General features: G+C 42.9%; 1 protein-coding gene across 8 annotated transcripts; it reads left to right on the forward strand.

The window, feature by feature from the left end:
- The first annotated feature begins 11,388 nt into the window (after nucleotides 1–11,388).
- LOC121573965 (HMG box transcription factor BBX) lies at nucleotides 11,389–52,240 on the forward strand. Of its 8 annotated transcripts, none has more exons than XM_041886390.2 (17): nucleotides 11,435–11,521; nucleotides 13,541–13,622; nucleotides 30,489–30,660; nucleotides 37,705–37,953; nucleotides 38,412–38,613; nucleotides 38,748–38,815; nucleotides 43,059–43,139; nucleotides 43,531–43,611; nucleotides 44,020–44,100; nucleotides 44,218–44,298; nucleotides 44,460–45,291; nucleotides 45,437–45,569; nucleotides 46,408–46,562; nucleotides 46,748–46,837; nucleotides 47,245–47,451; nucleotides 47,684–47,876; nucleotides 48,311–52,240. In XM_041886390.2, exons 3-17 carry the CDS (start codon nucleotides 30,502–30,504, stop codon nucleotides 48,384–48,386), a joined length of 2,688 nt encoding a protein of 895 aa, XP_041742324.1. In that variant the 5' UTR covers nucleotides 11,435–11,521; nucleotides 13,541–13,622; nucleotides 30,489–30,501; the 3' UTR covers nucleotides 48,387–52,240. The 8 variants fall into 8 exon arrangements, with proteins under 8 accessions (XP_041742321.1, XP_041742322.1, XP_041742323.1 ...); XM_041886392.2 differs by having other exon boundaries at nucleotides 11,457–11,521; nucleotides 13,595–13,622; XM_041886391.2 differs by lacking the exon at nucleotides 11,435–11,521 and adding an exon at nucleotides 11,798–12,142.
- The last annotated feature ends 19,849 nt before the right edge of the window (nucleotides 52,241–72,089 follow it).

The raw sequence follows: 72,089 nt of genomic DNA on the forward strand, positions 1-72,089 counted from the left end.
CTAAATCAGTGTTTCCCCATCTCCGGTCCTCGAGTTCCCCCAACAGTACACATTTTTATTGTAGCCCTGGACATGCACACCTGATTCAACTTGTCAACTGATCATCAAGCCCTCGATGAGTTGAATCAGGTATTTTTGTCCGAGGCTACAACAAAAATGTGTACTGTTGGGGGTACTCGAGGACCAGAGTTGGGAAACACTGCTCTAAATGACTCAATTGGGTAGTAATTGTCTGTAAAGAAATGGGCAGACTCTAGGTTGACACTGCTGCTACGATTGGATAGAGCGCCGCTGTCTCTTCATTCACCCACTCCTTATTGCATGACAATTTCTCCGGTCAGTTCTCCTCACATGTTTTGCTCCAATCATTTAGGATTGTCGTTGTCAGCTGGTTATGATAAATCAGTTGTAGAGGACAATGTATAATAACTAACAGGTGGAACAAAAGTAAGAAAAAAAGATGGAACGCAGATACGCGTTCTGACTGAGTGACAGCAAACTCACATGCCTGCTTCAAGTTTTGAGAACACCCACACCTCGGCTGCTTCTGATCTGCAGCTTTCATGGTCTATAAATAGGCAAAGCATTTTAGGCATTTTAAAACACTTCTGTGTTTTTCCGATTACGAGTGTCATCCAATCCATCAACTGTCAATTAACAAATATGAGTATGGCCAGATCAAATACTGTGATGATGTTTCCCTTGAAACAAAGTGCCTGATTGCAGGCTACTTGAAGACGTAGCATGTTGGCTGGGGTAGCCGCGAGGTTGGTCAGGTTGGTCAGGGTAGCCGCTGGATTGACTGGGTTTGTATGGGTAACTGCTAGTTTGGCCAGGGTAGCCACTTGGAAGGTCACTTAGTAGGCCACTTGGTAGGCCGGTGTGGCCACTTGGTAGGCCGTTTTGGCGACTTGGTTTGCCATAGGAAAGCCAGTTGGCCGAAGTTCCCCTCCCCCACCATTGCATTACCTTCCCAGGTTTCGGCACCATGAAAATAGCTCTAAACTGGGTGTAGGATTGGTGGGAGGTCACGCAATAGGTGTATCTGTAAGAATACAATGAGAGAGGAGGGTGTCCTTTGACCATTTAATAATTAAGGTTAGCTCTTTGGTCTTCCAGCCTTCAGTGATGGTTTTCAGGTGAAGATGGTTTTACGGAAGAAAAATAGAAACAATGTTAATAACAAGTATTTGGCACACGGGCAATAAACTAAATATACTTGAACATCAAACAAAGGTTCTACATGCTACACAATTTGCAATCCACACTATACATATGGGGCGTTCACGTGCTGTCAGAGTAATCGGATGTTCGGAGTTCCTACTGGGAAGTTTCACTTGAACGATTCTCCAAGTCGTATTTACAAGTGGGAAACTTGGAGAAAATGTTGTTACCAGAGTTGCGACGTCTCACCACTGACCTTTCACATTTTCATCCAAATAATGACAACAAATCCGTTTTTGACAATTGTAAACTTATCAATGTGAATAATCTAGCTAGTTTGACCATATTATCAATGTTAAGCAAGCTAGCTAACTTTTATTAGCAACGTTAGCGAGTTTATCTTGGTTGAATAATTGTTCAGACTTCAAAGCAATTGAACACATACATGTAGGACTTACAACTTCCATATTGGGAAGTTTCCCACTACCGACGAGCACGTGAATAACACTGAGGTAGTAGCAGTATCAGCATACATTTCAAGCTGGTCCATGCTGGTCTGATGGTAGTTAAGCTGGTCTAGCTGGTTATGCTGGTTGACCAGCATGGTCTAGCTGGTCTGACCAGCATGGTCTTGTTAACCTGTATGGTCTAGCTGGTTTTGCTGGTGACCAGCCTTCGCTGTGTTTTGGACACTGGTGACCAGCCTTCGCTGTGTTTTGACCACATACCAATTTATGCTAGTATGCTGGTGACCAAGCTGGTTCCTGCTGTTCCAGCATGGCCTAGCTGGTCTGACCAGCATGGTCAAGCTGTTTTTTCCAGCATTCTCTGTTGTAGTTGATTTTTATAATTGTTTGTTCAATATATTTTTTGTTTGTTGTGTTTCTGATTGATTCATTAATCTTATGCTACACAAAGATAAATAACATAAACCTGTTAGTTGGACTTATTGCACCCATTACTGAAATTGTTGTTCCCGTTTAGATAGTCTAATTTATTCATCTTTCTAACCCTGGCAGACAAATTGTTGCATATCCCCACTCTGTCTGGATTCCAATTGGAATTAAACATCGCTTTGCAAGCCAGCATGATGTGACTTGATGCTGATTTTGCTGGTGACCAGTTTATGCTGGTCACCAGTGTCCAAAACACAGCGAATGCTGGTCAACAGCAAAAACACAGCGAAGGCTGGTCACCAGGGTCCAAAACACAGCGAAGGCTGGTCACCAGCAAAAACACAGCGAATGCACGAGCAAAAACACAGCGAAGGCACCATGAAAACACAACGAAGGCACCAGCAAAAACACAGCGAAGGCTGGTCACCACGCAAACACAGCGAAGGCACCATAAAAACAAAGAGAAGGCACCAGCAAAAACACAGCGAAGGCTGGTCACCGGCAAAACCAGTACCTATGCAGGATACACACAGGAAAAGGTTGAAAGGTTATCCATTATCCAATTCTATTAAACACTCTTAGATACAGTACATACAAACTATATATCTACAGTGGCTTGCGAAAGTATTCACCCCCATTGGCATTTTTCCTATTTTGTTGCCTTACAACCTGGTTTTGGGGGTTTGTATCATTTGATTTACACAACATGCCTACCACTTTGAAGATGCAAAATATTTTTCATTGTGAAACAAACAAGAAATAAGACAAAAAAACTGAAAACTTAAGCGTGCATAACTATTCACCTCCCCAAAGTCAATACTTTGCAGAGCCACCTTTTGCAGCAATTACAGCTGCAAGTCTCTTGGGGTATGTCTCTATAAGCTTGGCACATCTAGCCACTGGGATTTCTGCCCATTCTTCAAGGCAAAACTGCTCCAGCTCCTTCAAGTTGGATGGGTTCCGCTGGTGTACAGCAATCTTTAAGTCATACAACAGATTCTCAATTGGATTGAGGTCTGGGCTTTGACTAGGCCATTCCAAGACATTGAAATGTTTCCCCTTAAACCACTCAAGTGTTGCTTTAGCAGTATGCTTAGGGTCATTGTCCTGCTGGAAGGTGAACCTTCGTCCCAGTCTCAAATCTCTGGAAGACTGAAACAGGTTTCCCTCAAGAATTTCCCTGTATTTAGCACCATCCATCATTCCTTCCATTCTGACCAGTTTCCAGTCCCTGTCGATGAAAAACATCCCCACAGCATGATGCTGCCACCACCATGCTTCACTCAAAATAAAAATCCATTTAAATTACAGGTTGTAATGCAACAAAATAGGAAACACGCCAAGGGGGATGAATACTTTTGCAAGGCACTGTATATACAATTACCACACAACAGGAATATACACTGAGTGTACAAAACATTGAGTTGCACCAACTTTTTACCCTAAGAACAGCCTCAATTCATCAGGGCATGGACCCTACAAGGTGTCGAAAATGTTTCACAGGGATGCTGGCCCATGTTGACTCCAATGCTTCCCACAGTTGAGTCAAGTTGGCTGGATGTCCTTTGGGTGATGGACCATTCTTGATACACACGGGAAACTGCGAGTGAAAAACCCAGCAGTGTTGCAGTTCTTGACACACACAAACCGGTGCGACTGGCACCTACTACCATACCCTGTACAAAGGCACTTAAATATTTTGTCTTACCCATTCACCCTCTGAATGGCATACATACACAATCCCTGTCTCAACTGTCTCGAGGCTTAAAAATCCTTCTTTAACCTGTCTCCTCCCCTTCATCTACACTGATTGAAGTGGATTTAACAAGTGACATCAATAAGGGATCATAGCTTTCACCTGGATTCACCTGGTCAGTCCATGTCATGGAAAGAGCAGGCGTTCCTAATGTTTTATACACTCACTGTAATTTGGCCGCCACACACCACATTCTTTCAATACTCACAGTCAATAAACACATCTGTTGGATTATGTTTCTGATTTGGGTTGGTGAGAAGAGAGCTAATGGGTGCAGGTGGGGGCATTTAACGGGAATAGACCCTTTTTTCAGTTGGTTGTGATTTAGTTGATTGAGTTAACTGAGGTGTGTGGCAACCAATGAGTGGCAGGCTGGTCCATGGTGGGGAGGAAGTGTGGATCTTCAACAGGCTGTTATAATTTTACAATCATTCAACTTGGCCGGCCTAGCTAGATTGCTAGCAGTAGCATAGCAGAGCAGTCCTAGTGGGAAAATAAAGATCACAGTGTGCATGAGAAATTGTTAGCTACAAAGTTATTTATAATAAACACAAAAAAATATGCCTATTTTAATGGCTGTCATATCCTCATTCCTGAGTGTGAAGGTCCTTTGCACAGGCTTACAGTATACAGGTATGGCAGACTGACACAATGAACAGACTTAAATGTCCTATTTCTCAAATCCGTTTTACCACCAGAGAACCAATGGCCCCACGGACACAGACCCACCTTAATGTAAGAAAACATTTAGATCTAGACCAGGTACCAGACTGATGTTTTTGGCAATGAGAAAGAGCTCATCTGCTGTCTGTGAGTGTAGACTCATCTTGATTGTTCAGACAAGTCTCTTTCTCTCATTGTTGGACAACATGCTTCAGACGCTTCAGACACTTCAGATGCTTTTGGTTCGTAGTGCTGCACCTCTTTCAGCCAGGGTCCCTTTCAAACTGGTCACCTGTCGCTGCTTAGTCATTCACTCTCGCTCTGGTCATGCGTAACGCTGTCCCCTGGTTCATTGATTTTTGGATTAGCGATCATTCATCAAGGGCCCCGTGTAGCTCAGCTGGTAGAGCACGGCGCTTGTAATGCCAAGGTAGTGGGTTCGATCCCCGGGACCACCCATACGCAAAAATGTATGCACGCATGACTGTAAGTCGCTTTGGATAAAAGCGTCTGCTAAATGGCATATTATTATTATTATTGTGGGTTCGATTCCCACGGGGGGCCAGTATGAATAAATAAATAAATACATGTATGCACTAACTGTAAGTCGCTCTAGATAAGAGCGTCTGCTAAATGACTAAAATGTAAATTGCGCCAATCCCGGGCGAGCCCCCCAAAATCTGTTACAGGTCCCAGGCGTGGGACTCTGTAGACAGATAATAATTGTACCTGAAAACAGGATAAATGAAGACAATTTTGAATTAGCTGCTTTTAAACGGAAGAGGTCATGACCCTGTGGTAGTAACACTCCAATTGTCTTCTGCTTACACAAACCCTTCAGGATTTTGTGGCATGTTTTTCTGATAGTTGCGGGCCAAAATGCTTGATTTTACTGCAGCAATTCTGACATTTTGCATGGCAATTTGCGATTATTTTGTCCAATTTGTCACACAAAAATACGCTGAAGGGGGAAAAAGTTTGTTGACTTGTTGCTTGATTGAACCATTTTATGCAGTTAAGGTGCAGTGATTGGTTACAATTGCAAAAGCCCTCTTTTCATAGTGCGGTGATCGGACAGTTATTTGCAGTAATATTGCAATGATTTGACTGTTTTATGCGATTATAGTGCAGTGATTGGTCAAATTTGCATGACCATCAATATCATTTTAACTAAACAAATAGTTTTTCTAAATATTAGCTAGCTAACATTGATGAGGCCATGCAAACACTTTCCTCACGCTAGGACGTATGTCTTCAAACTTATGGAAAGGTGCCTCTCGCTCCCAAAACACAGGTTTTCTGGACACTTGTAGGCGGAATGGTGATGAGGTCACCCACTGTATATGCTTTCAATAGTAGCCACAAAATAGGCTATGTCATTTAAAAGCCAACTCTGTGCTCAGATGACTCAGCTCGTGTAACTGTCAAGTGTAGACAGGGTCTATGAATCTCAGTGGCAGTGTGGTTCAGTGGAGGCTGGTGGGAGGAGCAATAGGAGTACAGGCTCATTGTAGAGGCTAGAATGGAATCAATGGAACAGAGTCAAAAGTGGTTTTCATATGTTTGATCTGTTCGACACTGTTCCAATCATTCCTTTCCAGCCATTACAATGAGCATGTCCTCCTATTTCTCAACCTACCAGCCTCCACTGGTGTGGTTAGTGTCTGCCCTGAGATTAGAAGGTTGGGGGTTCAATCCCCGGTTGTGGATACCAAAGACTCTAAAAATGGGACCCAATGCCTCTCTGTTTGGCACTCAGCATTATATACTGAACAAATATATAAATGTAAAGTGTTGGTCCCATGTTTCATGAGCTGAAATAAAAGATCCCCAAAATTTTACATATGCACAAAAAGCGTATTTATCTCAAATGTTTTGCACAAATTTGTTTACATCTCTGTTAGTGAGCATGTCTCCTTTGCCAAGATAATCCATCCACCTGACAGGTGTGGCATACCAAGAAGTTGATTAAATAGCATGATTATTACACAGGTGCACCTTGTGCTGGGGACAATAAAAACCCACTATAAAATGTGCAGTTTTGTCACACAACACAATGCCACAGATGTCTCAAGTTTAGAGGGAGCGTGCAATTGGCATGCTGACTGCAGGAATGTCCACCAGAGCTGTTGCCAGAGATTTGAATGTCAATTTATTTACCATAAGCCGCCTCCAACATTGTTTTAGAGAATGTGGCAGTACGTCCAACCAGCCTCACAACCACAGACCACGTGTAACCACTCCAGCCCAGGACCTCCACATCCGGCTTCTTCACCTACGGGATCATCTGAGACCAGCCACCCGGACAGCTGACGAAATTGTGGGTTTGCACAACCGAAGAAACCGTGTCAGGGATGCTCATCTGCATGCTTGTCGTCCTCACCAGGGTCTTGACCTGACTGCAGTTCGGCATCGTAACCGACTTCAGTGGGCAAATTGCTCACCTTCGTTGGCCACTGGCACGCTGGAAAAGTGTACTTTTCACGGATTAATCCCGGTTTCAACTGTACTGGGCAGATGGCAGACAGTGTGTATGGCATCGTGTGGGCGAGCGGTTTGCTGACGACCACATTGTGAACTGAGTGCCCCATGGTGGGGTTATGGTATGGGCAGGCATAAGCTACGGACAACGAACACAATTGCATTTTATCGATGGCAATTTTTATGCACAGAGATACCATGACAAGATCCTGAGGCCCATTGTCGTGCCATCCATCTGCCGCCATCACCTCATGTTTCAGGATGATAATGCAAGGCCCCATGTTGCAAAGATCTGTACACAATTCCAGGAAGCTGAAAATGTCCCAGTTCTTCCATGGCCTGCATACTCACCAGACATGTCACCCATTGATCATGTTTGGGATGCTCTGGATCAACATGTACGACAGCATGTTCCAGTTCCCGCCAATATCCAGCAACTTTGCACAGCCATTGAAGAGGAGTGTTACAACATTCCACAGGCCACAATCAAAATCCTGATCAACTCTATGCGAAGGAGATGTCGCACTGCATGAGGCAAATCATGGTCACACCAGATACTGACTGGTTTTCTGATCCATACCCCTACCTTTTTTTAAAGGTATGTGTGACCAACAGATGCGTATCTGTATTCCCAGTCATGTGAAATCCATAGATTAGAGCCTAATTTATTTATTTCAATTGATTGATTTCCTTATATGAACTGTAACTCAGTAAAATCTTTGAAATTGTTGCACGTTGCGTTTATATTTTTGTCCAGTGTAGATTGGGAGTAAGGCTATGGCCAAACAGAGATTTTGTGTCCGAAAATTATGGATTGAGCCAATGGGTTTTCAATTTGAGTAATCCGTTAACAGATTATGGAGAACGGAGATGATTGTCCATCAAAAAATGCACAATATGTTGGCCTACGTGTGTATGCAATGTTTAACGTTTAACAGACAATGCTGAATGCGTATCCGTTTTCATGCATCTCTGTGCGATGAACTAGCGTCCTGTCCAGGGGGTATACTTGTACATAAAGCTGCCTCATACTCAGTGGCGATTTTAGCATGTAAATCTTGGTGGGGCAAACTCCCCCCAAAATTGTTTTTATGCATGCCAGCAAAGCCACTACACAACACAACACTAAACAATTGCACTATAACGGTGACAAACTGTGCCCACAAACTGTTAGGGCCTACATAAAGCTGTCCCAACAGCAGAGTCCCAACAGCAGTCCCAACATCTTACCACTGCTACAGCTGGCTATCAGCGGAGCCTTGTCTGGCAGCGAAACAGTTTATTCAGCCTCATTTACTGCCTTTTAAGAAAACAAAACTGATATGGCTGACTTGCTTAAACAAATGTGGTTTCTACTGACAATTGAGATGTACAAACTATGGCATAAGGGAACATCGAGCGGGTAAGAGGCACTCCATAATTTGGATTAAGACATTAATGAGCGAGCTAGGACGGGAGAAGTCAATATAACTATTTGTTCAGCACTTTTGAAATGTACAGCGACAGAATTCAGAACATGGGCCGTTCTTACAGTATTCTCCCTGTACACCAAGTCAGAACCATAGGATAAATAAAGGGGGCATATGAGCAGACAATAAAAGCTCTTACGATATTTGATGATTATATTTCTCTAAAACAGGCTATAGGCTACATGTGCACCACCAAGTCAGAACAGTAGGCTAACTTATGAGGGGAAAAGGGACCAAATTATTAGGGTGAGGCACATGGGCTACTAACAGCTTACTACACAACATACACTTAGTATTACTTTCTTAGCTACTGTGTACATATCTCCCTGGCATATTACATAAATTATGCAGCAGCATACAATACATTTTTGGACTCTGTGCTGTGTGCTGTGCTCACTTGAACAGGAAGGTGGCACAGCGGTCCTTCGTGGGCAAATTTTGTCATCAAACTTTGTCATCAAAGTCTGGCATTCTCTGGATTTATGGTGCTTTCAAGACAACTGGGAACTCTGAAAAAAATAAGGTAGAATCATGATGACGTCAGTGATCTTCAGGTCGGAGCTCTAGAAATAGGCCCGAGTTCCCGACTTGCAATTCCGAGTTGGATGACCTTTCAAAACATATTTTCCCAGTCGGAGCTCATTTTTTCAGAGTTCCCAGTTTTCTTGAACTCACTGAAGTCTGAGATTTCCCTGTTCCGAGTTTCCAGTTGTTTTGAGCGCAGCAGAAGTCATGCTGGATTGACAGCATGGCCAATGTTAGATGTTTATCCTTTTAAACTTGGAAAAGAGACCCTTAAGCCCAGACTTGGACCACACACCCACTCCAGTGAATAGCAGGCTAGTGATTGCTTTGCAATGCTTGCAGTTAGCCACTGATTCCTTCCAAACCACTCATTGTTGAATTTGCGATTTTGAACTTCTTGTGTAATGTTTATGTCCAATGGCTGATGAGCACTGATACGTTGTATCTATAATTTCTCTTCATTATTTATCTTCATATGACAAGGATTGAAAAGGATTTGCCAATAGATTGTCGACGTGATTCATGATGATGACTGCTAGCTTGCTAGCTAAGATTTTGAAAGTATGATGTCGACATGATCAGTCCGATCAAAGCTACTGTAGATATAACGTGATTTGACGTGATTTAATCTGTGGCCAATGACCTTGAGCCTTCTTGGATGGGCACTTCTAATGTAACTCTATGGCAGCACCCAAGGGGCTTGAATTTTCGACCTCTACCCGTAGATTTTGCAGCGAGGTAGTGTCCCCATGAGTGACAGAACATTGAGCCAATCACGGCGCAGAAAGCACTGAGCTAGGCTGAAACACCTGCATTTTGGAGCTGCCTTACTCAAGAAAGCAAAAAAGAGACCAAGTTTGTATGTGGCTTTATTAACTCAATTATTATTATTATTATTTTTTTTTTTACATTGTTTGCAAACTGATATGTGACACATATAAATTCCAAAATAACATGCAAAACAGGCAACATGCGGTCGCCACCGCTCATACTACAGAAACAGGAGATCCTGTGTTCTGGCTCGGACAAGGCTAAATTAGGCCATGCCAATTTTATGAATTTTTTTAAGCCCCAGTGCAGTCAACAACGTGATGTTTCTGTGTTTTATACATATTTCCACACTATGAGGTTGGTATAGTACGGTGAAATTAAGAACATGATTATAATGCCATTTTAGTGTTTGAAAAGACCGCCTGAAATTCAGCTTGTTTTGGTGGGGTGGAGTGTTGGCGGTAAATCACCAGGCAGTAAATTAGTTAATAGACCAATAAGAGTTCCAAACCTCTCTGCCGATAACAGATGATTTTCCGTTTTCACCTCCCCACGCAGATCTCTCCCAGACAGTCCTAGCGAAGTGGTACATTTTCTATAGCTCAATTGGTTGGTATGTCGTCAATCACGTGTGTTTGCGAACGTAGTACAGAGGACAACTGGTTCGTGCCGGGTGTGGGGACAGTTAGCAGCACACTTACGTGGGTTTCACTGGGGTCGCTCGTTGTGTAGCTAGTTTTGAAGGGGTGAGTGTAACAGAGTTAAGAAAGTGCCATAAGCTCACTCCACAGCTAGCTAGAAATGTTGCCAATGGAGCTAGTAAATAGGATCATTTTCTATAGCTCAATAAGGTTGGTATGTTGTCAAGGACGGTCACGTGTGTTTGCAAAAAGAGGATCACTGGTTTGAGCCCGGTATGGGGACAGGGACAGTGGAGAAACCTATAGCCTACTGTTAGCTGCACACTGACGTCGGTTTCTCTGCCCCTGTTTCGCTAAAAAGCTAAGGGATGGGGGCTGAAAAAATTTAACCACTCTCAAATTCATAGACAAACCTATGGATGCAAGGACTGATCATCCATGATATCAAATAGTTTTAACCATGTTTTGAGGCTATACTGTGTTTGTTTACATTTACGTTGTTTACAAACATTGGAGTAAAACAAGAGTATATTTGGGGTTCTGATGGGGTACAATAGATGAACTATGCTTATGAGGCATTTATAAGTTATATTCTTCAATAATCAATTAGTAGGCCTATATATCATTCATTTATAAATCCAAAAATTGATGTAGCAACTAAGGATTCTAGCTTTAAACATGTGACTTCATTTGAACAGCTTATTCTGTGAAACATTATAGCTGCCAATTTGTAGGCTATGTGCCATCATGGTTAGATCTATACTGTGTACATTTAATTTACAATGAGATTCCATCTGCGAGTATGGCTTCTGATTAATTGTTGTGCATTTTCTTCGTTCTACCCTACCTGGTTGTACAGTGTAACCGTACATGTCCTGAACATTATGAAGACATGATATGTTGTGCTGTCTCAGAACAATACACAACTGTAATGTTCTCTCTGTTTGGTTGATTCCGGCTGTCGTTCAAGCCATCATCCAATCACGATCAGCCTTACATGATAAGGCTATTTTCACTCTGCATGTACAGTACTCTCTGTATGTTGTAAAAACTGTTATATTCAAAGAACACTAAGCGAGGGTGAATGAGGTTGACAACGGCTCAGTTGGAGCACCACGCCTTAATTACCTTTACATTCTGGGTGGCCTGTTGCAGGTGAGTGCTGGAATACTTTTACTGTTACACTTTATTTTCCAAACACTCCGATCCCTCACAGTAACGCAACACCCAGGAAGCTATATTAAGTAGTCACACACGACTGAGACACAGGCAGTGACTTTCTGCTTAAAAACAGTCCGTTTTTCTCGCTAGTCACATCTTTTCAGTGACGTTTTTCAAACACGTTGCAAAGAGAAAGTTTGTTAAAAATATGTGTGCTGTAAGGCCAGAATCTGAATGGGTGATGACACGGCTAGGCCAGTCAGTGCTTGGCTATGGACATCATACTGCACAAGGCTTTACAAGACCATAGCCCTATAACACTTCGAACGGGGGAGGGTAGATTAGAGAAGATGCAAAATTTGTTCGAGGAAAACGAAAGTACGTTACTGCGACCTAATGTAACTGATCGTTTATCTGATATCGATAGAATTCGTGAATTTTCATATTTAGTTTGGTGATTTCAGATCGTTGTGTTGCGATGTAGCGTTCATCCGGTGACTAGAGTTCATATTTGTGTTATTGTACAGCCAGTGCGGAACTGTTATGTGTCAATAAGTTTTAAGGTGGACGCAGATGGGGATGAGAGGGCCCTGGCATTCGAGCTGGGTATCAGAGGTATGTTTTAATATGTAGCCTAGGCTATATGCCGTCATGACAGAGAACTTGTTGGTATTTTATCCCTTATCAAAATTACAGTGTCGTTTTCACCAAAACCACTCAGTCATCCAGTGTGAGATTTGTATCAGTGTATCGCCGCTCTGGAAGTGGTCAGCGTGGTGCTTTTTTATTTGTGCTGTATTATTTTATGTCTACAATAGCTTTCATTTATAAACGTGTTGTTATAATCGTAAATTACATCGCTCAAAGCCGTTTGGTGTACATTTTAAGTCACTGTTCGGTAAAAACCGACCATGCAAAAGACTGAGACAACATGTACGACATGGTAAAGAGAGAGTATTTGCTTTCCGCTGAGAAACGGGAGCACTACCCCCATGAAATGCACGGCTACATTGTTACTAAACGAATGACGGCAGCGTTCGATTGCGTGCAAACAATAAAATGAGTGAAGTTTGATTACAATTCCATGGATGTTTGTCACTTATAGTGGCTCGTGGCCTTTTGGAACCATTGCATGTTTTGCATACGACACGTTCAGCAGGCGGGCTGGAGCAATTCGCGTCTGAGAGCTAGCAAGCTAACAAGCTACTTTTATTCCTAGTAACTGGTAGAAAATGGTGACCATGATGCCCATTAAACGTATTGCCGCAAATATCTGGACGGAAAATCGCTAGTTTAAGTAATGAAAGGTGCCGATTTGTCCATGTGGAATACCTTTGTCAATGAATGCATACGAGTTTGACAGGAGTGAGATTTATACTTCATTTTCTCTAAAGCAAGATGGACTCTCATTCGCTTGTCTATCTTTTCAGACCCTAGATCGACATTTTGCATAGATGCAAATGTGAGCTTAATACTAAGGACTTTGGGCTAGATCAACAAAATATTAGTTTATACTAATTTATTAACAATGTTGCTCATGTAATGTTTACCGTGGGTTCACTTTATTGATTCCGTGACAGCCTAATCGGGTTTGCAGGCACCACCGGTCTTACCTGAAAACAACCGCTACAATACTGTAGGATAGCCAATCCTATCGACTGAACTGTATCTATTTGATATTGCTTATTTTATTATGTACTGAGTTTACTGCTCTATTGTCTACGTTCCTGGGTTTCTGCAAGCGCCTATATCCGATGGACTGCACGAATTTGGAATCGACACCTTGCTTCATCAACAACAAATAATGTCCCACAATAGTTCGAAGCCTTATCACATATCGAAGACTAGACTACACACCCGTTTTAAGTTATTGTCACAGTGATGATTAATAAACATGTTTACTATGGCTGCTGAAGAATACAACTAGAATCCTAGCCTCTATGCTTGTTTGGTGCGTTAACCAAGCATTGCAAATGTATCGCTTGACTGAGAGCAGTGTCTTGTATTTTATAGGTCATCATCATCGCATGACAAAGCCTGACTGACAGATTCATCTTCATCTTTCAGATACAGCTTTTCCATAGTCTGTGCCTAAGTAAGTATTCCTGCAATCCATCCCATATCCTCTAAATCAAGGTTTCTTCTCTTTTGTTTACCTATTTGTCAATTGCCCATGGTATCCACTCATTGATATGCCATAATGCCTCATGTTATTATATCCTCATATTAACAATATAGCCTGTGTCTCATCATATTAATATTACATAATTTATTGTCATTGAGATATAGCCTTCTAATTAAGATTATTATGTTTCCAAATTACATAATTACTTTATTTAAGAGTAATTCCTACAATCCTGTGGTTGCATAACCCGCACACTAACGAGCTGATTCAACAATGGTGAAACGGTGTGACTGTCAGGTGTGTATGCACACTATGCATGCCTCCCCCATAGCACAACCCTCATAGGGCTCTGAGTTTTTCTTGACCAACCTGACCAGGAAAAACTCAGGGCCCTTGTTAGGTCACATGGTAAGGAAAAACTCAGTGCTCGATCCTAGTACAACATGATAGTTGACGCTTTAATAGTATGAAAGATGCAGAAGTTCACTGCGTAAAAGAGACTGCAAACCAGTTTCAACAAAGTTAAAGGTTATGCAATGCCTTCAAAAAGTATTCACACCCCTTTTTCCACATTTTGTTGTTACAAAGTGGGCAATTTTTTTGGGTCAACAATCTACACAAAATACTCTAATGCTTTGCACACCTTGATTGTACAATATTTTCCCATTATTACAAAAATTAAATAAATGTCAAGCTCTGTCAAGTTGTCATTGCTAGACAGCCATTTTCAAGTCTTGCCATAGATTTCCAAGCCAATTTAAGTCAAAACTGTAACTAGGCCACTCAGGAACATTCAATTTTGTCTTGTTAAGCAACTCCAGTGTATATTTGGCCTTGTGTTCTAGGTTATTGTCCTGCTCAAAGGTGAATTTGTCTCCCAGTGTCTGTTAGAAAGCAGACTGAACCAGGTTTTTCTCTAGGGTTTTGCCTGTGCTTAGCTCTGTTTCTTTTTATCCAAAAAAAAAACCCTAGTCCTTGCCGATGACAAGCATACCCATAACATGATGCAGCCACCATCATGCTTGAAAATATGAAGTGGTACTCAGCGATGTGTTGTTGGATTTGCCCCAAACTCTTTGTATTCAGCACAAAACATTAATTTCTTTGCAGTATTACTTTAGTGCCTTATTGCAAACAGGAAGGATGCCTGTATCTTTGTAGTGACTGGGTGAATTGATACATCATCCAAAGTGTAATTAATAACATTTAAGTCATTTAGCAGATGCTCTTATCCAGATCAACTTACATGAGCAATTAGGGTTAAGTGCCTTGCTTAAGGGCACATCAACAGATTTTTCACCTAGTCAGCTCGGGGATTAGAACCAGCGACCTTTCGGTTACTGGCACAACGCTCATACCCACTAAGCTACCTGCCGCCCACAATAACTTCACCATGCTCAAAGGGATATTCAATGTCTGCTTTCTTATTTTATTTTTACCCGTCTACCAGTAGGGTGTGAGGCATTGGAAAACCTCCCTGGTCTTTGGTTGAATCTGTGCTTGAAATTCACTGCTCGGCTGAGGGACCTTACAAATAATAGTATGTGTGGGGTACAGAGATGGGGTAGCCATTTGAAAAATCATGTTAAACACTATTATTGAACACAGAGTGAGTCCATGCAACTTATGTGACTTGTGAAGCAAATTTTTCCTCCTGAACTTACACTGAACAAAAATATAAACGCAACATGTAAAGTGTTGGTCCCATGTTTTATGAGCTGAAATAAAAGATCCTGGAAATTTTCCAAATGCACAAATTTGTTTACATCCCTGTTGGAGAGCATTTGTCCTTTCCAAGATAATCCATCCACCTGACAGGTGTGGCATATTAAGAAGCTGGTTAAACAGCATGATCATTACCCAGGTGCACCTTGTGCTGGTGACAATAAAAGGCCACTAAAATGTGCAGTTTTGTCACACAACACAATGCCACAGATGTCTCAAGTTTTGAGGGAGCGTGCAATTGGCATGGTGACTGCAGGAATGTCCACCAGAGCTGTTGCCAGACAATTTAATGTTCGTTTATTTACCATAAGCCTCCAACGTTGTTTTAGAGGATTTGGCAGTGTGTCCAACCGGCCTCACAACTGCAGACCACGTGTTTGGCGTCTTATGGGTGAGCGGTTTGCGGATGTCAGCGTTGTGAACAGAATGCCCCATGGTGGGGTTATGGTATGGGCAGGCATAAGCAACGGACAACAAACACAATTGCATTTTATCGATGGCAATTTTAATGCACAGAGATACCGTGACACGATCCTGAGGCCCATTGTCGTGCCATTCATCCACCGCCATCACCATGTTTCAGCATGATAATGCATGGCCCCATTTCACAAGGATCTGTACACAATTCCTTGATACTGACTGGTTTTCTGATCCACGCCCCTACAGATGCATATCTGTTTTCCCAGTCATGTGAAATCCATAGATTAGGGTCTAATTTATTTATTTAAATTGACTGATTTCCTTATATGAACTGTAACTCAATAAAATCTTTGAAAATGTTGCATGTTGCAGTTTATAATTTGGTTCAGTATATTTGGGTTTGCCATAACAAAGGGGTTGGATAATTATTGACTCAAGGTATTTCAGCCTTTCATTTTTAATGAAATTGTCAAACAAATACTAAAAACATATTTCCACTTGTAACACAAAACACAACAAAAAGGCTGTAACAACAAAAACGTTTAATGTGGAAAAAGTTAAGGGGTGTCAATACTTTTTGAAGGGACTGTACATGTCACATTTCCACATGCAAATAGCGCGAAATGTCAATTACAGTAGTAATGAGGGATAACATTGCACATGAAGACAATTTTACCTGTCTGACTTACTAGCACTTTAATCAGTGTTGTTAAAGGCAAATGTATTTTTGTTTATTTTATCACTTTGTTACACCACTCACATGATATCTGAGAAATTAATCAAGGTGTTACAGTGGGGGGGAAAAGCATTTAGTCAGCCACCAATTGTGCAAGTTCTCCCACTTAAAAAGATGAGAGAGGCCTGTAATTTTCATCATAGGTACACGTCAACTATGACAGACAAAATGAGAAAAAAAAGTCCAGAAAATCACATTGTAGGATTTTTAATGAATTTATTTGCAAATTATGGTGGAAAATAAGTATTTGGTCAATAACAAAAGTTTCTCAATACTTTGTTATATACCCTTTGTTGGCAATGACACAGATCAAACATTTTCTGTAAGTCTTCACAAGGTTTTCACACACTGTTGCTGGTATTTTTGGCCCATTCCTCCATGCAGATCTCCTCTAGAGAAGTGATGTTTTGGGGCTGTCGCTGGGCAACACGGACTTTCAACTCCCTCCAAAGATTTTCTATGGGGTTGAGATCTGGATACTGGCTAGGCCACTCCAGGACCTTGAAATGCTTCTTACGAAGCTACTCCTTCGTTGCCCGGGCGGTGTGTTTGGGATCATTGTCATGCTGAAAGACCCAGCCACGTTTCATCTTCAATGCCCTTGCTGATGGAAGGAGGTTTTCACTCAAAATCTCACGATACATGGCCCCATTCATTCTTTCCTTTACACGGATCAGTCGTCCTGGTCCCTTTGCAGAAAAACAGCCCCAAAGCATGATGTTTCCACCCCCCATGCTTCACAGTAGGTATGGTGTTCTTTGGATGCAACTCAGCATTCTTTGTCCTCCAAACACGACGAGTTGAGTTTTTACCAAAAAGTTCTATTTTGGTTTCATCTGACCATATGACATTCTCCCATTCCTCTTCTGGATCATCCAAATGCACTCTAGCAAACATCAGACGGGCCTGGACATGTACTGGCTTAAGCAGGGGGACACGTCTGGCACTGCAGGATTTGAGTCCCTGGCGGCGTAGTGTGTTACTGATGGTAGGCTTTGTTACTTTGGTCCCAGCTCTCTGCAGGTCATTCACTAGGTCCCCCCGTGTGGTTCTGGGATTTTTGCTCACCGTTCTTGTGATCATTTTGACCCCACGGGGTGAGATCTTGCGTGGAGCCCCAGATCGAGGGAGATTATCAGTGGTCTTGTATGTCTTCCATTTCCTAATAATTGCTCCCACAGTTGATTTCTTCAAACCAAGCTCCTTACCTATTGCAGATTCAGTCTTCCCAGCCTGGTGCAGGTCTACAATTTTGTTTCTGGTGTCCTTTGACAGCTCTTTGGTCTTGGCCATAGTGGAGTTTGGAGTGTGACTGTTTGAGGTTGTAGACAGGTGTCTTTTATACTGATTACAAGTTCAAACAGGTGCCATTAATACAGGTAACGAGTGGAGGACAGAGGAGCCTCTTAAAGAAGAAGTTACAGGTCTGTGAGAGCCAGAAATCTTGCTTGTTTGTAGGTGACCAAATACTTATTTTCCACCATAATTTGTCTGTCATAGTTGACGTGTACCTATGATGAAAATTACAGGCCTCTCTCATCTTTTTAAGTGGGAGAACTTGCACAATTGGTGGCTGACTAAATACTTTTTACCCCCACTGTATATGGTGGATTAAAGGGGCAATCTGCAGCTGCTACATCCATTTTGGGACTTTTAATTAATGATATGTACCCATTGATTCTTGAAGAATATAACTTTTATAAATGCCTCATGAGCTTAGTTCAACTGTCGTCCCCAATCAGAACCCAAAATATAAGCTTGTTTTACTCCAATGTTTGTAAACAAAGCAAATGTAAACAAACACTGTATAGCCTCAAAAAAAAATTATATAATGGGTGGTCGGTCCTTGCATCCGTAGCTCTATCCATGAATTTGAGTGGTTACATTTCTCCAGCCCCATCCCTCAGCTTTTTACTGAAAGAGTGGTGGGGAGTCTGCTCTGTTATTGTTTCAACCGTGGATTGCTCCTTTTAAGGAACTTAGAGGCAAGTGTCTATCAAAGTCCTGAGGTGTATACTACGATGCTAGCTAGATCTATTCAGGATTTTTTTAGCTTCGGTTAGATTCACATTCCAACTCGGGCTTCATCCATTTTAGGAAGGTGGATATTGATGTTGTACCTGCCGCTAACTCAAGTTAGGCATGTAACCGCGCGTGCATAGCCCAGCGAGTCGAACACCAAACTCTTCATTGAGACAATGCTGAAACAGCAATCCAAGAGCTACTCAGTGCCACATTTAAACATGTCTTAATCAATATGAAAGAAAAGTTATCCTGCAAATAAGCTATTAGAAGTGCTGTCCTTTTATTTACGCATATCATTCTTGGCGTCTTTGGTGTGCTTATCAAAGAGCTCCCTTTTTTCCTATCGATAAAATAATTTGTCATACAAAAGTTTTTACTGCACATGATGTTTGAAATGCAACCTGTAATTATTAAATGTATAGTGTGATGGGTATTTGAATATTACTATTTTTAAAGGGCAATTACACCACTTTTCAACCTCATTTTCATTATCTCCAGCACTATACCAGTGTCTACATATGTGAAAACGGTGCATTTCTAAGTTTTGTAGAAAGAAAATATGACGTTCAAAAGTTCTACCCGATGACATCACAAAAGTTAATAAAAAGCATGAGCTGGCGCACACCCAGAGATAATTATTTAGTGTAGAGGTGCTGACTAACGGTGCATAAAATGTAAGCTATAAGGAGAGTCTCTCCTCTCTCTCTGGTACTATACAGGTAAAAGTCAGTAAATTAGAATATTTTGAAAAACTTGATTTATTTCAGTAATTGCATTCAAAAGGTGTAACTTGTACATTATATTTATTCATTGCACACAGACTGATGCATTCAAATGTTTATTTCATTTAATTTTGATGATTTGAAGTGGCAACAAATGAAAATCCAAAATTCCGTGTGTCACAAAATTAGAATATTGTGTAAGGGTTACATTTTGAAGACACCTGGTGCCACAAACTAATCAGCTGATTAACTCAAAACACCTGCAAAGGGCTTTAAATGGTCTCTCAGTCCAGTTCTGAAGCCTACACAAACATGGGGAAGACTTCAGATTTGACAGCTGTCCAAAAGGCGACCATCGACACATTGCACAAGGAGGGAAAGACACAAAAGGTTATTGCAGAAGAGGCTGGCTGTTCTCAGAGCTCTGTGTCCAAACACATTAATAGAGAGGCAAAGGGAAGGAAAAACTGTGGTCAGAAAAAAGTGTACAAGCGATAGGGATCACCGCGCCCTAGTCAAGATTGTGAAAAAAAACCCATTCAAAAATGTGGGGGAGATTCACAAGGAGTGGACAGCTGCTGGAGTCAGGGCTTCAAGATCCACCACCAAGAGACGCTTGAAAGACATGGGTTTCAACTGCCGCATACCTCGTGTCAAGCCACTGTTGACCAAGAAACAGCGCGAAAAGCGTCTCACCTGGGCTAAGGAAAAAAGAGCTGGACTGCTGCTGAGTGGTCTAAAGTCATGTTTTCTGACGAAAGCAAATTTTGCATTTCCTTTGGAAATCGAGGTCCCAGAGTCTGGAGGAAGACAGGAGAGGCACAGGATCCACGTTGCCTGAAGTCTAGTGTAAAGTTTCCACCATCAGTGATGGTTTGGGGTGCCATGTCATCTGCTGGTGTCGGTCCACTCTGTTTCCTGAGATCCAGGGTCAACGCAGCCGTCTACCAGCAAGTTTTAGAGCACTTCATGCTTCCTGCTGCTGACCTGCTCTATGGAGATGGAGATTTCAGGTTCCAACAGGACTTGGCGCCTGCACACAGCGCAAAATCTACCCGTGCCTGGTTTACGGACCATGGTATTTCTGTTCTAAATTGGCCAGCCAACTCCCCTGACCTTAGCCCCATAGAAAATATGTGGGGTATTGTGAAAAGGAAGATGCAGAATGCCAGACCCAACAACGCAGAAGAGTTGAAGGCCACTATCAGAGCAACCTGGGCTCTCATAACACCTGAGCAGTGCCAGAAACTCATCGACTCCATGCCACGCCGCATTAATGCAGTAATTGAGGCAAAAGGAGCTCCAACCAAGTATTGAGTATTGTACATGCTCATATTTTTCATTTTCATACTTTTCAGTTGGCCAACATTTCTAAAAATCCCTTTTTTGTATTAGCCTTAAGTAATATTCTAATTTTGTGACACACGGAATTTTGGATTTTCATTTGTTGCCACTTCAAATCATCAAAATTAAATGAAATAAACATTTGAATGCATCAGTCTGTGTGCAATGAATAAATATAATGTACAAGTTACACCTTTTGAATGCAATTACTGAAATAAATCAAGTTTTTCAAAATAATCTAATTTACTGACTTTTACCTGTATATATATATAGTCAAAAGTTTGGACACACCTACTCATTAAAAGGTTTTTCTTTATTTTTACTATTGTCGAAAATAGTAAAAATAAAGAAAAACCCTTGAATGAGTAGGTGTGTCCAAACTTTTGACTGGTACTGTGTGTGTATATATATATATATATATATATATATATATATATATATATATATATATATATATATATATATATATATATATATATATTAGTACCATTCAAGGGTTTTTCTTTATTTTTACTATTTTCTACATTGTAGAATAATAGTGAAGACATCAAAACTATGAAATAACACATATGGAATCACGTAGTAACCAAAAGTGTTCAATAAAAAAATATATATATTTGAGATTGTTCAAATAGCCACCCTTTGCCTTGATGACAGCTTTGCACACTCTTGACATTCTCTCAACCAGCTTCATGAGGTAGTCACCTGGAATGCATTTCAATTAACAGGTGTGCCTTCTTAAAAGTTAATTTGTGGAATTTCTTTCCTTCTTAATGCCTTTGAGCCAATCAGTTGTGTTGTGACAAGGTAGAAGATAGCCCTATTTATACAGAAGATAGCCCTATTTGGTAAAATACCAAGTCCATATTATGGCAAGAACAGCTCAAATAAGTAAAAAGAAACAACAGTCCATCATTACTTTTAAGACATGAAGGTCAATCAATACGGAACATTTCATGAACTTTGAAAGTGCAGTCGCAAAAACCATCAAGTGCTATGATGAAACTGGCTCTCATGAGGACCGCCACAGGAATGGAAGACCCAGAGTTACCTCTGCTGCAGAGGATAAGTTCATTACAGTTACCAGCCTCAGAAATTGCAGCCCAAATAAATGCTTCACAGAGTTCAAGTCACAGACACATCTCAACATCAACTGTTCAGAGGGGACTGTGTGAATCAGGCCTTCATGGTCGAATTGCTGCAAAGAAACCACTACTAAAGGACACCAATAATAAGAAGAGACTTGCTTGGGCCAAGAAACACGAGCAATAGACATTAGACCGGTGGAAATTTGTCCATTGGTCTGGAGTCCAAGTTTGAGATTTTTGGTTCCAACCGCCAAGTTTTTGTGAGACGCGGTGTGGGTGAACGGATGATCTCTGCATGTGTGGTTCCCACCGTAAAGCATGGAGGAGGAGGTGTTATGGTGTGGGGGTGCTTTGCTGGTGACACTGTCTGTGATTTATTTAGAATTCAAGTCACACTTAACCAGCATGGCTACCACAGCATTCTGCAGCGATATGCCATCCCATCTAGTTTGGGCTTTGTGGGACTATCATTTATTTTTCAACAGGACAATGACCCAAAACACCTCCAGGCTGTGTAAGGGGTATTTTACCAATAAGGAGAGTGATGGAGTGCTGCATCAGATGACCTGGCCTCCACAATCCCCCGACCTCAACCCAATTGAGATGGTTTGGGATGAGTCGGACAGCAGAGTGAAGGAAAAGCAGCCAACAAGTTCTCAGCATATGTGAGAACTCCTTCAAGACTGTTGGAAAATAATTCCAGGTGAAGCTGGTTGAGAGAATGCCAAGAGTGTGCAAAGCTGTCATCAAGGCAAAGGGTGGCTATTTGAAGAATCTCAAATATAAAATATATTTTTATTTGTTGAACACTTTTGGTTACTACATGATTCCATATGTGTTATTTCATAGTTTTGATGTCTTCATTATTATTCTACAATGTAGAAAATAGTAAGTGTGTCCAAACCTTTGACTGGTTCTATATATATATATATATATATATATATATATATATATATATATATATAACTCCCAGTAATATATTGGGTAAATCACCAACGTTTCGGCATCACTGTGCCTTCTTCAGGTTCAAAAGTTAAGACATTTACAAAAGTGATTTTTAAACACTGAGATTCTTGGTGATGTGGGATGAAGAAAATACACTCCCCTTTTACTTTAAAGGTGTGTTCGTAAATTCCCTCTGAAGTGCCAGAGTGCGTTGAGTGCGCTCTGGTCATTCTTAAATTCAGAGCATTGACATATTGTCCATTTGTAAATTCAGAGCGCTTCGCTCTGAGCTTTCATTTGCTCTCGGAGCGTTCAGGGTGCACACTGGGCGCTCTGGCCGAGGAGGAGGGTTGATCCAAGAGTTCTGACCTCACAACGGCAGTCAAGAATCCATGCTAACTGGCTAAATGTGGCTTGCTTGCTAGATACTTCCATACACAGATGAGAGAACACCTCACATTTTACTCACCCAGAGCTGGTTAGGCTGTTTTCATGTTATCTAGAGCGTTGGTGACTCTAACTGTGCTGCTGGCAACAATTTAATAACGATTTTTTGCTGACTTTTACTGACACCTGTAATATTCAATGGGTGTTGGACATAGGGCTGTGGCGGTCATGAAATTAGCATACTCTGCGTTGTCCTTAAACGTAAATGTTAGGCCCTGATCTGGCTATGCCAAATGGCTGTGGGCTAAACTAGTTAATTTATCAGACAAGATTTGCTTAGAATGCCGTAGCATTATTTTATAGTATGAAGAATACAATTGAACATAGCTGAATAAAATTGAAAGGATATTTTCTCTAAACGATTTGAGGGAGTGCGCACATGCGGCTATTCTGTGTTGCGGCTATTCAGGTACTCCTATATGCTTAATGCAGAGTTATTTACAGTGGGGTGAACAAGTATTTGATACACTGCCGATTTTGCAGGTTTTCCTACTTACAAAGCATGTAGAGGTCTGTAATTTCCAGAAAATCACATTGTATGATTTTTAAGTAATTAATTTGCATTTTATTGCATGACATAAGTATTTGATACATCAGAAAAGCAGAACTTAATATTTGGTACAGAAATCTTTGTTTGCAATTACAGAGATCAAACGTTTCCTGTAGGTCTTGACCAGGTTTGCACACACTGCAGCAGGGATTTTGGCCCACTCCTCCATACAGACCTTCTCCAGATCCTTCAGGTTTCGGGGCTGTCGCTGGGCAATACGGACTTTCAGCTCCCTCCAAAGATTTTCTATTGGGTTCAGGTCTGGAGACTGGCTAGGCCACTCCAGGACCTTGAGATGCTTCTTACGGAGCCACTCCTTAGTTGCCCTGGCTGTGTGTTTCGGGTCGTTGTCATGCTGGAAGACCCAGCCACGACCCATCTTCAATGCTCTTACTGAGGGAAGGAGGTTGTTGGCCAAGATCTTGCGATACATGGCCCCATCCATCCTCCCCTGAATACGGTGCAGTCATCCTGTCCCCTTTGCAGATAAGCATCCACAAAGAATGATGTTTCCACCTCCATGCTTCACGGTTGGGATGGTGTTCTTGGGGTTGTACTCATCCTTCTTCTTCCTCCAAACACGGCGATTGGAGTTTAGACCAAAAAACTATATTTTTGTCTCATCAGACCACATGACCTTCTCCCATTCCTCCTCTGGATTATCCAGATGGTCATTGGCAAACTTCAGACGGGCCTGGACATGCGCTGGCTTGAGCAGGGGGACCTTGCGTGCGCTGCAGGATTTTAATCCATGACGTTGTAGTGTGTTACTAATGGTTTTCTTTGAGACTGTGGTCCCAGCTCTCTTCAGGTCATTGACCAGGTCCTGCCGTGTAGTTCTGGGCTGATCCCTCACCTTCCTCATGATCATTGATGCCCCACGAGGTGAGATCTTGCATGGAGCCCCAGACCGAGGGTGATTGACCGTCATCTTTAACTTCTTCCATTTTCTAATAATTGCGCCAACAGTTGTTGCCTTCTCACCAAGCTGCTTGCCTATTGTCCTGTAGCCCATCCCAGCCTTGTGCAGGTCTACAATTTTATCCCTGATGTCCTTACACAGCTCTCTGGTCTTGGCCATTGTGGAGAGGTTGGAGTCTGTTTGATTGAGTGTGTGGACAGGTGTCTTTTATACAGGTAATGAGTTCAAACAGGTGCAGTTAATACAGGTAATGAGTGGAGAACAGGAGGGCTTCTTAAAGAAAAACTAACAGGTCTGTGAGAGCCGGAATTCTTACTGGTTGGTAGGTGATCAAATACTTATGTCATGCAATAAAATGCAAATTAATTACTTAAAAATCATACAATGTGATTTTCTGGATTTTTGTTTTAGATGCCGTCTCTCACAGTTGAAGTGTACCTATGATAAAAATTACAGACCTCTACATGCTTTGTAAGTAGGAAAACCTGCAAAATCGGCAGTGTATCAAATACTTCTTCTCCCCACTGTATGTAACTGGTAGAGCACGGCGCTTGTAACGCCAAGGTAGTGGGTTCGATCCCCGGGAACACACATGCACAAAAAAAAAAAAAATATGCACGCATGACTGTAAGTCGCTTTGGATAAAAGCGTCTGCTAAATGGCACATTATATTATATTATATTATATTATTATACAAATGTTGAGCTATACAGTGCCTTCGGAAAGTATTCAGACCCCTTGACTTTTTCCACATTTTGTTACGTTACAGCCTTATTCTAAAATTGATTCAATTAAAAAAATATCCTCAGCAATCTACACACAATACCCCATAATGACAGAGCGAAAAAAGGTTTTTAGACATTTTTGCAAATTTAAATAAAATAAAAATAAGAAAAGGTATTCAGACCCTTTGCTATGAGATTTGAAATTGAGCTCAGGTGCATCCTGTTTCCATTGATCATCCTTGAGATGTTTCTACAACTTGATTGGAGTCCACCTGTGGTAAATTCAATTGATTGGAAATGATATGGAAAGGCACACACCTGTCTATATAATGTCCCACAGTTGACAGTGCATGTCAGAGCAAAAACCAAGCCATGAGGTGGAAGGAATTGTCCGTAGAGCTCCGAGACAGGATTGTGTCGAGGCACAGATCTGGGGAAGGGTACCAAAACATTTCTGCAGCATTGAAGGTCCCCAAGAACACACTGGCCTCCATCATTCTTAAATGGAAGAAGTTTGGAAACACCAAGACTCTTCCTAGAGCTGGCCTCCCGGCCAAACTGAGCAATCGAGGGAGAAGGGTCTTGGTCAGGGAGGTGACCAAGAACATGATGGTCACTCTGACAGAGCTCTAGAGTTTATCTGTGGAGATGGGAGAACCTTCCAGAAGGACAACCATATCTGCAGTACTCCAACAATCAGGCCTTTATGATAGACGGAAGTCACTCTTCAGTAAAAGGCACATGACAGCCCGCTTGGAGTTTGCCAAAAGGCACCTAACAAGATTCTCTGGTCTGATGAAACCAAGATTGAACTCTTCAGCCAGACTGCCAAGTGTCACGTCTGGAGGAAACTAGGCACCATCCCTACGGTGAAGCATGGTGGTGGCAGCATCATGCTGTGGGGATGTTTTTCAGCAGCAGGGACTGGAAGACTAGTCAGGATAAAGGCAAAGATGAACGGAGCAAAGTACAGAAAGGTCATGCTCCAGAGCGCTCCCGTGTTGTGGGATGTGATAGATCCCAAATTAATACAACCACTAACATCAAAAAATATGTTTTAATCAATGAGCCTGACACAACAGATGAGAACATTTAGCTTAAAATGTTGATAAACTATTAGGCTATTTCTTCCATTATAAGCGCAGCAATGCGCACACGGCAGTAAGCTATAAGCGCGAATGTTCCATTAGCAGGAAAACACCATTCTCAAACCACAAATGTGATTATGCATGTAATGCTTTTATTATTAAGGTGCATATTTATGGTGAAAATTATCTTCCCCAAACTTGAAACTCACGCGCTGCGTATGTATGCCAGTTAGGCTCTACACCCATTGTAAAATGAATTAATGTGCTTCATTTTAAGAAGTTATTTGACCACTTTAGTTGTGATACAAACTTTATCAAACATATAGGGCTATGGGCTAGGCTACATGAAGTGTGCGACTGATTTGAAAAAGTCGCAAAAAAAAGCATGCGCTGTTTGCCTTAAGCTGTGCATCATTCACAAGTGATCAATTATGATTCACAAGTGATAGGCTAATATTGTCACCCATCAGACTATTGTTGATTTAATCTCGTCTTTACAAATACTAAATAATATATGTGTGAAATTTGTTTTGATTTAGAATGGACCATTATCATGCACCTGTCTCGAAACAGGGGCAGCGGAAAAAAATACATGTGATCTATGCACTTAAATAGCTAATGGAGGACGCTTTTCCCATGGTTCATTTTCGTGCCAGCCAGGTAGGCTATACTCCTGTTTTAAAGACAAGCAATATGCTTAATATTAGGAAGGTTGAGAAATAAATATAGTAGGCCTAGCCTATAGAAAGCTGATGGAGGCCCATCACTCTGTTTTCTCACGCAATTGCATAGCCAATAGAAATGCTGTGCAACATGAGCTCATGGGCTCTCATGAAGTGTTTGATTAGTTTTTCGATCACATTTGCATTGATGTCAGAGTGATTAGAGGGACAATAGAGTGCTGAGTACCAGGTAGTTAGCAAGTTTGGTAGGCTACTAATGACCATGAGCAGCATTGGAGCTTGGAGAAGCCTAATTACCTTGACTAAACGGTCACATGGAATTTGACTGCCATCATGACTCGTGACCGCCGTTCTGGCAGTAATACGGTCACCGTAACAGCCCTAGTTGCACGTTCGTAAATTCATCAGTTATTCTGCACACTCAGACGAGAGTGCTCTTATATCGGAGTAGATAGCCAGAGTGAATTTACGAACGCACCCTTAATCCTACCCTGTGATGTCACAGAAGCATTTTCTAGGACCTTCCTATCTTTTTAACAACAGATCATAGAAACGCGCCGTTTTCACATACAATAAGGTCCAAAAGTATTTGGACAGTGACACATGTTTTGTTGTTTTGTCTCTGTAGTCCAGCAGTTTGGATTTGAAACAAATACTTTTGGTTCCCTAAAATGGGGGTGGGGGGAGAACTACAGTATGTACAAAAAGTGCTGTAATTTCTAAATGGTTCACCGGTGTGGATGAAAATACCCTCAAATTAAAGCTGACAGTCTGCAGTGGTGTAAAGTGCTTAAGTAAAAATACTTTAAAGTACTTCTTATGTAATTTTTTGGGGTATCTGTACTTTACTTTACTATTTATATTTTTGACAACTTTTACTTCACTACATTCTTAAAGAATTGAATAAAGTAGGTAATTTACAGAAATTGAAGGATAGATACTTCATACCTTTACCATAGAGTAAATACAGTGAGGGAAAAAAGTATTTGATCCCCTGCTGATTTTGTACGTTTGCCCACTGACAAAGAAATGATGTCTATAATTTTAATGGTAGGTTTATTTGAACAGTGAGAGACAGAATAACAACAAAAAAATCCTGAAAACGCATGTCAAAAATGTTATAAACTGATTCGCATTTTAATGAGGGAAATAAGTATTTGACCCCCTCTCAATCAGAAAGATCTCTGGCTCCCAGGTGTCTTTTATACAGGTAACGAGCTGAGATTAGGAGCACACTCTTAAAGGGAGTGCTCCTAATCTCAGCTTGTTACCTGTATAAAAGACACCTGTCCACAGAAGCAATCAATCAATCAGATTCCAAACTCTCCACCATGGCCAAGACCAAAGAGCTCTCCAAGGATGTCAGGGACAAGATTGTACACCTACACAAGGCTGGAATGGGCTACAAGACCATCGCCAAGCAGCTTGGTGAGAAGGTGACAACAGTTGGTGCGATTATTCGCAAATGGAAGAAACAAAAGAACTGTCAATCTCCCTCGGCCTGGGGCTCCATGCAAGATCTCACCTCATGGAGTTGCAATGATCATGAGAACGGTGAGGAATCAGCCCAGAACTACACGGGAGGATCTTGTCAATGATCTCAAGGCAGCTGGGACCATAGTCACCAAGAAAACAATTGGTAACACACTACGCCGTGAAGGACTGAAATCCTGCAGCGCCCGCAAGGTCCCCCTGCTCAAGAAAGCACATATACAGGGCCGTCTGAAGTTTGCCAATGAACATCTGAATGATTCAGAGGAGAACTGGGTGAAAGTGTTGTGGTCAAATGAGACCAAAATCGAGCTCTTTGGCATCAACTCAACTCGCCGTGTTTGGAGGAGGAGGAATGCTGCCTATGACCCAAAGAACACCATCCCCACCGTCAAACATGGAGGTGGAAACATTATGCTTTGGGGGTGTTTTTCTGCTAAGGGGACAGGACAACTTCACCGCATCAAAGGGATGATGGATGGGGCCATGTACCGTCAAATCTTGGGTGAGAACCTCCTTCCCTCAGCCAGGGCATTGAAAATGGGTCGTGGATGTGTATTCCAGCATGACAATGACCGAAAACACATGCCCAAGGCAACAAAGGAGTGGTCAAGAAGAAGCACATTAAGGTCCTGGAGTGGCCTAGCCAGTCTCCAGACCTTAATCCCATAGAAAATCTGTGGAGGGAGCTGAAGGTTCGAGTTGCCAAACGTCAGCCTCGAAACCTTTTAGATTTTTTTGTTGTTATTCTGTCGCTCACTGTTCAAATAAACCTACCATTAAAATTATAGACTGATCATGTCTTTGTCAGTGGGCAAACTTACAAAATCAGCAGGAGATCAAATACTTTTTTCCCTCACTGTACACACAGATGTCAGTTAATCTGATCAAATGCTGTGGTATCACAACTTGCCCTAAAACACAGGTTCTCGCTATACCCAAGTATAGAAGTGTAGAATCTAATGGTTGTGGGTTCAGGGCCACCCATATGTAAAATGTATGCACGCATGACTAAGTTGCTTTGGATAAAAGCGTCTGCTAAATGGCATTGCACCACACACACAAGAAATCTAAACTTTTCTGCAAGCATATCTACACTTAGAATTGTGCACTCCATTGACCACACCCTGGCTGTGGCCTGTGGAAAATTGTTATGATGCCATCAGCCAATTAGAGACATGGGCAGTCTGGTGTTCAGTCTCAAAGTACTTTTGAAATGGCAGCCTCACTTTACTGGATGAATAAATGACTGCTGCTAATTCTGTATCTTAGTGCAACACCTAGTGACTTTACCAAGAGATTTTAGCGTTTTGGTATAATATAATGGTTTTGGAATGACAGTCACAGGGGCCACTGTTTGAGTCCTGGTCAGGGTGCCTAATTTAAGGGAACACTCTTTCATGACCTTTAACCTTTAGTCTCTGTTACCACTATGGCCACCACCAGCAGTTGCTCAAGAGACTAAAGAATTCAGTCAATAATCAATCCAATGTATTTGTACAGTGCTACTTACAAAGTCATTGATCAGTGCGCTCAACAAAACCCAACCCCAAATGCTCCGGCATGAATTTCACCTACGTAAAGATCTGGCATCAGCTTCCCCTCCCCAATCCTAACCTTAAAGCGTCAATCCTTAATGGTGAAACTTCGTGTCCATTTGTGATATTACAACAACAAAGAAGTAACTGCAAACAACAAACACTGTTTTTTCCCCCTCGGACATCATTTTTTTTACCATGTTGCACTACGCTCATCTCGGCAACAACAACAATAACTCTGGTGGGGTGGCCAGTGGCGCTGTTTCGCAGATCTCAGCTTTAAGCATTAGTGGGGATAACTGACCCAAGATCAGCGTCTAAACGGAACTTGATCCTATGCCACCCTAAGTTATGAGTGAACTCTGACTATCTTTCTCCCCCCTCCAGGCTTGGCAGCGCCATGAAAGGTGGCGGAAGGGGTAAGGAGCCTCCGGTGGAGGTGGAGGTGAGCGGCAAGCGGCCCAAGCGCAAGTGTCTACAATGGCACCCGCTACTCTCCAAGAAGGCCCTGGACTTCTCGGAGGAGGAAGAGGAGGAGGACGAAGAAGAACTGGAGAAGGTGAGCATCTTTTTTTGCAGATCGGGGATGCATTCAGTAGGCACGTTTTGAAATGAAAGAGCATTTCTTATTGGTCAAGGACAGATAGTTTCGGACCTACTGAACATGACCCTGTACTTGCTCTATGATACATGTACAACAGTCTATTGTTAGTTCACTGTATATGATGCAGTGACCTCTGACTCCAGTATAGAACCACCAGCCTCAGCACTTTACACCCTCTATGAAGTATCTCTCCCTGGCTGGCTGTGGGGCCAGACAGACAGTGCTGGTCTGAAAGGATGTGCGAGGCTGCTGCATCCATAAGATTTGAAGTCCCTCATTGTTTCTGATCATGTTAAAACAATTTGTATCTGGGTTAGGCGTAAATTCTGAATTGAATTGGGAATCGCTGATTTAATTCCCATTCAATTTGATAAACACTGAGTATACAAAACATTAAGGACTCCTGCTCTGTCCATGACATGGACTGACCAGGTGAATCCAGGTGAAAGCTATGATCCCTCATTGATGTCACTTGTTAAATCTACTTCAATCAGTGTAGATGAAGGGGAGGAGACCGGTTAAAGAAGGATTTTTAAGACTTGAGACAGCTGAGACATGGATTGTGTATGTGTGCCATTCAGAGGGTGAATGGGCAAGACAAAATATTTAAGTGCCTTTGAACGGGGTATGGTAGTAGGTGCCAGGCACACAGGTTTGAGTGTGTCAAGAACTGCAACGCTGCTGGGTTTTTCCACGCTCAACAGCTTCCCGTGTGTATCAAGAACGGTCCACCACCCAAAGGACATCCAGCCAACTTGACACAACTGTGGGAAGCATTGGAGTCAACATGGGCCAGCATCCCTGTGGAACGCTTGACACCTTGTAGAGTCCATGCCCTGACGAATTGAACATGTTCTTAGGGAAAAAGGGGGTGCAATGCAATATCAGGAAGGTGTTCCTAATGTTTTGTACACTGTGTATAGTAAATGGGTCGTTCCACCAATTTAGGTGCCTTTTGAGTAGTGTAACTTGGTGAAGAAAAAGTTTTATTTCACCTGATTATAACATTCTGTCATAAAGAGTACATGTTCAACTTAATAAAAAACATGTTTTCCCATCTCAAGAGGTTAAATAAAAACATGAGTATAGTAAGTGCCAATTAAGTGTCAAATAAAGTAACAGGGTTGACGACTTCATCTTAAATCATCCATAAAACCCCTTGTGACTGGGGGGAATGGAAGCTTGTTGTTTGCAACAGGGAGTGGCAAGAATGAAAGCTTCACAAAAAAAATTGAATTGTTAAAACATTTCAAGCCTGTCTATGGATAACAGGGTTGATGTGGTCAACCCGCTCAGTTTTCCACCATAAAACACCAGAAAATCACCAAAAAGAGTAGAACTAGCTTAACTGCTTTTACACCATGATTTGACTATAAGATGTTAAATGTTTCTTTAGAAAATTTTTTTTTTAAGGAATAGTTTCAACCATATTAAAACGAGAGTTCAGTTCACATAACAGGGTTGACCTTAAAATGAGAGACATGTTTTTCTTATTAAATATTTGTGCACAATTTCTACTTAAAATATCTAATGGGGACACAAGGCACTCATTTTGTGGAATGACCCACATACCTTGTGTAAAATATGATTGAAACATTAAAGTAACTGTCCAGTGTTTCCAGATTTCTATGAAAAATTACCTAAATATTGATGCAAGTATACCGCTGATTGGCAAGCTCAACCAATGAGCCAACACGTCATCATGTTCTATGAGGAAATGGCAAGCATTTCTTAAAGGCCCAGTGCTGTCTAAAACGTGATTTTCCTGTGTTTTGTGTATCAATTTATTTCATTTTTACATTTTAGTCATTTAGCAGATGCTCTTATCCAGAGCGACTTACAGTTAGTGAGTGCATACATTTCCATACTGGCCCCCCGTGGGAAACGAACCCACAACCCTGGCGTTGCAAACGCCATGCTCTACCAACTGAGCTACAAGGAGGCTTTTCCACACTATGAGGTTTGGAATAGTACTGTGGAATTGTGAAAATGATGATGCCCTTTTAGTGTAAGAGCTGTTTGAAAAGTCCGCCTGAAATTTCAGCCGGTTTTGCTGGGATGGAGTTTTCAAAACTCTCTGCCAATAACAGAAAGTTTTCAGTTTTCCCCTCCCCACTCACACCACTCCTAGACAGTCCTAGCTAAATTCTTGCTTGAGAACTTGCTCTTTGCTAAGAAGCTATTTTTGTTTATTTTTGACCATTTAAATTAAAAAAACAAGGTACTTAAATGTTACCCAGAAATGATATTGAGATAAAAATGGCTGCATTGGACCTTTTAAATGGTCTATTTAAGATACAAGTTTGAGGTAGGGTTTTTTAAGTGTTTTGATTTTCTCCAACTTATGCTTTGGCGACATAGGAGTATAGGATGTGTCAACAACCATTACAGAATATGAACTTTTTAAGTGAGATATTCACTATTTTTGATAACTAGGTTTTTATGTAGTCTAGAAGTATTCACTTTCATTTTCTGTCATAAAAAAAGGGTAAATCCATTTGAATTCAATCACTTTTTGACAGCACCCCATTTGATTTGAACGAAACCATATATATACAGTGGCTTGCGAAAGTATTCACCCCCCTTGGCATTTTTCCTACTTTGTTGCCTTACAACCTGGAATTAAAATGGATTTTTGGGGGGTATGTATCATTTGATTTACACAACATGCCTACCACTTTGAAGATGCAATTTTTTGCAAAAAGAGCCACCTTTTGCAGCAATTACAGCTGCAAATCTCTTGGGGTATGTCTCTAAAAGCTTGGCACATCTAGCCACTGGGATTTTTGCCCATTCTTCAAGGCAAAACTGCTCCAGCTCCTTCAAGTTGGATGGGTTCCGCTGGTGTACAGCAATCTTTAAGTCATACCACAGATTCTCAATTGGATTGAGGTCTGAGCTTTGACTAGGCCATTCCAAGACATTTAAATGTTTCCCCTTAAACCACTCGAGTGTTGCTTTAGCAGTATGCTTAGGGTCATTGTCCTGCTGGAAGGTGAACCTCCGTCCCAGTCTCAAATCTCTGGAAGAATGAAACAGGTTTCCCTCAAGAATTTCCCTGTATTTAGCGCCATCCATCATTCCTTCAATTCTGACCAGTTTCCCAGTCCCTGCCGATGAAAAACATCCCCACAGCATGATGCTGCCACCACCATGCTTCACTGTGGGGATGGTGTTCTCGGGGTGATGAGAGGTGTTGGGTTTGCTCCAGACATAGCGTTTTCCTTGATGGCCAAAAAGCTCAATTTTAGTCTCATCTAACCAGAGTACCTTCTTCCATATGTTTGGGGAGTCTCCCACATGCCTTTTGGCGAACACCAAACGTGTTTGCTTATTTTTTTCTTAAAGCAATGGCTTTTTTCTGGCCACTCTTCCGTAAAGCCCAGCTCTGTGGAGTGTACGGCTTAAAGTGGTCCTATGGACAGATACTCCAATCTCCGCTGTGGAGCTTTGCAGCTGCTTCAGGGTTATCTTTGGTGTCTTTGTTGCCTCTGATTAATGCCCTCATTGCCTGGTCCGTGAGTTTTGGTGGGCGGCCCTCTCTTGGCAGGTTTGTTTTGGTGCCATATTCTTTCAATTTTTTAATAATGGATTTAATGGTGCTCCGTGGGATGTTCAAAGTTTCGAATATTTTTTTATAATTTATTATGATCTGTACTTCTCCACAACTTTGTCCCTGACCTGTTTGGAGAGCTCCTTGGTCTTCATGGTGCAGCTTGCTTGGTGGTGCCCCTTGCTTAGTGGTGTTGCAGACTCTGGGGCCTTTCAGAACAGTTGTGTATATATACTGAGATCATGTGACACTTAGATTGCACACAGGTGGACTTTATTTAACTAATTATGTGACTTTTGAAGGTAATTGGTTGCACCAGATCTTATTTAGGGGCTTCATAGCAAAGGTGGTGAATACATACAGTGAGGGAAAAAAGTATTTGATCCCCTGCTGATTTTGTACGTTTGCCCACTGACAAAGAAATGATCAGTCTATAATTGTAATGGTAGGTTTATTTGAACAGTGAGAGACAGAATAACAACAAAAAAATCCAGAAAAATGCATGTCAAAAATGTTATAAATTGATTAGCATTTTAATGAGGGAAATAAGTATTTGACCCCCTCTCAATCAGAAAGATTTCTGGCTCCCAGGTGTCTTTTATACAGGTAACGAGCTGAGATTAGGAGCACACTCTTAAAGGGAGTGCTCCTAATCTCAGCTTGTTACCTGTATAAAAGACACCTGTCCACAGAAGCAATCAATCAATCAGATTCCAAACTCCACCATGGCCAAGACCAAAGAGCTCTCCAAGGATGTCAGGGACAAGATTGTAGACCTACACAAGGCTGGAATGGGCTACAAGACCATCGCCAAGCAGCTTGGTGAGAAGGTGACAACAGTTGGTGCGATTATTCGCAAATGGAAGAAACACAAAAGAACTGTCAATCTCCCTCGGCCTGGGGCTCCATTTAAGATCTCACCTCGTGGAGTTGCAATGATCATGAGAACGGTGAGGAATGAGACCAGAACTACACGGGAGGATCTTGTCAATGATCTCAAGGCAGCTGGGACCATAGTCACCAAGAAAACAATTGGTAACACACTACGCCGTGAACGACTGAAATCCTGCAGCGCCCGCAAGGTCCCCCTGCTCAAGAAAGCACATATACAGGGCCGTCTGAAGTTTGCCAATGAACATCTGAATGATTCAGAGGAGAACTGGGTGAAAGTGTTGTGGTCAGATGAGACCAAAATCGAGCTCTTTGGCATCAACTCAACTCGCCGTGTTTGGAGGAGGAGGAATGCTGCCTATGACCCCAAGAACACCATCCCCACCATCAAACATGGAGGTGGAAACATTATGCTTTGGGGGTGTTTTTCTGCTAAGGGGACAGGACAACTTCACCGCATCAAAGGGACGATGGACGGGGCCATGTACCGTCAAATTGTGGGTGAGAACCTCCTTCCCTCAGCCAGGGCATTGAAAATGGGTCGTGGATGGGTATTCCAGCATGACAATGACCCAAAACACATGGCCAAGGCAACAAAGGAGTGGCTCAAGAAGAAGCACATTAAGGTCCTGGAGTGGCCTACCCAGTCTCCAGACCTTAATCCCATAGAATATCTGTGGAGGGAGCTGAAGGTTCGAGTTGCCAAACGTCAGCCTCGAAACCTTAATGACTTGGAGAAGATCTGCAAAGAGGAGTGGGACAAAATCCCTCCTGAGATGTGTGCAAACCTGGTGGCCAACTACAAGAAATGTCTGACCTCTGTGATTGCCAACAAGGGTTTTGCCACCAAGTACTAAGTTATGTTTTGCAGAGGGGTCAAATACTTATTTCCCTCATTAAAATGCAAATCAATTTATAACATTTTTGACATGCGTTTTTCTGGATTTTGTTGTTGTTATTCTGTCTCTCATTGTTCAAATAAACCTACCATTAAAATTATAGACTGATGATTTCTTTGTCAGTGGGCAAACGTACAAAATCAGCAGGGGATCAAATACTTTTTTCCCTCACTGTATGCACAGACCACTTTTCCGTTATTCATTTTCTAGAATTTTTTTAAACAAGTTTTTTTTTTCATTCCACTTCACCAATTTGGACTATTTTGTGTATGTCCATTACATGAAATCCAAATAAAATCAATTTAAATTACAGGTTGTAATGCAACAAAATAGGGAAAAATTGCGAAGGGGGATGAATACTTTTACAAGGCACTGTATTTGCCCACTGTAGAAGTGCTCAGAAAGTGACTTTTTGGACCTGAATGGCAAAACCTTCAAGAGATAAAGGTGCTCAAAGTTGACTTATTTTACATACTCAACCAACATACAATGAGACATCCATGTTTTCACCACTGGAAAAGATAAACGGTTGAGATTTATATTATTTAAAAGCTTACAAACAGCATTGTCAAACTATTTTATAATTTCTTTAAAACGTTTTTTAACAAATTGTCATTTTTTTTACCTTACGAGTAAAATAAATAAATAATTATGCATATTTGCATATGTTGTAGCTTAGACCGTATTTTAGATCATCTGAGGTTGTGTTGTGCCCGCCTTAGGTTGAGACACAACATGCTCTTGAATACAGGGTGGGTGTTATGTTTTGGCTAATACATTTACTAAAATGGGAATAAAATGTACATTTCAACTCTCAAATGGTACCACAAAGATGGATGGAGGTCCACACCAGAGAATGTTGACTTGAATGGGAATATATGTTTAAAATTATACTGTCAATCCTAGAAATATAGATAATACAATAGACATGACCATTTTAAGTTGATATCCGACAGTGGTTGGACCAGTTGCCATCTTTGTGGTAGTAATTAAAAGTAAACATGTCAATTCAATTTACATTTCAATGGTGTACTAGCTAAATTGCAGTGGTCTGAAGGCATAGGTCCATTCTATGAATTATATTTCTATGATTTTAAATTACACCCACCCTGTATTCAAGAGCATGTTGTGTCTCAACCGATGGCGGGCGCAACAAAAACCTCAGATGATGTAAAGTAGGGTCTAAGCTACAACGTATGCGAATATGAAACAAATCTGAGTTGACAAGTTTTTTGATAATTGACATTTAAGAAATTAAATAGTTTGAGAACCCTGTTTGAAAGCTTTTAAATATCAAAGTCAACCGTTTAACTTGTCAAATGATGAAGACATGGATGTCTCATGGTATGAGTATGGTGGGGTATGCAAAATGGGTCAACTTTGAGCATTTCTATCTATTCAGGTCCAAAAAGTCACTTTCTGACCACTTCTTCCATGGGTAAATATGCATGGTAAGTTTGGTTTAAATCAAAAGGGATGGTGTCAAAAACGGATTGAATTCAAATGGATATACCCAAAAAGGAAATTTGAATTATTCCAAAAGAAATATCAACTGAATCAATAGAGCCTTACCATTGTTATGATGATGATGATGATAGTGATGGGGGTAGTGATGATAAAGATTGAAATATATATCACTGATGCATCTGTCCACAGGAGCCATTGCTGGTCAGGGAGAGCCGGGGGCCGGAGGTGGCATGCGGGGGGCCCATGGAGGTGGACTCTTCAGAGCAGCGGGCCCGCCGGCCCATGAACGCCTTCCTGCTTTTCTGCAAGCGCCACCGCTCGCTGGTGAGGCAGGAGCACCCTCGGCTGGACAACCGCGGTGCCACGAAGATCCTGGCTGACTGGTGGGCCGTGCTGGAGCCCAAAGAGAAACAGAAGTACACAGACATGGCCAAGGAGGTTAGCACCACCAAAACCCTGTTCTGGAGCTGTAAAACGTTTCTTATTCTCTTAGGGGCGAATCCTAACTTCCATTTAAGTAACATTTTCACAGCAATGCATGACTAAGTGAACATTTCACTGAAGTTAGGATTCACCCCTTTCTGTTTCTCTAAACAGACCATTCCATTTTATTTAGTCATTTGAGGAGATTCAGATTATTTTTCCTCATGGACTGGCAGAGTTCAGAGAGAATGAACCCTGATTTGTGCAGTGTGACAAGCAAATGAGCTGATCAAGAGTTCCAACACAGGATCACAAGCAAACTAATTTGAAAGACACAAATTATCACACAATACTGGAGTGTCTTAGCCATACTAAGACAACCTCTTCAGTATATGATGCATTTTGCTATAGTAGGTATTAGTTGTTGTTTCTTTTTATTTTGCTGTTAACCTTTCTACCTTGTCATCTTCCAGTACAAGGATGCCTTCATGAAGGCTAACCCGGGCTATAAGTGGTGCCCCACCACCAACAAGCCAGTCAAGAGCCCCTGCCACACTGTCAGCAACGCAAGCAAAAAAGTGTGGTCCTTCCCTTCCAACTCCCCTAAGGGCTGTGCCACTGCCAAGAAAGTGCCGAAGACTGACAGCACACCACAGCTTAATTTCGCCATGGCAGGTGCGTCAAGTGACATATTGATGGGAAAAACAGCTTATAAAATATGAATGTCATGTCTCAGCATAGCTGCCACTGAATGAATGTCAAATTAGTAAAGATTCATCCCAACTTGCCTTCATTTTGTGCCTTCCCAGATCCCACGAAGATGGGTGGCCTAAGCATGCTACTGTTGGCTGGGGAGCATGCCCTTACTGCCAGAGAGGTATGTCACATCATACTGCACTGAACAAAAATATAAACACAACATGTAAAGTGTTGGCCCCATGTTTCATGAATTGAAATAAAAGATCCCAAAAATATTCCATGTGCACAAAAGCTTATTTCTCTAAAATGTTGTGCACAAATTTGCTTACATCCCTGTTAGTGAGCATTTCTCATTTGCCAAGATAATCCATCCACCTGACTGGTGTGGCATATCAAAGTTGATTAAACCACATGATCATTACACAGGTGCACCTTGTACTGGGGACAATAAAAGGCCACTCTAAAATGTGCAGTTTTGTCACACAACACAATGCCACAGATGTCTCAAGTTTTGAGGGAGCGTGCAATTGACATGTTAACTCCAGGAATGTCCACCAGAGCTGTTGCCAGAGAATTGAATGTTCATTTCTCTACCATAAGCCGCCTCCAACGTCATTTTAGAGAATTTGGCAGTACGTCCAACCGGTCTCACAACTGCAGACCACATGTATTGCATCGTGTGGGCGAGCGGTTCGCTGATGTCAACATTGTGAACAGAGTGCCCCATGGTGGCGTGGGGTTATGGTATGGACAGGCATAAGCTACGGACAATGAACACAACTGCATTTTATCAATGGCAATTTGAATGCACAAAAATACAGCGACAAGATCCTGAGGCCCATTGTGAGGCCCATTTCTTTTTAAGGTATCTGTGACCAACAGATGCATATCTGTATTCCCAGTCATGTGAAATCCATAGATTAAGGCCTAATTTATTTATTTCATTGACTGACTGATTTCCTCAAATGAACTGTAACTCTGTAAAATCAATGAAATTGTTGCATGTTGCGTTTATAGCTTTGTTTAGTATAAGTCCTGGGCTGTAGTGCAACAATTCAGGGGGGACCTCAGAGTTATAAGGGTTTATGAAATAACGTAAAGTCCCAGTCCAGTGGTTTTTCAACTCGTAACTCGTCAAACTAAGCTATTCCATGTTGTACCACAACTTTAATCTAGAAATCATCGTTGCAGTGGAAATATACACTACCGTTCAAAAGTTTGGGGTCACTTAGAAATGCCCTTGTTTTCGAAAGAAAAGCTATTTTTTTGTCCATTAAAATAACATCATATTGATCAGAAATACAGTGTAGGCATTGTTAATGTTGTAAAGGCTATTGTAGCTGGAAATGGCTAATTTTTTATGGAATATCTACATAGGCGTACAGAAGCCCATTATCAGCAACCATCAGTCCTCTGTTCCAATGGCACGTTGTGTTTGCTAATCCAAGTTTATCATTTTAAAAGGCTAATTGATCATTAGAAAACCCTTTTGCAATTATGTTAGCACAGCTGAAAACTGTTGTGCTGATTAAAGAAGCAATAAAACTAGCCTTCTTGAGACTAGTTGAGTATCTGGAGCATCAGCAATTGTGGGTTCGATTACAGGCTCAAAATGGCCAGAAACAAATAACTTTCTTCTGTAACTCGTCAATCTATTCTTGTTCTGAGAAATGAAGGCTATTCCATGCGAGAAATTGCCAAGAAACTGAAGATCTCGTACAACTCTGTGTACTACTCCCTTCACAGAACAGCGCAAACTGGCTCTAACCAGAATAGAAAGAGGAGTGGTAGGCCCCGGTATGCAACAGAGCAAGAGGACAAATACTTTAGAGTGTCTAGTTTGAGAAACAGGCGCCTCACAGGTCCTCAACTGGCAGCTTCACTAAATAGTACCCGCAAAACACCAGTCTCAACGTTAACAGTGAAGAGGCGACTCCGGGATGCTGACCTTCTAGGCAGAGTTGCAAAGAAAAAGCCATATCTCAGACTGCCCATCTTAATCTTTTATTTTTATTGGCCAGTCTGAGATATGGCTTTTTCTTTGCAACTCTGCCTAGAAGGTCAGCATCCATGAGTCGCCTCTTCACTGTTGACTTTGAGACTGGTGTTTTGCGGGTACTATTGAGACTGGTGTTTTGTGGGGACTATTTCATGAAACTGCCAGTTGAGGACCTGTGAGGCGCCTGTTTCTCAAACTAGAAACGTCCCTTTTTCAGGACCCTGTCTTTCAAAGATAATTCGTAAAAATCCAAATAACTTCACAGATCTTCATTGTAAAGGGTTGTGTTTCCCATGCTTGTTCAATTAACCATAAACAATTAATGAACATGCACCTGTGGAACGGTCGTTAAGACACTAACAGCTTACAGATGGTAGGCAATTAAGGTCACAGTTATGAAAACTTAGGACACTAAAGAGGCCTTTCTACTGACTCTGAAAAACACCAAAAGAAAGATGCCAGGGTCCCTGCTCATCTGTGTGAACGTGCCTTAGGCATGCTGCAAGGAGGCATGAGGACTGCAGATGTGGCCAGGGCAATAAATTGCAATGTCCGTACTGTGAGATGCCTAAGACAGCGCTACAGGGAGACAGGACGGACAGCTGATCATCCTCGCAGTGGCAGACCATGTGTAGCAACACATGCACAGGATCGGTACATCCGAACGTCACACCTGTGGGACAGGTACAGGATGGCAACAACAACTGCCTGAGTTACACCAGGAACGCACAATCCCTCTATCAGTGCTCAGACTGTCCGCAATAGGCTGAGAGAGGCTGGACTGAGGGCTTGTAGGCCTGTTGTAAGGCAGGTCCTCACCAGACATCACCAGCAACAACGTCGCCAATGGGCACAAACCCACCGTCGCTGGACCAGACAGGACTGGCAAAAAGTGCTCTTCACTGACGAGTCGCGGTTTTGTCCCACCAGGGGTGATGGTCGGATTCGCATTTATCGTCGAAGGAATGAGTGTTACACCGAGGCCTGTACTCTGGAGCGGGATCGATTTGGAGGTGGAGGGTCCGTCATGGTCTGGGGCGGTGTGTCACAGCATCATCGGACTGAACTTGTTGTCATTGCAGGCAATCTCAACGCTGTGCGTTACAGGGAACACATCCTCCTCCCGCATGTGGTACCCTTCCTGCAGGCTCATCCTGACATGACCCTCCAGCATGACAATGCCACCAGCTATACTGCTCATTCTGTGCTTGATTTCCTGCAAGACAGGAATGTCAGTGTTCTGCCATGGCCAGCGAAGAGCCTGGATCTCAATCCCATTGATCACCTCTGGGACCTGTTGGATCGGAGGGTGAGGGCTAGGGCCATTCCCCCCAGAAATGTCTGGGAACTTGCAGGTGCCTTGGTGGAAGAGTGGGGTAACATCTCACAGCAAGAACTGGCAAATCTGGTGCAGTCCATGAGGAGGAGATGCACTGCAGTACTTAATGCAGCTGGTGGCCATACCAGATACTGACTGTTACTTTTGATTTTGACCCCCCCTTTGTTCAGGGACACATTATTCAATTTCTGTTAGTCACATGTCTGTGGAACTTGTTCAGTTTATGTCTCAGTTGTTGAATCTTTTTATGTTCATACAAATATTTACACATGTTAAGTTTGCTGAAAATAAACGCAGTTGACAGTGAGAGGACGTTTATTTTTTTTGCTGAGTTTATTTGTCCTCTTGCTCAGTTGTGCACCGGGGCCTCACACTCCTCTTTCTATTCTGGTTAGAGCTAGTTTGCGCTGTTCTGTGAAGGGAGTAGTACACAGTGTTGTACGAGATCTTCAGTTTCTTGGCAATTTCTCGCATAGAATAGCCTTCATTTCTCAGAACAAGAATAGACTGACGAGTTTCAGAAGAAAGATCTTTATTTCTGGCCATTTTGAGCCTGTAATCGAACCCACAATTGCTGATGCTCCAGATACTCAACTAGTCTCAAGAAGGCCAGTTTTATTGCTTCTTTAATCAGCACAACAGTTTTCAGCTGTGCTAACATAATTGCAAAAGGGTTTTCTAATTATCAATTAGCCTTTTAAAATGATAAACTTGGATTAGCAAACACAACGTGCCATTGGAACACAGGACTGATGGTTGCTGATAATGAGCCTCTGTACGCCTATGTAGATATTCCATAAAAAATCAGCCGTTTCCAGCTACAATAGCCATTTACAACATTAACAATGTCTACACTGTATTTCTGATCAATTTGATGTTATTTTAATGGACAAAAAAATGCTTTTCTTTCGAAAACAAGGACATTTCTAAGTGACCCCAAACTTTTGAACGGTAGTGTATCTGCAGCACTTAAGTCAATCTCTCATTTGTTGGAAAAGCACTGTGAGATGCAGATTCAAAGATCACATTATTCAAATGTTTGTGGTGAATGTGTGAATTGAAGTGTGAATTGAACCTCCACAGATTTCCTCCAGCTCCTCAAAGTCTGGAGCCACGGATGTCACTAAGCACCCTGGGAAATCCTCCTTATTCCAACTTGCTGAGGTAAGACCACCTGGAATGGGATGGTTCTCTTTAACGTCTTGTAACACTATTTCGTAGGGCTGTCACGGCAACCGCAGTCTGACACAAATTTGTTGATTTTATGCCAATATGCATAGATGTATAGAAAATAGCCTACATTACATTTATTATCTATTTGCATAGAAATTGTTCAGTTTGCTCTTAGAGTAACCCAACTATACCCAACACACCACATACACCACATAAAATCATACCATTCCCTAAAATGATGGCACTACTATGCCTTTTCTGTGACCGATCCTGCACTGACTGACTGACTGCCTAATACATCAAGCTGCAATAGGGAAAAGGAAGTGAGGCTCATTCCTGTTGAAATGGGTCAGCCAACCCTCAATTGTGTGTTCCTTTCCAGATCTCCTCCAGCACGCTTCGGCCCAATTTAACGGACATAGCTGGCGAGGGAAAGCCCTTGAGTCGCGGGGACCAGGCAGAAGTGGGTATTCTCAGGAAAAGGCTATTTGTGACCACAATGTTATTGATCTGTAACATTCATAGGCGAGGTGCCAACTGCTCAGCATGCTTACATACTGCATGAGTATGTACTTTTATCATTCTACATGCTATTTTAATGTGCTATTAAGTAGTTGGTTTTTAAACGAAGTGGGGTACCTTCCTGCTTACTGAAATCCACATCAACAAAATTAGAATCTGCCAATACTACCACTATTGGCTCTTCCCAATGTGTGGGCATGCCTTAAGGGAGGGCACAATGAAAGCATTCAGTGTATATACCTACCATACTATTTAGTACAAATATACACAGGTCACAGATATGAACATACCGGTACATAATCCCAGGATCCTTATCCATTCTCTCTTTCTTGTTCCCATTTTTCCTCAGACGTGGTCTGGCACCTCACAGCAGGGAAAGTCTGACGTATCCAAGATCAACGTCAAGTCCCCTCTTTTTCAACTGGCAGAGGTACAGTCATTACACTGTCTCAAGTCTGCCACTCTGCACAACTACATGCGCTTTATAGTATTGTCTTTATGATGCAAAGTGATATTTTGTCTAATTCTCCTCTGTTGTCTATTAAAGCAGATCTCCTCTGATTCAAGCCAGTCGACTGCACTGGAGGCAAAGCAGTGTAGCCAGTCGGCTCTCTTCCAGCTCGCTGAGGTACTGCAGTCCCTACATCACAAAACCTTTAAGGGTCCATTTGATATTACTGAACTCTTCAAAACCCCTACAGTGGAAATGACTAATAGTTAGCTCCAGCGCTTTCACGTTGATGTGACTTCTGAAATGTTAATGTATGTGCACTGTTGTGTTTTGTGTAGATGTGCTTGGCCTCCGAGGCAGGGAAGATGGAGACACAGGATGATACCTGCGCCCCACACATCAAAACTGAGACGGTGGTCAAGGAGGAGACTGGGGGCAGCATCCCCGATTTTCCTCTCTCCTCTCCCCCGTCTTCCTCAGCTTCTTCCTCCTCCACGCCCACCAACGCCAGTCCCCCGCTGCTCAGCGGCCAAGTGGCTAGCGTCAAAAAGAAAAAGAAGAAGAAAGACGCTAGTGCCAGAGAGCCACCCAAAGCGGTGGACAAAGACAAGAGCCCTCGTCCCGGCTCACCCAAAAAGACCCTCAAAAAGCGACCATCGTCTGAGTCGGAGTTGGAGAGCCTCCTCTACACTATCGAGGCCGTGGCTAAAGGGGCCTGGGGCGACACCGAGGAGGAAATATCCAAGAAGAAGGATAGCACCGCCGCCGTTATCATTCCGGGAGAGCCCAGCTCACCCAAAAAGAAGTTCAGAGCCAAGAGGCCCCTGAAGGCTAAGGAAGAAGATGAGATGGAGGAGGACAAAGAGGATGGAAGGCGCACAGAGCTGCCATCGACAGTGGAGATGGCAGTGAATATAGCAAGCCCCAAGACAGAGGCTGATGAGGCCAGCATCGGCAGCACCCCGGATCCCCTGGGCAGCACGGAGGAGCCCACCGCCCCTCCCAGCCCCCCGCACATCAAGCACAAAGTCGAGGAGAAGCAGAGGGAAGTGGAGGCCAACGCCGAAGGGTGTGGCTCCAGGAAGTCGGAGAGAAGCTGCAAGGGGGCGCTGTACAAAACCCTGGTGTCGGAAGGGATGCTGACCTCACTGAGGGCCAACGTGGACAGAGGTATGCATTAGTAACCCCCCTGCCCTGTCGCCATGATGACTATCAATATGCTGTTGTTTTACACCCATTCTGAGCAAGTCCCTGTGTTTATTTTAATTTTACTGGTGGCTCCTCTAAACTTTGTTTTTGTGTGTGTGTTAATCAGGCAAAAGAGGCTCTTTTCGAAGTGGATCTGATGAAGGGAGCTGGACTGACGAGACCTGGGCTTTCTCACAGATGGGACCCACTAATCCCAAGAAGCTAAAGAAGTCAAAATCCAAAGACGAAACTGCGCCAGGGTGAGTCCCCTGTCCAAGAACATTTTACTCCAATAAGTTTTATCACTGAAAACTGAATGAAAGATCACTAGTGGGAGCAGAATATAGTGAACGGACAATAAGCCCGTTTGACAAGGGGCACGTCCGTCATGCAAGGATTCACGTTTGTACTAATGGAAGTGGATGGCAGTGAAGATTGGCTAAGTGCGCTTGTGGCTCGATGCTCGTTGCATTTATGCCACAAGTCTGTTTTATTTATAGACTATTAGTGAATTGTTGAATGTGGAAAATACATTATTCTTTCAGTGACTATTTAACTAGTTCCGCTTTCTTTGTGGTGTAATGGGGTCCTCTGTGTGCAAGTTAATATCCGCCTTTGAGGAATCCCTGAAGAGAGCAAATAGGCCAGGTTAGGTTATGGGCAACCCATAAGTGTTTAAAACATTAACATGGGCACCCCCACAAGTGTTTGAAATATTCATGTAGGCACCTCCATAAGCGTTAAGAATATTGAGGTTGGTTCATCCTATTCATATTTTTAGGGGTTCCCTAGAGTCAATGTTTAATTCAAACCCTGCTTGAATGACATGGATAATTAGCCACTTCGTAAAGGGGTTTATAGCCACTCAGTAATCGAGGAACATAGCAACTGTGGGGCTTACTTATCCGATCAAGGCACTCTTAAAACACGCAAGAGGGAGCTTGAAAAAGCTATTATTGTGTTGGCATTTCTATCTAAATATTAAAAACAACAATGACAAACAAATGGCAAAGTGTTTCCGCAAGATGAAAGCCTTCATGAAGAAAGTGGAGTTGAGCATGTTCCACCTCGTATCTTATCAACAACATACCTTTGCAGTTTGGGGAAACTGGAGGAGGAGTTTGAGAAAAAGTTCAACAGCCTGCCGCAGTACAGCCCTCTGACGTTCGACAAGAAAAGCACCACCGTCACCAAGAAGAAAAAAACTGACGTTAGCACCACACCGGAGGAACAACCCCCGAAACCTGCCAAGGGTAAGCAGAGAATGTTACCGGAATGTTCACCAAACATTTCAATATATTTTGACAGAAGCCATCCCTCCACATCCCATACCGCTCCTGTTGCGCCTCGCTTTCAGGAACTTTACCACATTGTTACCATTTAACATGGCATGCAATGCTTTTGTTTCTTTTTTTGTTTGTCTTTTTTGTTATATCAGGTCCATCTCCATCTCAGAAAAAGACTTTATTCCACAAGATTGTTAGCAAGTACAAGCAGAAAAAGGAGAAGCCCAATACTGTGGACAAAGGTGAATTAGAGGATCATGTAACATGTGTGTGCATTATGTAATCCAGTTGTGAATGTTCTTGGCATGGTATTTACACATAGTTGGAGGCAATGGACACATTACGCAATGTAAAAAAAATGACCATGTAAGTACCATACGTTTGTATTGCACATTGAATTTAGACACATGTAAAATATTCTCTCTTTAGTTGTTGAACAAGTTTTAAACTGCAAAGTGAGGTGTAAATAAAAAATTAACCATCTAGCAGAACAGGGTCTCGGCCAAATCTATTTTTGCAGTCAATTCATGATTTACGCATGAATTACATTGGAGTTAGGTGCCCAGATCTCAAGTTAGAATTTGGGTTCAATAATTCTAAAATCCTTATTGAAAGTGAATGGCTCTTTTCAAATGTTATCCCCTCTCAGACATAGCGACGCGTAGTGACTCCCCCATGTCAGACTCAGCTGCCAAGGCCAAGCTGAGCCCCGCCCCATGTGCCACCGCCACGCTTTCCCCAGAGGCCATGGGAACTAGCGCTAGTATGCCGGTGGGCAGCCAGAAGAGGAAGGCTAGGAAGAGCAAAATCACCCACCTGGTGCGCTCGGCCGACGGCAGGGTGTCCCCAGCAGAGGGTGAGTCTTTCCTAACAGGCAATAGTTTATTCTGCACATTATCAAATACATAGGATTTAAGTAAATATACTGTATGTGAGCTGGAAAACGGCAGTAAAAAAAAACTAAAAAACATTTACAATGACAGCAATGAGGTAGCAATGAGGGTTGTTCTGTCCATGCCATTTTGAGAGGCCATTTTGAATGACAGGCAATAGCCTCATGGCATCTGCTTTGGTCCGTTTTATCACAGAGGACAAAGCCAGGGACCTGACCCCAGAGCAGGACGAAAAGCCATTACCCCGAGAGACTTTATGCAATGAAACAGGGTGCTACAACGCACCCAAGCAAGAGGAAGCGGATAGGAGCAGTGCACCCGAAGTCCTGCCCGCCTTCTTTAGCCTGTCTGCCCTTGCCGAGGTGGCAGCCATGGAGAACATTCACAGGTAGGCAGCCATGGAGAACATTCACAGGTAGGCAGCCAGAAATATATGAAGAGGGACACACCTTTGCTTCAAGGAAGCTGATCCTTTTCAACTTATTTTTTCTTTTAACACTGTTACATTTTTCTCCGTACGCTTTGAACGTGAATGCAGCATGTTTTATTTCCTATACATTTGTGTCTAATTAAGACTTAGATAACCAGGTGCAGGGAGTTTCATAACTAATCAATGACCTTCATTGATCAATCAAGTACAAGGGAGGAGCCAAAACCGTGAGGAGCATACACACGGCCCTCCAGGAATTGAGTTGACACTACTTCACTAGCCAGACAAAAAAACGTCCGAACACAAATGCCACACCACAAATCTTTGCCAAGAACAAAAAGTACATACCTTGATTGGTTGACCTTTACCTTCTTCTCTTCCTCCTGTATCAGAGGCCAGCGTGTGATTGGCGACAGCCAGAAGGACATGGCCCAGACCCCTGTCCTCATCTCCTGCGCTGACCAATGAAGTGGATCAGCCGCCCTCCTGCCTCCAGCAAAACGAAATGGACGCTTGCGTGTTGTGTGCGTTTTAACTTTTAACCTCTGACTCCTCATCCTGTTCTGGAAGGAAGGAGATGGAACGTGACTTGTGGATGGACCCCTCCTCTGTGGTGAATTAGCTAGAGCTCTGGTCTGAGGGGGAAAGCGGGGTAAGAGCCCCCTCCCCTCCCTCCTCCCATCCACTCACCTTCTCAGTATTCTCCTGAACCCTTCCCTTGGCAGTAGGATGTCACCTCCCTCCTCTTCCCATACGGCCCTACCTACTTAGAGTACCCTGAGGAAGGCAGGTTGTGTTCACGTTAATGTGTAATCTTTGTCCGATATTACGCCATTTTAAGGTCAAGTTTTGCAAACAAAAATTGCATTTCAAAAAAAGAAAGGAAACCTACACATGGTCAGCTTGACCACTTGCAAGAGAACATCTTCCCCCTTTCACACACTGTTGCAAAGTCCCCTCCACCTAGCATACCTAAATGTAGGGATGAGTCGAATCTTGTGGCTTCCTGCACGCCTTCCTGCTTGAACAAACTGACACAGCTTGGTAGATAGTCCTTGTGACGTATTTGATGTGGTACCCTCATTTTTATTAGCCTGTTTAGTGTGGTCTAGAGATAAAGCAGACCTCTTAACCTTCCACATTGTGGTCAAGTATTCAATATTACTCTATCCCTTGCCTTCCAACCAGCTTAGCAACTGCTACTACGGTGATCTGTTTAACCTTCATTGTCAGTTTGAACTCAACGCATTGAGGCTCTTGCATTTGAACTTAAGCTTGCGTTTAAGCTTAGATGGGAGGCCTTTGGTTAGCATATTGTAAGTCTTAACCTGCCTGTTTTACCTGGCGCTTGGTCCACTACAGTGGGGCTCAATGTGATGAGAAGCAAAGTTACTGACAGTATGGACGGTTCTCCATGGCCTTAACTCTCTCATTACGACGTTAGCCGTACCTCAACCAGAACCTCTGCTCTTAATTCCTGACATCCACCGCGCAACCATTCACATGAATCTTACATCCGATGATGAAAATGAATCTTACTTGAATGATGAAAATGCATTTTGTGTCAATACTTGATCTTATCGCAGTCTGCGTAGCATCTACAAGGCTAATCCAAATGTGTGCTACTAGTTTCCTAAGATAGTTTTTTAACAAAGAACACTGCACTAACGTAGGAGACGCTTTTAAGATGTTACTTTTTCTTAGTAGGGCAATGTGTTTTCCCTGGTCTCTTTGTCTTTCCTATTAGCCTTTGAGATTTTCTTATGCCAAGTAACGGTCCACTGTAAGGCAATGAGAATAATTAAGGTTTTGCTTTTGAAGGTATTTGTATTTCAATAACGAGACAATTGCTTTTAATGATTTGTAAAAAAATAAATAAAAAAAATTCATTTTATTTTTTTGCATGTTCTAACTGAGGTTGAACAGGCTAGCATCCATTCCATATCCAAATAGCTGATCCTTGTGTCCATTCTTCTGTTTACAGTGTGTGAGCTGTAGTAGGGTTGGGGGACTCTTGACGTCTGCTCTGGGTGTAAGCTAATCAGATGGAAGAAGCTGTTTGGAGCTTATACAAGTAGTGCAAGCCAGTTCCTAGGTTGAAGAGTCCCCACCGATATGTCCTCCATGAAATTACCATTATGCTATATTATTATGTTTTGAAGTTGACCAATGCTATTTTTCTTAGGTCTTGCAGTCAGTCACGCTTCTCTCGTTATTGCTTTATCTTTGAGTTTATTGCTCTTTTTATATTTGATTCTTCTCCTTCACTTAAGTGTATTATGATGCTGTTGAACTAGATTTTTTTTTTTTCCTGAGGCCTAGTTTACTCGATTAAGACTGTTGTCAAAAAGCTCATACAGAAAATAATGCATCAATGCTTACAGTACCTGTTAAGCAAATGAGCACTGAGATGAGATGCACTGCTTCTAGAAGGGTAGTTTCCACCTCTCGTTTCTGGAGTTTGTATTCTTTAAGCAACTGCATTGCCATTTCTGGGCTATGTCTATTTTATGTGTGCTGTCGGGGCACAACATTCACTTTTAAAAAAGGCTATTAGCTCAACCCTTATTGTCCAATGGTGGTATTTAGTTTTAGCCAAGGGATTATAATGTCACAAAGTAGAATATATTGAAACTATATTAAATATATCCTTACAAGTCAGGATTGGACTGACTTGTAGGGATACGAGCAATGCTGTATTAGTTTATTGATCCCTAAAAGCTGACAAACGGACTGTAAACAAGCAGACCTAAATCATGACTTTCGAACTCCAAGCTTGAAGGAAAGCTTTAAAACAAACATTTAAGACAGATATACTGTATATATTTTACAGTTTTGAGAGAAAATAAATTGAAGGGTGACTAAAGTCGTCCAAGCTGTAAACTACACATAGTTCTTCCACTGATGGACATCAGTGTTGTTCTTTCACAGAAATTTAGCAATTGTCTTCCCCAAAAAGAGTGGCGATATACATGCTTGTAACTAGTGGTTTTTAGACATTTGCCAAAGAAAAGGGAAAGTTGTCTTTTAAATGAAAATTCTGTTGAAAACGAAGGTTAGCATAGCGGTTGCACTGCATTTTCTTGGTGTATAGATCTTCAGGTAACAAATGTATTATATCAGCACAACTAATCCTATATATCTGAAGGGTTTCCTATGACTTAAACCCCAAGTGGGAATGGTGTACATTGTACTGGCACCTTTTCAATGCCTCCTTTAATAGACAATATTTGCACCTTATGATCCAAACCAAAATGATATCATGATGATCTTAAAAATGTAATATCATTAAGTGAAATTAAAAGATTACACAGGTATTTATGTCCATCTTATGACATTATGCATTGAAGTATTTTGAACTAATTTGAGCATTTTAGAATCAAGTCGGTAACCAACCCCACACATCTTCAAAAACAGCCATAATATATCACTCTCAACCTTTTCTATCTAGAAGATGCCTCTATAAAATTCCTATATTATTAGTTATCGAAATGACTATAGACTATATCCTTTTGTGCTAGTACTGTCTCTTGAATGTAATCAATTTTGTACATGTATTTTTCTAATTCCAATTCAAGTCTTGACTCTGTGTATGAATGCGATGGTGGACTGTTTCCACAGGTGAATAGTTTGTTACAACCTATGGTCCTCATGACGATTCAGCTGCTGTGCTGGGAACTCTGTGGAGGTGTGTGTAGTTGTAAGTCATTATGACTTACCTGCCAACGTCTGTTAAAGAGATATATGAGAGAGATTTGTTGTTGTTGTTGTAAAGGACAGTCACCCTGGAAGGTTTTATTCGTTTCTTCTCTGCAGTTCAATGAGGCTCTCACTTCAGGAAAGGGTGAAACCAGGGACACTCATGCAATTACAAATAACAATAGCCAAACCCTCTGTATTCAAGCTTATTTATTACATTTTCTTTTTTATAGCTGTTCATTTAGTTAGAAAAATATAAAAACTGAATATGCACCCAGATAAAAAAAATACTATATAAACCTTCTCCCTTTACAGGAATGTAGATCACGGCTTCCCTTTTGTTCTTCTGAAGAGGTGATGCCAGATCTTAAGTATGTTTCCTCTGATAGCTTGTATAATGTGTGCTCAATCTTATTTATGTCAATAGTACTGTATCATGACATGTATGGACTTGATTGTTACAGCCCAGTTGTTCAATGCAGCCTTGCCTTACTGGAGCCCCTGCTTAGTGAGGGATCCCTTAGCCATCGCCCACAGCCCCTTTCACTGAGTCGTATGTCATAACACTGTCTGCTGACGCAACTATTATTCCTTGAACACTTATTAAAGTAACCTATATTAAACCTTTTCATCTCACCACAGTCTCTTCTTCAACATCAAAATGTGATTTCTGGATTCTGTTAAACAATTACCAGTGTAACGCAAATGTTAACAACTTCTGCATTCTGTTGCAGCACGGCGCTCCATCAACTGTTCGATCTGGCCAAATTGGGGAACTCTATAGCATAATGGGCACTTTAAAGCAGTTTAGAATAAATGTATGTCACAATTCTCTTCGTCTTCTACTCGTTCTGGGATGTGAATAGTGGAAATTGACTGTCTATGTCCTAACCACTTGCTGAACCCTTATCACAAACCCCTGATAAATCTTTGGATCCCTCTGATCACTGTGACGCCACTTAAAGGCACTGCATGGTCATTCCAACGTCTGCATTGGCCGTGCAGCATTTACGGTGAATTGGGCTCTGCAGAAGTCAGGGCATTCATACTTCTTGCGCTTCGACGAGCAGCTCAGAGCCAAAGATTTGTATAATTAAATCAAGATGGACCACAGCCTGTCGTTTCAAATGGGAAGAAATTAGTCATAGTGGGCAGAACAAGCAAGGAGGTGGGCAGAGCCAAGCACGAGCTAGTGAGATCCTATTGGCACGTTCTAGCTAGCATTTGCATAGTTCTGTTTGGGAACGCCTACTCTGAAGTGCGCGTGTGCAATAAGTCAATTTGCCTTTGCAATCCTTCTAAACAACTAAAACATTTTAACTTTGGCAAAGTGTAAAGTCTACAAAACTTTGCCCACTCTGTTCATAACAGATTCTAGTTTTGGGAACAGAAAACTGTATTGAGATCAAATGCTACATCGATGAGAAAATTTGCAGAATGTTGGCCAAAATCCATCTCGTTCCATCTTCTCCCACTGCTGGCCACTGGGCTTCTTCTCACTATTTGGTAGTGAATGGAAACGCCAAGCAGATGCTTCACATTTATACATCCGGTGAAGTATCTGTCTCATTGTTCTATCTGTGGCAGAGCTGTTGTCAAGGAAGTGAGTTTGTGTTTATACAGGACCTCCTGCGTTCACCTACCATCAACCAATCATGTCAATGTGGAGCTATACGGAGCCCTCCCCATTGTAACAACATTTGAGAAGCGTATGGTGATGCGGTACGGAGCTCAATTTGGCCTCTGTGTGCCTCCGGAGGCTTCGCAATTGCGTCACACCATCCAGACCGCGCCTCCGACCACATTTTCGGATCAAGCATAAATTGGCTCTTAGGCTGGCCCGATGGTGGAGTACCCAAAGTCCTCCAGGGGCTCAGCTCGTGTTCTGTTTGGAAGGAAGTCCGTGTAGACGTATGGCAATGGGTTCACCTCCTCTTGTTCAAGCTGCTCCTAGAGGTGACACACACACAAGAATGCACTGAGCTAAGGCATTAACAATGTCCCACACTGCTTCATTGAGTGACAAAGTCATTGTATTTTTTTACCTGTCACATCTCAGCATACACATGATTCTCTGTCACGGTGGTGTCTCTCTTCTTCCTAAAAACAATTTATCGGTTTTAATCGAACATTAGGTCCTTCATTAATGCTGCATTTTACATTTCAGAGACTCTTTAGATGCTTTCTTTAAGTTATGCTCTGTTGGTACCTCTCCTGTTTCTGACAGGCTGCTAAATCCTGTCAAAATCAACAGGAAAATGAAGTAATGGAAAGGATTGACTTTTAAGTACAAAAACAAGGGATAACACTTTACAGGTATAATGCATAATAAACAGCCATTTGGAGTCAGTGGATACATAGAGACATCACATTTATAGGCCTATTTGTAAGACATAGTGGCTCAAATTATCCACTGTATGAAAGATGTATGCACTCACTAACTGTAAGTCGCTCTGGATAAGAGCGTCTGCTAAATGACTAAAATGTAAATGTAAAATATTACACAACACATTATAAAGCATTATAACAGCAGGTTTAGTAAAGTGTTACCAAATGATCTGGAGAAAGTGGCTAAAACCATACCTGCTAGATGCTGCTGTATTTATACCTTGCGAAAAAACATAAATATAATATTTTTCCTTTCAGGACACCACCATAATAGCCATTACTCAACAGACTTTTAATTAATGCGGTAAATGACACCGTTTACCCTGGCGATATCTCCTGATACAGGCAATGATGATGCCCAACTTTACCATGATGAAAAGTTCTCTCTGGCCTATCAGCAGTGTGGCTGGGGCAGTTTTATCCCTACACACAGAGGATAGGGCGTCTGCTCAGAAAGACAAATGGGACAGATCATGTTAGAACAAACTGGCATTTGGATACTGATAATCCACAATTAGCAATGGCAATATGAACTTATTATGTGAGTATGTTCCTATGCTGGACAGAGGCTTGGTTTCCGTTTAGGGTTAGTTTTAGGTTGTGTTCCAGACTGACTATATTGCAGTTGCGCTACACATATCAACCAATGGCTGCATGCACCGTATCAATTTGGCAGTCAGGCGTCAGATTGCTATATCATATGATGTGGTTGGCTGATATGTGTAACACCTATCCGGGCATTGTGAGATCTGGCAGGCGACTGCAATGTGGTCAGCCTGGAACATGGACAGAATGTTCCTATGCTGGACAGAGGCATAGGTTAAGTTTAGGGGTTAGTTTTAGGTTGTTCTCACCTGTGAGTTGGAGGTGTCCCTCTGTCTGGCATGCCTGGTTGGCCACCAAGCAGGTGTATTTCCCACAGTCTGCCTTGGTCAGGTTGTTTGCCTGTAAGGTTTGGTTACGCTCACCCAATAACCATCTGGCATCTGGGAGGAAGGACTAGTCATCCTTCAGCAACCAATAGGAGAGGTTTGAACCCTTGACCTCACAGGTCATTGTCAGCAGCATGTGGGAGGAGTTTACACTGATGTGGAGGGAGGAGCTAAAGAGACCAAAACGTTAATCAGTTGTGAATCTCTGCATTTGAATCCAATAAGTCATGTGTCTGGTGACTTTTTTACTCTACAACTTTTGTAACTTCCATTGTATGGACATGTGCTCCCAATGAAAAAAAATCTGGATTTATCGGTTAGCGATGTCAAGATATCTATGGAAATGGGTCACAACTGAATCTGAAGCAAAGCAGGCAATGCTGGGTATAAAGACGGGGACAGACAAAAATGGATTAGAAGGGTAATATGATGTACTTACAAATGACTGACAGGACCATAGTGTTATTTATATAAATCACTGTTTCTTCATAAACACCTTCATCCTCTGCCCTCACGGAGTCCAGAACTAAGGTTTTATTGTGGGGATGGAAGTGTGCAGTGCCATTGCATCCAAATAATATGGTGGTGCGGTTGAAAGGCATTTCATGATGAAGACAGAGAGTCTCCACTTTTTTTCCACTGTTTCTATTAGTTCCAAAGGTATACTGGATCCAGAAAGATCTATGGGTTTGTTCAGTGTAGCCCAGACTCTTTCTCCTGGGACTTTGGTCCTGCCTCTAAGAAAGAGGAAGAGTGAGAGGCCTATGTTTTTACAGAAATTAACCAAAAGGTAATCACATATTATATACTGAACAAAAATATAAACACAACATGTAAAGTGTTGGTCCCATGTTTCATGAGCTGAAATAAAAGATCCCAGAAATGTTGTGCACAAATTTGTTTACTCCTTTGCCATCCACCTTTTGGCATATCAAAAAGCTGATTAAACAGCATGATCAATACACAGGTGCACCTTGTGCTGGGGACAATAAAAGGCCACTCTAAAATGTGCAGTTTTGTCACACAACACAATGCCACAGATGTTTCAAGTTCGGAAGGAGCGTGCAATTGGCATGCTGACTGCAGGAATGTCCACCAGAGCTGTTGCCAGAGAATTTAATGTTAATTTCTCTACCATAAGCCATCACAAGCTAGTTAGTACACGGTGTCGCACCAGCCTCCTGCCTGCTATGCTGGTGGGGACCAATGGGATGCTCGAAGGGGAATACCCACATGCAGGAACATCCCAAATTGCTTTATGAAGCCTTTATAAGCTGCACGTTATTTAAAGCAGGACCCAAAATTCTACTCTAGGCTTCAGTGAAAATGTTATTTGAATAAAGGCGAAAAAGCCCTGTGATTTAAATGTTTAATTCCATTTGGATAAATAAAGCCCTTTTGTGGGAAAAAACGATAGTTACCGGAGTGTAACTCCAGTTCTATGAGTGGAGCGGAGCCCCATAGGGGAGCTCTGCTCCTATTGGTTTACCCCGCTGCCGAGGCAGCGAACAGCCTGAGACAAAATTATGCACACACTTGCAGCCAATAGGCACTTGCAGCCAATAGGAGTACAGGTGTCCCTATAAGAGGGGACGTTCCCCTCAATCAGCCTCCCGAACATTATCTTCAGCGAGACTAGAGAGGGTCGGCAGGGCCTTAAGTCCTATGGGGCTCCGCTCCACTCATAGAACGGTAGTTACACTCCAGTAACGATCGTTCTATATCGTGGAGCTCTGCCCCATAGGGGAGCTCTGCTCCTATTGGTTTAAGGTGGAGTACAACGCTCCAAAATGTACTCCCTGCCGAGCCCAACACTTCCCATCGAAATGAAAAGGTCGGGCCTAGCAATGGCTGCGACCAAGTCCCGCAGTACTGTAACACACTGTGTCACAATATACTGCGTCATCGGTTCAAATCCGCCCACCTAGTCCAATGGCATCACCAATGTCTGGTGGGCAGATCACCAGAATACGGGCCATACTAATCTGTACTAGCAGATAGATGGTACCTCAATATCCTGTTACAACAATACCGACCACAAATGGAATGACACAAAGTGTCACTCTACATTGTGAACATAGTAGCCCCCCCGCCCCACTCAATCAATGGCACCCCAAAGATTAGTGGGCAGATCCCAGAACATGATTCATACTAATCTGAACAAGCAGATAGATGACGTCACATTCCATCAAAATTGTCATGACCGGTCTAATAGTACCGTAACCAAGGTTACTACTATTATCCCTCATCATTCCGCCTCAACCCAATTATTCACTGGTGGGCAGATCAATACATGCCTTCTACTGTACTGAAAACAGTGTCTCTACCAAACCCCTCGTGACAAGCTGAAATCGCAGCTGCAAACACCTTAATAGTGGCGGGCGATCGCTGCTTATCAAACATCAACTGCAGGAACGAGAGTACACTCTCAACCCGACAGTTCATGGGGTCTACATTCTCTGTGACACACCACTGTGAAAACGCGTTCCATTTACTGGCATACACCCTGGAAGTGGAACCGGCACGTGAACCCTGTATGGTCCTGATTACTGAATCAGATAACCCATGTCGCTCTAGCCTGTCCCTCTCAGGAGCCAAGCCTTCAGTGGTTGGCCGATTATGGGCAATCGCCCTATCGAGCCTCCCGCCTGAGACAACACGTCCCGTCGATGTGGAATTGGCCAAGGTGGCGCAATCAACATCTGACTCATCTCCGCGAACCATGGAGCCCCCGGGCGATCGGGGGCCACCAATATTATTGACAGCCCACCTGATCTCACCCTGGCTAACAGTGGGAGAATGCAGGAAAGCGGTGGGAATGCATACAGGAGAACTCTCGGCCACGGTCGGTGCGCAAACGCGTCCCTCCCCAGTGGCGGTTCATCCTGTTCCCTCAGAGAGAACCATAGAGGACAATGCACGTTCACACGTGACGCGAATAAGTCCACCTCAGCTCTCCCGAACTGATCCCAAATTTGGAGAACAATGTCCGGGTGCAGACACCACTCGTCGTCGCGAGGACCCCCTCGAGAAATGAGGTCTGCTCCCACGTTCAAGTAGCCCGGAATGTGTGCTGCTCTCAACGAGCGAATGTGCTCGTGAGCCCACAGCCACAATTCCTCCGCCGACCGGTGGAGTGCAGGAGACCTGACTCCTCCCTGGTGATTTATGTAGGCTACTGTGGTCCGGTTGTCTGACCAGACCAACACATCGCGACCCCGAAGGGTAGACGCGACGTGAGTCAGAACCAGTCGAACCGTTTCCAACTCCAAGAGGTTGATGTGGCGACTCGAAAGAGGCCACACACCTCCTATCGCTTGGGTCTGACATGTCCCTCCCCATCCAGTCAGAGAGGCATCTGTAAACACTGGAATGTAGGAGGACACTTTGCCTATTGGGTCTCTCCAATAGTTCAGATCTGCACTGAGCGAGAGAGGAACCACCACCAACCGACGACGTTGACGAACTGGGTCTAGTCTTAGTTGGGCGAACCATCGCTGCATCCTGCGCATGCGCTGGAGTCCCAACGGGACCACGAAATGGGCTGACGACATGAGACCCAAGAGTGACATGACTGACAGCGCCGTTACCGTGTGATTCGGACGAAACCTTCTCAGGGCTAGCAACAGGGCTGCCCTTCGAGGGTCCGAAATTCGAGCCCTCATCATTACAGTGTCTAGTTGTATCCCCAGGTAGACAATCTAATGACTGGGCCAGGGCGCGCTCTTTTTCCAATTCACAGCGAACCCCAGACGCGTGAGATGAATCACTGTCTGTGTCGTGTGAGTGAACGCCAGCTCTGCTGATGGGGCGAGAACCAGTAGGTCGTCTAGGTAGGCTAGTAGCCTTATTCCCTGATGACTCAACGGTTCCAATGCCACCTCCACACATTTGGAAACGTGCAAGGTTAGCTTTTGCATTTGGAACTTTCTAATCATCTCTAAAGATGTTTGACATGCAATCACACTAGCTACATATATTTAGCTAAAAATATGATTGTTTATTTTGTAGCTAGCTACAGTTGAAGTCAGAAGTTTACATACACCTTAGCCAAATACATTTAAACTCAGTTTTTCACAATTCCTGACATTTAATCCTAGTAGACATTCCATTTTAGGTCAGTTAGGATCACCACTTTATTTTAAGAATGTGAAATGTCAGAATAATAGTAGAGAGAATAATTTATTTAAGCTTTTATTTCTTTCATCACATTCCCAGTGGGTCAGAAGTTTACATACACTCAATTAGTATTTGGTAGCATTGCCTTTAAATTGTTTAACTTGGGTCAAACATTTTGGGTAGCCTTCCACAAACTTCCCACAATAAGTCCATTCCTCCTGACAGAGCTGTTGTAACTGAGTCAGGTTTGTAGGCCTCCTTGCTTGAACACACTTTTTCAGTTCTACCCACACATTTCTATAGGATTGAGTTCAGGGCTTTGTGATGGCCACTCCAATACCTTGACTTTGTTGTCCTTAAGCCATTTTGCCACAACTTTGGAAGTATGCTTGGGGTCATTGTCCATTTGGAAGACCCATTTGCGACCAAGCTTTAACTTCCTGACTGATGTCTTGAGATGTTGCTTCAATATATCCACATAATTGTCCTTCCTCATGATGCCATCTATTTTGTGAAGTGCACCAGTCCCTCCTGCAGCAAAGCACCCCCACAGCATGATGCTGCCACCCCCGTGCTTCACGGTTGGGATGGTGTTCTTTGGCTTGCAAGCAACCCCCTTTTTCCTCCAAACATAACAATGGTCATTATGGCCAAACAGTTCTATTTTTGTTTCATCAGACCAGAGGACATTTCTCCAAAAAGTACGATCTTTGTCCACATGTCTAGTGGCAAACCGTAGTCTGGCTTTTTTATGGCGGTTTTGGAGCAGTGGCTTCTTCCTTGCTGAGCTGCCTTTCAGGTTATGTTGATATAGGATTTGTTTTACTGTGGATATAGATACTTTTGTACCTGTTTCCTCCAGCATCTTCACAAGGTCCTTTGCTGTTGTTCTGGGATTGATTTGCACTTTTCGCACCAAAGGACGTTCATCTCTAGGAGACAGAACGCGTCTCCTTCCTGAGCGGTATGACGGCTGCGTGGTCCCATGGTGTTTATACTTGCGTACTATTGTTTGTACAGATGAACGTGGTACCCTCAGGCGTTTGGAAATTGCTCCCAAGGATGAATCAGACTTGTGGAGGTCAACAAATTTTTTTCGGAGGTCTTGGCTGATTTCTTTAGATTTTCCCATGATGTCAAGCAAAGAGGCACTGAGTTTGAAGGTAGGCCTTGAAATACATCCACAGGTACACCTCCAATTGACTCAAATGATGTCACTTAGCCTATCAGAAGCTTCTAAAGCCATGACAGCATTTTCTGGAATCTCCCAAGCTGTTTAAAGGCACAGGCAACTTAGTGTATGTAAACTTCTGACCCACTGGAATTGTGATACAGTGAATTATAAGTGAAATAATCTGTCTGTAAACAATTGTTGGAAAAATTACTTGTGTCATGCACAAAGTAGATGTTCTAACAGACTTGCCAAAACGATAGTTTGTTAACAAGACATTTGTGGAGTGGCTGAAAAACGATTTTTAATGACTCCAACCTAAGTGTATGTAAACTTCCGACTTCAGCTGTATCTAGCTTGGTTGTAGGCTACAGTAGGCTAGTACCGTAACGTTACAGTAGCTAGCTCGCGACACCTTCACTGAATGACAACAATGTAGCCTGAACACTGTTCTGTCTAGCTAGTTGGGCTTAGAAATTGATAAATTAACAAATGGAGAGATCACAAATTAATCCAGCTGTGGTGGTGTCGCTTGTTTAGCAATTTACCTGCTTTAAAGAGTGAAAATATTCAAGCCTTTATCTATACCAGCAGGTCTCCCATGAAAAAGTGATGTTGACTTCAATGGGACAACCAGGTAATTAAAGCTAAAATGTTCTGTGCACTCTCACTAGGTAGAAATGTGTGGTTCAGTGGCAGATTTTCTAAAGAAAGTAGACAAATATAGTATCATCAATTCTCAATCAGATGAAACACACCTGGTCTCATTAATTTATAGATGTTACTTAGATTGAGAATTATTTCCATATCTGTTATGGCTCATGGTGTAACTATGTGCTGTTGTTTTTAAACACACAGCAAACAAAAAGCTGCCAACATTGTGGGTGCTGTATAGACAATGGTGGTAAATATCTCATTCAAATTGAATTTCATTCATAAATGTGGACACTTAATTTATTGTGTGGATATCTTTATAAGTTATGCATACTTCATGTTAATATTCCATTACCCTAGGTCCTCCGTTCCCGAACGTGAAGCTGCCTGACCCTAGCAGGAAGGACCAGAGAAAGGTGTTGGCTTAAGGTATGACTTCATATTAAGTAAAATTAAAATCACTCAAGTTCATATTTATATTTAGAGTGACTGACATGAATTGGAGCATGAACAGGTGGAACAACGGATTTGTAATGCATTTGTCAACAACGGTTGTGCCAATTAATGCATATCACAACGGTTGAGAGGTGCGTACACACTTGCAATGTAACCTACATCCGTTGTTAAACTTGAGTGCTGACTAAGCCCTAGAGGTTTTGTAACTTCACATGATTAAGCCTATGTCAATACAGATCTGAATGTTTGATATCCTTTTTACTGTACACTGTTGATAGTAGTTGATGCCAAAGCTAATCATTGAATGTTCTACTACAAGGACTTGGTCAGCTTGACAAACTTCTGTGTCATATAAATACACACACACCAGGGATTGCCAAGGCGAGTACACTGAGCAGTCGGGAAAAGCTCATATTGTGCATTTAGTGACTGAATGCAACAAAAAAGAAACAGCACATTGACATGATTTTACATTTTAGTAGACGGTCTTATACAGAGCGATTTACAGGAGCAATTAGGGTTAAGTGCCTTGCTTAAGGGCACATCGACAGATTTTTCACCTAGTCTGCTCCGGGATTAGAACCAGCAACCTTTCGGTTACTGGCACAACGCTCTTACCCACTAAGCACACAGTTCACTCACCGCCTCTCAATCACACACTCTCTCACTCACTCACATAGTTTAGCTTTAGGATTATTCTCATTTAAGGTAATTGGGCCTCTATTTCAGGAGAGGAACGACATGCTTGACCTTCTGGCTCTCCTCTCTGCTGAGACCAATCCGGCCCCAGCAGCGCAGGCCCAGCTCTAACAGTGGTCCTCCCTACAGGCTGTCGTGCTTCGCTCCCCTTTGGCACCAGCTCCTGCCACAACAAAAGTGGATTGCTCTGAAGAGTTCCTGCTGGATACAGGTCATTCAAATGATATCACACACATACTTATGTGTGCAGGCACTAACTCATTCGGTCTCTCACACACACACACACAAACAAGATTTAGGTTAATGTATAGTAAAGGCTTTGTTATTAAAATAATATTGTGCCTCTCTTTCAGATTTGCCAAGCACACCTCTGCCAACCACACCATCACTGCCCTTGACAGCTTCTCCACTGGGCCCATCAAGAGATGAGGTTGCCTCTTCATCTTGGACCACGGACGATGGACAGAGCCCATTAGAGCTGCCAGTGATGACCTACTGGCCAAGCACCACAGGGAGGAAGAGATCTTGAAGTGGGTGGATCTGCTTTGCTCTTAACACCAGCCCAGAGAAGCTCCTAAAGACACACAGCTGTGGCATTATGTTACTGCAGAGAGTGAAACGGTCAGTGTCACGTCCCCTGCCACCTGCACTTACACAGCAGAAGGCCTCACCAATTCAATTGAGGATTTTGCTGCTGCTGCCTTCTTTCAATGGGAGCTGGAGGCCTCGAAGAAGAGGGAGGCAGTGAGCAAGGAGCAAACTGAGGAAAGAGAAAATCCTCAGAGCAGCATCCCTCCGGCCGTCTGTACAGGTTCTGCCACCAACCGCTGAAACAAGGCCCCAACAGCCCTCACACACATATAGGCTTTCCTTGAGTGGCAGGAAAATATCTACTGCCTAGCCAAAGTGTTTTCCCTGTACCTGGCACAGGGCATTGGCGGGAGCTCCAACAGTCTCCCTTTTATGAGACTGAAAAGTTGAGATGGATGGCGGAGAAGGAGGAGTGACTCTACAGACACACAAACACAGAAATAAATAGGAGTTGAACAATTATTTCCATTGATGGAAGTGGTTTGGACTCGTTTGATTTGTATTTATTTCACAGGTACTGTCCATTCTTTTACATTACTGTACATACATTGCTGTATATCACTGTATATATTACTGTTCATTGCTATGTTGTGTAAATGTTGTACAAAGACCAACATTGTATTCTAATCATGGTGAATATGTCTTGTATTATAAACCAGTTTCTATAGTTACTGTGTGAATAAGTTTGTTGTACAAAGGATTGCGCTCCAACACTATCATAAATATGGCTTTGATTTCATTAAAGTAAACCTCAACGTAAAACAATCTTCTCGTTTTTTTTATATTGTCTTTATATGCATCACAATGGCAAATGCAACGTCCTCCAAATGCAAGATGTCCTCCAGCGATGTCTGAACTTTCACTTTTGAAAAGCGATATCTCAACTATAAATACAGTCAAGTACACACACTAAACGGTAAAAATTTAAAAATTTACAAAATAGTGTTTTTAAGACAACTTTTTAGGCATTGAAGGTGTTGGTCTGATGGGAATCTGTGATGTCATCTTGCTTGAGGAACAATAGAGAACAAAGAGGAAAGCCCCTACTTGTGCTATGTCATGACTTACCTGGACCACCTATTGAGATGTCCCTCTTGTTAAGTAAATCAGGTGTTACATGAGGTGAAAAGGAGAGGAGCGCCATTTTAAGAAAATAAAAAGCAATGTATTTACATTCACATATCAAACTGGTTACACTAAACAGACCTAAAACAACTATCTAGGTTTGTTGCATGAATAAATTAATACTGTAAATAGGTGTTGATCATAATAATAATATGCCATTTAACAGATGCTTTTATCCAAAGCGACTTAGTCATGCGTGCATACATTTTTGTGTATGGGTGGTCCCAGGGATTGAACCCACTACCTTGGCGTTACAAGCGCCGTGCTCTACCAGCTGAGCTACAGAGGACCACATCATGAAGCATGTAACTGTCGAGGTAGAATATTGAAAGTGGAACATTCAATTTTATGCGTTTATCTGAAGATTTGTTTTACTTTACATCTCACAGGATATAGATGCCTTGCTCTGAAGAGACACTCAGTTAATCACAGTGGGTCCCCTCCTTTCCTGTAAAACTAGTTAATCACAGTCGGTCCCCTCCTCTCCTGTAAAACGAGTTAATCAAAGTGGGTCCCCTCCTCCCCTGTGAAACTAGTTAATCACAGTGGGTCCCCTTCTCTCCTGTAAAACTATTTGGTCTGAGGGAATGAACATTGTTATAATAAAGAATTGAAGACTAAAAAAATCCATAAACTGATTAAACTTTATTAAAACTTGTAATGTAATTATTGTTTTAAGTACAGTGTACCAACTTCTGAGGGAATACACTCTCTTATGTTTATTTTAATAAACAGAGTAAACTTTATCATATGATTCATTACAGTGTAACAAGTATTGTAAATAATCAAGTATTGTAAATAATCATGGTATCTCAAAAAATGGAAGAAAAGGTCAAATAAGGTCACCAAAATTGTGCTACGGCTATACACGACTGGCCCCTGCCTGTAAAACAACACAGTTCACTACACCTGTGACATTTTTTATTTTTTATATTTTGTCATTTAACTTATAAATTACCTTTTATATGTGGCATAAACACATCCAGTCACAATGTTTTAATCTGATTAGGCTACTTCAAAAGTCTCCTGTAGGCATGTGCACGTTCGTCCAAAATATAATTCCAGCATCCTCAAGTACATGGCTATAATGGAACAGCATGCAGTTTATTAGAATAAAGATTTAACCACAAAAGTTATTTTTATGTGCACTACGTATTTACACACAGACTTTTATCCTCAACATGAACAGTGCCTTGCAAAAGTCTTCATCCCCCTTGGCATTTTTCCTATTTTGTTGCATTACAACCTGTAATTTAAATGGATTTTTATTTGGATTTCATGTAATGGACATACACAAAATAGTCAAAATTGGTGAAGTGAAATGAAATGAAAAAAATAACGGAAAAGTGGTGCGTGCATATGTATTCACCCCCTTTGCTATGAAGCCCCTAAATAAGATCTGGTGCAACCAATTACCTTCAGAAGTCACATATTTAGTTAAATAAAGTCCACCTGTGTGCAATCTAAGTGTCACATGATCTGTCACATGATCTCAGTATATATACACCTGTTCTGAAAGGCCCCAGAGTCTGCAACACCACTAAGCAAGGGGCACCACCAAGCAAGCTGTCACGATCGTTTATGGAAGATACGGACCAAGGCGCAGCGTGATAAGCGTACATTTTATTAAGTACTTAACTCACGACAAAACAACAAACAAACGAAAACGTGAAGTCCTAGGTTACACAAAACCTTAACGGAACAAGATCCCACACCGACTAGTGCCAAACAGGCTGCCTAAGTATGGTCCCCAATCAGAGACAACGAGATACAGCTGCCTCTGATTGGGAACCACCCTGGCCAACCTAGATCTAAACGATCTAGAACATCAACATAGAAAATATAACACAGAAACTACACACCCTGGCTCAACATTTCAGAGTCCCCAGAGCCAGGGCATGACAGTACCCCCCAAAGGCGCGGACTGCGACCGCGCCACACAAACACCACAGGGTAGGGGCCGGGTGGGCATTCCGCCTCGGAGGCGGATCCGGCTCCGGGCGTGACCACCACTTTCTCTCCACCTCCCCGTTGCACCCCTGATCTGGTCTGGCACCACTGACTGGAGCTGGACCCGACGACGGTGGATCAAACCGTACAGGCTCCGGACTGGAGCCGCTGGCCGGAGCTGGACTGGACACCGGTGGAGCGGATTGCTCTGGCTCCGGAGTGGATCCGCTGACTGGAGTTGGACCGGACCCCGGTGGAGCGGATTGCTCTGGCTCCGGAGTGGTGCAGCTAACCGGTGCCGGACCAGGCACCGGTGGAACAGGCACGGGCCGTGCCGGACTGGACACACGCACCACTGGCTTGGTGCGGGGAGCAGGAACGGGCCGGACCGGGCTGACGACGCGCACCACTGGCTTGGTGCGGGGAGCAGGAACGGGCCGGACCGGGCTGACGACGCGCACCACTGGCTTGGTGCGGGGGGCAGGAACCGGCCGGACCGGGCTGGCGACGCGCACCACTGGCTTGGTGCGAGGGGCAGGAACGGGCCGGACCGGGCTGGCGACGCGCACCACTGGCTTGGTGCGAGGGGCAGGAACGGGCCGGACCGGGCTGGCGACGCCGCACCACTGGCTTGGTGCGAGGGGCAGGAACGGGCCGGACCGGGCTGGCGACGCGCACCACTGGCTTGGTGCGAGGGGCAGGAACGGGCCGGACCGGGCTGGCGACGCGCACCACTGGCTTGGTGCGAGGGGCAGGAACGGGCCGGACCGGGCTGGCGACGCGCACCACTGGCTTAGTGCGAGGGGCAGGAACGGGCCGGACCGGGCTGGCGACGCGCACCACTGGCTTAGTGCGAGGGGCAGGAACGGGCCGGACCGGGCTGGCGACGCGCACCACTGGCTTGGTGCGAGGTGCAGGAACGGGCCGGACCGGGCTGGCAACGCGCACCACTGGCTTGGTGCGGGGAGCAGGAACGGGCCGGGCCGGACTGGGAACACGCACCACCGGCTTGGTGCGGGGAGCAGGAACAGGCCGGGCCGGACTGGGAACACGCACCACTGGCTTAGTGCGAGGAGCAGGAACGGGCCGGACCGTACTGGGAACACGCACCACTAACTTAGTGAGGGGAGCAGGAACGGGCCGGACCGTACTGGGAACACACACCACTGGCCTTGTGCGGGAAGCAGGAATGGGTCGGGCCATACTGGGAACACGCACCACTGGCTTAGTGCGAGGATCAGGAACGGGCCAGACCGGACTGGTGACACACACCACTTGCTTGGTGCGAGGAGCGGGACTGGGTTTCCTTATAAACCTCTGCTCCTTCTGCTGCCTAACCAGTTCCTCTCGCCATGCCTCTACACTCTCCCTCTCCCTTAACGCCTCTTGTAGCTCCTCCCTCCGACCAATTAACTCCTGCTCCCTCTGGACCAATAGCCCCCGTAACCTGGTGGCCTCCTCTCCTAGTCTGCAGATTCGCCCTGTAGCTGCCTCCTGCTGCCCCGTCGTCCACGCCGTGTGCCCCCCCCATTTTTTTTTTATTGGGGTTCCCTCTCGCGTGTCCGTCGTCGGTACGGTTGGCGCCGTTTCTCCTCTCCTGCCTGGGCATTTACCTTTGCCCATGGCCCTTTCCCCGCGAATATCTCCTCCCATGACCACCATTTGCCCAACTGAGACATCGCTATCTTCTCCTCCTGGGCACGCTGCTTGGTCCTCTTTTGGTGGGATCTTCTGTCACGATCGTTTATGGAAGATACGGACCAAGGCGCAGCGTGATAAGCGTACATTTTATTAAGTACTTAACTCACGACAAAACAACAAACAAACGAAAACGTGAAGTCCTAGGTTACACAAAACAAACCTTAACGGAACAAGATCCCACACCGACTAGTGCCAAACAGGCTGCCTAAGTATGGTCCCCAATCAGAGACAACGAGATACAGCTGCCTCTGATTGGGAACCACCCTGGCCAACCTAGATCTAAACGATCTAGAACATCAACATATAAAATATAACACAGAAACTACACACCCTGGCTCAACATTTCAGAGTCCCCAGAGCCAGGGCGTGACACAAGCGGCACCATGAAGACCAAGGAGTTCTCCAAACAGGTCAGGGACAAAGTTGTGGAAAAGTACAGATCAGGGTTGGGTTATAAAAAAATATCCGATACTTTGAACATCCCACGGAGCACCATTAAATCCAAAAAAATGGAAAGAATATGGCACCACAATAAACCTTCCAAGAGAGGGCCGCCCACCAAAACTTACAGACCAGGCAAGGAGGGCATTAATTAGAGGCAACAAAGAGACCAAAGATAACCCTGAAGGAGCTGCAAAGCTCCACAGCGGAGATTGGAGTATCTGTCCATAGGACCATTTTAAGCCGTACACTCCACAGAGCTGGGCTTTACGGAAGAGTGGCCAGAACAAAGCCATTGCTCAAAGAAAAAAATAAGCAAACATGTTTGGTGTTCGCCAAAAGTCATGTGGGAGACTCCCCAAACATATGGAAGAAGGTACTCTGGTCAGATGAGACTAAAAGTGAGCTTTTTGGCCATCAAGGAAAACGTGTGTCTGGCGCAAACCCAACACCTCTCATCACCCCGAGAACACCATCCCCACAGTGAAGCATGGTGGTGGCAGCATCATGCTGTGGGGATGTTTTTCATCAGCAGGGACTGGGAAACTAGTCAGAATTGAAGGAATGATGGATGGCGCTAAATGCAGGGAAACCTGTTTCAGTCTTCCAGAGATATGAGACTGGGATGGAGGTTCACCTTCCAGCAGGACAATGACCCTAAGCATACTGCTAAAGCAACACTCGAGTAGTTTAAGGGGAAACATTTCAATGTCTTGGAATGGCCTAGTCAAAGCCCAGACCTCAATTCAATTGAGAATCTGTGGTATGACTTAAAGATTGCTGTATACCAGCGGAACCCATCCAACTTGAAGGAGCTGGAGCAGTTTTGCCTTGAAGAATGGGCAAAAATCCCAGAGGCTAGATGTGCCAAGCTTATAGAGGCATTCCCCAAGAAACTTGCAGCTGTAATTGCTGCAAAAGGTGGCTCTACAAAGTATTGACTTTGGGCGGGTGAATAGTTAAGCATGCACTAGTTCTGTTTTTTTTGTCTTATTTCTTGTTTGTTTCACAATTTGTTTTATTTTGCATCTTCAAAGTGGTAGGCATGTTGTGTAAATCAAATGATACAAACCCCCCAAAAATCTATTTTGATTCCAGGTTGTAAGGTAACAAAATAGGAAAAATGCCAAGGGGGGTGAATACTTTCACAAGCCACTGTACATTTGATGGAAACAACTGATGTTTTTATGCAGATATGAGAATATTCACATGAAAATATGTCGCCAATAGGATGGAAACTGGCTATAGACACCCTAAGCACTATGGCAAGTGTGCTAGTCCAGTGTCACTTTCATTATGCCTGCATATCATGGTTCACCAGCAGCCCAGAACATCTAAACAATAAGCTACAGACCAGCCAAAAAAAGCTTATAAGAATTGTACTTAAAACTCCCCCCTCACACTCATCTCGAGGTCAAGCATTTTAAGCAGCTAGGCTGGCTATTTGTGGAAAAAAATATATTCAACTTGGTCTGGTCCACAGAATTATCATGGACTCAGCTCCCAGGTACCTATCCAACTATTTTTCATTTGTTAGAGATGTCCATCTGCATAATACCAGCGCCAGAGACTTAAATATAAGAGTATCTGGTAAGAAAACATTTTTATATACCGGCGCTGTTGAGTGGAACAAACTACCACAACAACTCAATGCCATACCAACCATAACCACTTTTTAAAAGAATGTCAAAAGCTGGTTAATGTGTGAACAGTATAACCTTTTTTTGTCTGTATCTATGTAATTGTATATGTATCAGTGAATTCTTTGAAAAAAGGGTTCTGCGGCTGTCCCCATAGGATAACCCTTTTTAGTTCCATATATAACCCTTTTTGGTTCCAGGTAGAACTCTTTTGGGTTCCATGTAGAACCCTCTGTGGAAAGGGTTCTACCTGGAACCAAAAGGGTTCTACCTGGAACCAAAAGGGGTTCTTTGAAGGGTTCTCCTATGGGGACAGCCAAATAACTATTTTTGAATCTAGATAGCACCTTTTTTTATAAGAGTGTGCCTTCAGAAAGTATTCATACCCCTTGACTAATTCCACATTTATTTGTGTTACAGCCTGAATTCAAAATTGATTAAATATTTTTTTTTCTCACCCATCTACAGTCGTGGTCAAAAGTTTTGAGAATGACACAAGTATTGGTCTTCACAAAGTTTGCTGCTTCAGTGTTATGAGATATTTTTGTCAGATTTTACTATGGTATACTGAAGTATAATTACAAGCATTCCATAAGTGTCAAAGGCTTTTATTGACAATTACATTAAGTTTATGCAAAGAGTCAATATTTGCAGTGTTGTCCCTTCTTTTTCAAGACCTCTGCAATCCGCCCTGGCATGCTGTCAATTAACTTCTGGGCCACATCCTGACTGATAGCAGCCCATTCTTGCATAATCAATGCTTGGAGTTTGTCAGAATTTGTGGGTTTTTGTTTGTCCACCCGCCTCTTGAGGATCGACCACAAGTTCTCAATGTATTAAGGTCTGGGGAGTTTCCTGGCCATGGACCCAAAATTTCGACGTTTTGTTCCCCGAGCCACTCAGTTATCACTTTTGCCTTATGGCAAGGTGCTCCATCATGCTGGAAAAGGCATTGGTCATCACCAAACTGTTCTTGGATGGTTGGGAGAAGTTGCTCTCGGAGGATGTGTTGGTACCATTCTTTATTCATGGCTGTGTTCTTAGGCAAAATTGTGAGTGAGCCCACTCCCTTGGCTGAGAACAACCCCACACATGAATGGTCTCAGGATGCTTTACTGTTGGCATGACACAGGACTGATGGTAGCGCTCACCTTGTCTTCTCCGGACAACGTGTTTTCCGGATGCCCCAAACAATCGGAAAGGGGATTCATCAGAGAAAATGACTTTACCCCAGTCCTCAGCAGTCCAATCTCTGTACCTTTTGCAGAATATCAGTCTGTCCCTGATGTTTTTCCTGGAGAGAAGTGGCTTCTTCGCTGCCCTTCTTGACACCAGGCCATCCTCCAAAAGTCTTCGCCTCACTGTGCGTGCAGATGCACTCACACCAGCCTGCTGCCATTACTGAGCAAGCTCTGCACTGGTGGTGCCCCGATCCCGCAGCTGAATCAACTTTAGGAGACGGTCCTGGCACTTTTTGGGGCGCCCTGATGCCTTCTTCACAACAATTGTACCTCTCTCATTGAAGTTCTTGATGATCTGATAAATGGTTGATTTAGGTGCAATCTTACTAGCAGCAATATCCTTGCCTGTGAAGCCCTTTTTGTGCAAAGCAATGATGACAGCACGTGTTTCCTTGCAGGTAACGATGGTTAACAGAGGAAGAACAATGATTTCAAGCACCACCCTCCTTTTAAAGCTTCCAGTCTGTTATTCTAACTCAATCAGCATGACAGAGTGATCTCCAGCCTTGTCCTCGTCAACACTCTCACCTGTGTTAACAAGAGAATCACTGACATGATGGCAGCTGGTCCTTTTGTGGCAGGGCTGAAATGCAGTGGAAATGTTTTTTGGGGATTAAGTTAATTTTCATGGCAAAGAGGGACTTTACAATTAATTGCAATTCATCTGATCACTCTTCATGACATTCTGGAGTATATGTAAATTGCCATCATCAAAACTGAGGCAGCAGACTTTGTGAAAATTAGTATTATATATTATTATATTGTGTAAATATTTACACCACTGAGTCAATACTTTGTAGAAGCACCTTTGGTTACAATTACAGCTTTCAGTTGTCTTGGGTATGTCTGTATCAGCTTTGCACATCTGGATTCTTCCTTGCAGATTTTCTAAAGCTTTGCTAAGTTAGATGGGGAGCGGCAGTGAACAGCAATCTTCAAGTCTTTCCACAGCATCCAACGTGCTGAAGACAGCATCCGGCAATGACAGCATCAAACATGCTCAAGAACAGTCTTTTACACTCCATCTCTTCTCCTCTGTCCTACTGTACATTCAACCACATATTGTTGGAGATTTGTACTTACATAACGTTGTCATTTACTTGGAGCTGGTGGTGGTGTGTCAAATCCTTTGGTACTATCAATAGCATTCTTCCAGTTACAATACCTAGCTTGGGTGAATGCATTGTCTGCCTTAGCATTGGCGCAACACAGAACTTTTGACATGGTAAACTAAATGCTGCATCTGCAGTAAACGTGTATTCCAGACACTCTCTTCCTATGAACCAGTTGCTATTAAAATAACGTTTTTGGACAGAAAACCTGCGGCTAGGGTAGGATTCTAGACTAACCTGGGCTGGGTCCTC

Source organism: Coregonus clupeaformis, chromosome 9, assembly GCF_020615455.1.
Source record: "Coregonus clupeaformis isolate EN_2021a chromosome 9, ASM2061545v1, whole genome shotgun sequence".
In the NCBI taxonomy this organism is placed as follows: Eukaryota; Metazoa; Chordata; class Actinopteri; order Salmoniformes; family Salmonidae; genus Coregonus; species Coregonus clupeaformis.

Excerpts from the sequence above, each read along its gene's own strand:
- LOC121573965 (XM_041886387.2), top strand. The coding sequence starts at position 11,451 with ATGAGGTTGACAACGGCTCAGTTGGAGCACCACGCCTTAATTACCTTT. Across the intron at positions 11,522-30,488 it reads TTCTGGGTGGCCTGTTGCAG|GCTTGGCAGCGCCATGAAAG; the intron begins GTGAGTGCTGGA and ends TCCCCCCTCCAG. Across the intron at positions 46,563-46,747 it reads ACCCCCGAAACCTGCCAAGG|GTCCATCTCCATCTCAGAAA; the intron begins GTAAGCAGAGAA and ends TTGTTATATCAG.